Consider the following 50,504-nt stretch of genomic DNA (forward strand, 5'->3'; position numbering starts at 1 on the left):
TACAAGCGTTTTTAATGGAAATTACCAATTGCCTTTTTACACAAGTGTAAACTAATACAAATGTACACATTTGTAAAATTTTAAATTTTTTTGGGCACGAAAAAAATTAAAATGTGTTTACAAATACTAGAAATTATTCACAATTATATAAATTGATCGTAAACCAAAAACAAGTCGTTGCATAAATTTGACTCGAGAACAGAGTGAAAGAGAATATTAGTAAAATTGGATAATAATAATTAGAAAAGAAATATGTTTTATTTCAGATTTTGAAAATTAAATAATTTTTAATTATTTCATTTAGTTTTTTTCTATAATTTATCTACACATGTTTACAAGTACCTACATATATGTATGTATGTACATACAATGTACATATGTATGTATATTTTTCTATATGGAGATAAAAATACATTTTTTCAACCTGAACTGAATAGAATAAATTAATAATGAAAAGGATAGAGATGTAACATGAAAAAAATGTGTATTTACTTTAAAACTATACTGCCTGCATTTCAATTTCCCATAAGAAGTGCATATGTACATATGTGTGTAGATAAACTAACTGAAATTTAAGAGTCTAAAATTTTCAGGCATTTTCCCTTTTGTTCGCAGCTGAAATAAACGGATTTTTTGTTCACATGTGTTTAAACAGAGATAAAATTTAAAATATATCAAATACAGGTAGATCAGCTTACCTGTCCTCAATGCGATAAGAAGAACCTAAAATTGTATGTTAACATAACATACATACAACATTAATAGTACCAACATTTTACAGCTCTGTAAGAAATAAATTTAAAAAATCATCAGTGGTGCTAAATACGTTCTCAAATAATTATTTTTGTAAATAAAGGTATTTTTTGTGAAATACACAAATTCAATTAGATATTATTGTTTACTTTTCTCTTGAACAAGCAAGTTTTGTTGTTTTTATTACCCTTTTAATGCATAACACAATTTGCCCGCACCAGCCTGCACTGTTAATCAATAACTGCGTAAGCAGTGACTCCTAAACTGTATTCACTTATCAGTCACCCTAAAACTACCAACCAGAGCGAGAGAGATGGAGTAACAACACATGTTTAACGGAAGTTTTATAGTTTATCTCTTTCTTTCGTAGGTATTCGAAAATTGGTGTATTTTTAATAAAAACTAGCTGCTTCGTCATTTCGTTTTTAAGTTTATTCGAAAGAGTCATGGTATAAGGTTCGGAGAAGGCGTTACATACGCAATACACACAATATTGAAAAAATATAAAAAAAAAAATTAAAAAAAAGAAATATTTAAGTGAAATTTCAAAGTTTGAATACACAAAAATAATAGTAATCTATCTGTTATAATTATTATTAATTAAATATAATTTGTAATAAGTGATAACAAATCAAATTTAATAATACTACAAAACCAACAACAAATTCAATAATAAAAGAAAATCTATATATATGTAGATATCTATTATTTATATATGTATGTGGTGAAAATTTAATAAAAAAAAGTTTAATTCGAAAATAGTACAACGAGTGAAGCTATCAAAAACACAAATTAAATTTATAATTAAAGTTAAACAAAAACAACAACTCTACAGTTTTTAAAATCGTTGAAATAATTTTCAATAAAACAATTTCAACGTTAAAAATATCTTGTGGGTTTTACTCGTTTAAACGCGGAAACGTCGGTAAAGCGGAAATTAAAGCTGAAATTAGAAACAGTTATACAAAAAAAAAAACAATCTAAAAACCGTCGTCAGCATATAAATTGTACAAAATTAAAATCTGCAATATAGACAGTATAAAATATAAGAAACCAACATCCATACATACAAAAAATAAATTTCCTATCATCGTTTTTTCATAAAAAGCAAAAATAGTGTGATTTTTATTTTGTTTCTTCTTCGGTACCTTGTTTTAGTTAAAATTGAGGTTGAGAGCTAAAAAACAAAACAAAGTGAAATAAATATTTTTCTGTAAAAGGCTACAAAATAAAATCGTAAGAAACAACGAGTGTTCAAGCGTAATCAATATTGCTGAAACAACACTTAAAATTATACAGAAAACACTTTGTAAAGTAGAAGAAAAAATTCCCTCAAGTTTCGTAAAAAATTTTTTTGTGATATTCGAAAAATTTCCCACTACGTAACGAAGGTGATTTCTTCTTTCATTTATTTAATTTTTATTGTGTATTTTAACGCAACAACAACAGAAGCTAGCCATCTCTTGTTTTTTTCTCACAACACACACTACTCTGGGAATTTTATTACAAATTTACAAGATACGTGCGTGAGAAAGAGACAGACAGCATTACTACGGTTTTAATCAAAATAAAAACGACGACACCAACAAAAACACAACAACAACGACGACAACAAGAAACTAAATGGTTTACAAAGTCTAAAGTAAGTACAACAACAAGAAAAATTTATTATTTTTACGTTATTATTATTGTTTTTATTTTTAAAATGTATTTATTTGTGTTTTTTATTTAGTATTTGCTTTATATTACTTTTTATAAAAGTTGAATGATGTTTAGGTAAAAATCGATTATTATTGTTTTTTGTGTGTTTAACGCAGGAAAATTGCTAGAAAATCACGTTTTCTAAAAAAATAAAAACAGTAAAGTAAAAGTGGCAACGTAGCTTAAACGTTATTGAGTACAAACATAAACACATATACAACTACAAACGTCTACAGACTGCAAATGGCTACGTTGCCAAGTTTCACATTTAATTTGTATATCTATTGGAGGTCGTTTTTTTTCTCCCAGTTTGTAGTAAAAAAAGTTATTGCCGTGTAAGCAAACATAATTTGTTGTTGTTGCTAGTCTTCTGGCTATATACCTCTTTTATAAAGATATGTACATACATATGTATGTTTGTAGTTATGTACAGTGAATTATGGGTAGTAAGTAGACTTTATATAGAGTAGACAATAACAAACTACCCTCTTTTTTGAGTACTAAAAAATTTTCGAATTTTTTATAATGTAAACATTTCATTGAAACTTTCGTTAAAATTTAGGCAATTTTTTAATTTAAAAAATTTAACAATAATTATGCAAAAGTAGCGAATTTTTAAAAAAAAAGCGATACTTTTCTTAATTTAATTAAACTTTAAGCTGAAATACAAATAATATTTGAAATTTATAGTAATTTAGGTAATTTAAAAATCGCAAAACAAAAAAAAGATTATTTATACCTACCTTATCTACGTAATAAATTCTGTCATTTTCAAAATTTTTTAATTTCATTTAATTTTTTTTAATTCTATAAAGATATTTCTTTATTATTTTACATGAATAATTTTCATTAAATTTTTTTTAATAACTTCAAGTTAAAATATTATTTTTGTAGTAAATTTTAAAACCTAAAAATAAATAGTTAATTGCAATTTCTGTCAATTAGCCATATTTTTTAAAATTTTATGATTTTTATTTTGTATTTAAAATTTTTTAAAGATTTTTTATAATTTAAAATAAATTTTAGATGTAGTACTTTTTCCAAAGAATTCCCGTGATTTTTTAAAGCTGCAAATTTATAATAATATACCTAGATATTATCGAATTTTCTTTTGTGATTTAAGGATATTTTTTATTTTAAATTGTAATTTTGAAATTGAAAAACTAAATTAAAAAGTGTGATTTTAATGTAATGCTTTAATCCTGAGAATACCTATTGTATAGGAATATTTTTGTTGAAAATATCAATCGACAATTGTACAGTTCAAACTAAAACCAAAACACTATAGGTACCTAGATATCAGACTTTTTTTTGCATTATGTACGTATGTGAAATGAACGATTTATATCCTATTAATGCCTTGGAAGTTATCAATATTCACTATAAAGTCAAAAGTTTGTACAAATTTCAATATAGGTACCTATTTATAAAAATTTTACATTGAAAGTGGAAAACTAAATTAAAAATTTTATTTTTAATAGATAAAAATTTAGTGTTTTATCAGATTTAGAGCTTTAATTTTGAGAATATCCTACTAAATAACAGTCCCACAGTAATATCTAAAATTAATATTGTAGATAAGTTTTTAAAATTATATTTTAATTTACTTCCCTATGCTAAACTCTCAAATATGTTTGTACCTATTAAATTTGTCAAAATTCTGTATCAATAAACATGTTGTATTAAAATCTGATAGTTTCTGATATAATTCCTATAGGTAAAAATGTATACTACCTATAAAGAAAATTAATAAAAAAATATTTAAATTTTTTACTTAGCAGATACCTATATAGAAGATCTTATTTATATTAAAATAAATACAGAATAGATTTAAGATTAGAAATAACTTTAAATTTTTTTATAATAAAAACTTTGTAGGTATGTACTTAATATTTTTAATACCTACTTGATTAAAACTTTTTTATATTCCGGCCTTTCTATACTACGCTTGTATGCAACTGTGATTAAAGCAATGCTTTTTAAACTGTAATTTGAAAACATGTCAAAATATTGTACGACGTATTTGCCAGATTTTGATCAATTTCTTTTCATTAATTTAATTTAAATGCCATAAAAATATTAAACCATACTTTAGTCGTTAAAATAGCAAAAATTAGTGAGTTTGTATTAATAATTTTCATCATACTTACATATTTTTATTATAATTTTTATTTTTAAGTAATTTTTAACTAAGTTCCTTTTTTTTCTTTGGTTTCTCTTTTTCTCTCCCCACCACCCCGAAAACCTGAACATATTTAATTTTCATCTATAAAGGACCAACATTTAATGCGCAATAAAATACATCAATATAAAAGAAAAGAGAGAAAAGCAGCAGTTAGGAAAGGCTATAAATTGGAGGATCATCGTTCTAACAATAGTTAACGCCAGTGACGACAAAAAGAAGTCTAAAGAAGAAGATAACGACGATAAAGCGTTAGCTAAGGATAAATACAACAACAACAAGTTTAAACAAATCAACAGACTGATTAAATTTATAATAATAAAAGATAATATAATAATTTATATATAAAAAACGCAACTATATATAGAAAAGTATATAATAAACAAATCTTATATATAATATTGTAAATAAGAAGCTGAAAAAGTCGAAGTCGACGTAGTAGAGAAGAAGGAATTAAGGAAGTGCGGCGAGAACTTGAAAGATACAGACGACGAGGTAGGAGAAGAAAGAAAAGCAGGACTCGCAGAAGAGAAAAAAATAAAACAAAAAACATTTATTTAAATAAGCGTTGATTTTATTGTGTGTGATATTTAAATATTAAGCATTAATTTAAAAAACAAAAAATCCAAACAAAATTTTGAAGAGAACAGTTAAATAATAATAATCAGACAAAGATTACAACAAATAATAAAATAAAACAAATAAACATAAACATAAAAATTACTCAAGAACCAAATCGGAAAACAATAAAAATTGTACTATGACATACTCGCACAATAGCGTTAGTAAAAATCTGAAAATGACAACAGCAGCAGCAACCGCGGCGGCGGCGGCATCAATACGTTCGAAAAATGGAGCAGGAGGAGCCGTTAAAACCAGCGGAGGCGGCGGCGGCGGTAATTCACCACCATCAACACCACCCCTTAGTGCACATTCCAACAGTATTGCTAGCAACAGTACAAATTATCACCATCATCATTATCACCAACATCACCAGCCGATGCTGAGTAGTTCTCCTCCCGGCAGCAACATGTCTTCGGCCATATCAACCAGCTCAAATTGCAGCAGCTCCTCCAGTGTATCATCCGTTGGTTCCAACAGCAATGGTAGCAGCAGCGGCTATTTCGCATCAATGCGCAAGCAACAACGCCAACAGCAGCAGAGACGCTCGCCCCAACAGCAACATAACGATAGTGGCAGCTATTTTAACAATAACCAGAGCTATCATTACCAATCGCAACAACAACAGCCGGGCAGTGGGGGAAAACGTTATTCCGGCAGTGGCGGCAGTTCGCAAAAGTATCGCGATGGGCAGCGATCACCACAGAACCATCAACGCCAATCGCCCGCCTCAATTTTGGGTGGAGGCCTAAGTATATCACCCACTATGAACAGCAGCAGTGGAGGTAACAACTCGGCTCGCAAGCCACGCTCCAAGCACTCAAGCCCTTTGCTGTGTATTGGTGGCGGTGGTAAGATCTCACCTACCCATCCTCTCATTCCCACCGCCCTCACTCACTTTGCCGGCAGCAAGTGTTTCGATGCCCCAGCACCCACTGCTTTGCCCAAACCACCTGAACATTGGACTGGTAGTAAGAGCGCCGAGAAGGCGGTCGCCAGCAGTGCTGGCCCCGGCCTCCAAAGTGTTTTAAACGCTGCCTCTGCCAGAACTCCCAATCACACTCATCATGCCCATCATCATCTACAACACCATAACCATGGCTATGCTCATGATTCTCATAGTTATGGCGGCCATGTGGTCAAGTCCTCGAAGCGCAATCTGCTCGATGATTTTGATACGCACAATTTGAAATTGTTGCTAAATGTGCAATCGTAACCGCATTGTTAATATTTTAACTCAATTAAAATAAAAATAAAGTAAAAACGCCAATAAAACTTAAAAACAATAACAACAACAGCAACTGCAAACAATGTTTTAACTTTTTTAACAGCAACAACAACAAAATCCGTCAATAATTACAACAAAATATATCTATACATATAAAAAAAACAAACAATAATCCAAAATCATCACTCTATGCCCAGCAGCAGCAGCCGCAGCAGAGTTGCTAAGGACTAATGAATAAATCCCAAAAGAAAAATTATAGAATTTATCCCATTTAATGGATGGATGATGGTGGGCAACACTCTGGTCTGTCTGTCTGAAAGGCAAGTGCTTGTGATCTCAAGTTTATTACAAAGCAACTAAAAATAAAAATATATTTTAACTTTAAATTAAAATAAACAAAAACAAATGCAAAATACACTAAATCATCATATAATTTTAAATTAAATAAACAACAAACATACAAAAACAACAAAAATAAAATGCCAAAAAATGCAAAATTCATAATCATCAATTTATAATAAACAACAAAAACAAACTCTAAAACAACTGTGACTTTATATAAATTATTAATAATTTTATTTAATTTAATTTGAAACCAAAAAATCAAAGAAAGAAAAATCTTTAAAATCTACAACATAAAAAAGTGCTAGACAAAAACAATAAACATTAGTTTGGAAATGGTTTAAAAAAAAAAAAAAACAAAAGAAAATTAATTATGAACAAATCTCAAAATAAATTAAACAAATTTCCCTCAACAACAATAAATTATTACTTAATTTGATTTCGAAAGTGATATTTAAATAGACTTTTAAAGACAAAATTTAAATAAAAAAAAAAAATAAAATGATAAAAAACACTCAATAATAAAAACCAAAAACTTAAATGACAGCAACAACAAATTTCAGTTAAAAGTATAAAGAAGAAATATTTAAAAAAGCCCACCAAATAAAAAACATTTGCAAAGTAACAAAAGAAAAAGCTAAATATAATGCAATAAAAAGAAGACATTTTCTAAAAACCAAAAGACTCAAAATAAATTTAAAAAATTATAATAACAAAAAGGCTTTTTCGGTAACACAACCACAAAAGGAAGAGACAACTAACTACAAAATGTTACTCTTGCCCTCCTCTTACGAGACAACAACTACACGTAAACAGTTCAACCAATAAAAGCCTTAAAATCTTACAACAACAACAACAACAACAGAAAGCTTTTCAACAACTGTAGCCTTAACTACAATAACAGAATAGCAGCAACAACAACAAACAACAGGAAAAGGACATTAGCAGGATCTTCAGCAGCATAATTCAACTTTAAAATACTTAAATTATAATTAAAATGAAAACAAACATATTTTATTTTCGTTTAAGATAAGTAAGCCTTATTATTGATTGACCCAACCCGACCCGCCCCTTTCCCCTCTTTCACAGAAACGTATTGATTTAATGTGTATAAAAGATTTGAGATTTGTATAACAACAACTAAAACAAAAAGAAGAAGACATAACAGAGATAAAAAAGCCAAAACATTACTATTAGTTTTGTAAATATTATTTTGTTTTTTGCTTTTTTATGCTTTAATCAACAACAATTTTCCCTTTAAACTAGAATTTTTTTGTTTTCTTTTATTTTTTGTAATTATTTTATTTTTTCTTTTCTGTTTGCAATATCATCAACAATTTTGTGTAGCAATTATCAACATTACAAATTTAGTTTTACTTATTTATTTTTATGTATATTTTTTTACTTTCCCCTTCTTTCTCTCTCATAAAAATCTTTTCTAAAGGCTTTTGTATACGAAAGAGAGTTTACTAAAAGAGAAAATGTTAAGAAAAATAACAAATGATAGTGAGTGATTAAAAGGGAACTTTATGACAAATTAAACTGTGATCAGTGATGGCAACTTTAATTTTAAATATAAATAATAAACAGCTAAAAAAACGGAAAAATAATTGGGTCAATGATTTTGATAAGAGTTATTTTTTATTTTTACAAAAACACAAATTTTTTAGTACTTCTTTTGAGATAACTTTAAATATTTAAATATAGTTCATTTTATCACAAGTAAAATTAGCAAAATATGGTTTATTTTAAACTTTGCTTTGGATAAAATTTATTTTTCATTTAATTTAATTTCGTCGAGAACACTTTCAAGTAAACATTGGCCCTATTATTGAAATTTTTAAAAATCATTTAGTATGATTAATAAATTTTATTAAAACCAAACTTAAATATTTGTTTTTCAAGTATAAACAAGTAGACATTTTAAAAGTTAATCTTTAAATTATTTACCTGTTTGTTAATTAAACTTGATTGAAATTTATTTCGTTTAATAAAACCAAATCTGGCATTCATCATAAGTATTCAAATTTTTTGGAATGTTTAAACAAAAAGTTGTCATTGTTGTCTGTGATATTTTCTACAATTTATTTTGTCATAATTTAAAGCTTTAGTTTTAAAGAATTAATACTTTTGTTTATAAAAAGAAAAGTTCTTTAAACAATTTCTTCCCTTTAGTTAAAGTAATAAGAACATTTTTCTATTCTTCTCTCTTCCTCACTCTCTCTCGTTTATTTGAGCCTTTGGTATTTGTTTAAAATTTAAACTTTTTATTTTTTATCTAATATCTCTCTCTAACTCTAAATATATATAATAATTATATATATATATATATATATATATATATATATATTTGTAAATGTAAATTTATATTATAAAACAGCTTGTAAAACTTGAGCCTTTTTATTGTTTCAATTTTCAAAAATTTTTTCAATATTTTCGAAAGGCTGCAAGTTAAGTGATTTTAATGATAAATTAAGCTATTCAAAAATGTTTTTAAAACATATGTGTGATGATTAACTTTTGTAATTAATTTGAAAAAGAAAAATATAGTTTTATTTTATTATTATTTTTTTTTTTTTTTTGTAAAAAATGTATAATTATTAACTAAATCAATCACTGCGCTAGGAAAGAGCAAGTCCAAAACAAATTTTATAATTTTACTTAAAATGCTTGGAATATTTTAAAGAAATTTATAATTGCAAATTAGGAAATGTATTAAGTTAGCAGCAGATTTAAAATGAGAGATTTATACAAAAAAAATTTCCCTCAAGTTGATGAAATTGTTATAAGATCTCTTAAACAACCATTTATCTTATAATTTCTCTTAAATTTAAAAATTAAAGCCTTTTTTATAGTGTTAAGTAATTTTATTAAGAACTTTTCTTTCACTCTAAAAATCTTTTCTTTTTTGTTTTATATTTTCTGTTTAAGGGATTTATTATTTATTCTTCTTTCTTTTTTTCAATATACTTCCAAACCCCCCCGCCCAAGTCTCTTTTTTTATATATACTACTAACTATTATTATATACGATGATGTATAGAAAACAAAAATATAATGATCTGATCTAATTTGTATATTAGACATGTATTACTTTTTATTTGATTCTCGTAGTGTATTTTTACAACCAAATCTAAAGAAAACATTTACAAAACTTAAACCCAGTACCTTGTTTTTTGTTAGCATTTAATATTATAAATTATTTAATAAACGTAAATACATAATAACAAATTAAAAGAAAAAAAAAACACAAAAAATATAAACTTTAAAACAAATGTAATTAGATATTTTTTGTATTTAAAACATAAATATAATAAAATTAAATTTAAATAAAAAAAAGTTGAAAGACAACTGCAAATACAACGTAAAACTCAATTGATGAAAAGTCTTTATATTTAATAAAAATCAAAACAACAATAACAACGATATTAAAAACTAAATTAATGAAAACTGCTAATGTTTTATAAAATAACAAACAAATAAACAAAAAAGATTTTAAGGTTAACACTTTATATTTTATGTCTTATTAAAACATAAAGAACAAACACGTCCCGTTTATATAAACATTTTGTTAATAAGAAAAAAATAACTAAAAACAAGTTGAAAAAAGCCAAAAATTAATAAATGCACTTCATTTTGTACAAATTATTAGATTTTTCTTTAAAATTAAATTATTTTTTAAACTAAGTGTTAAATAACAATGTAATTTTATCTAGTTTTCTTTTTGTTGTAACTTCTTTTTAAAGTTTTTTCTTTACTTTGAAATGAAAACAACTTTAAATGAATTAAATGAAATTATTAAAACGTGATATTTGTATGCAATCTTAAGTTTAAACTGATAAAGGGAGAGCAGTGCTCTTCGTCGTACATACATTTTAACATAAATACAAAGAATTTTGCATTTTATTTTTATTAAATTTAAAAAACAAACAAAAACACAACAAATTTTTATTACTATTCCTAACTTTTATCTTATCTTATGCTTTTCTTTTATTTTATTTTTTTTTGCTTTCATATCAATATAACGCAAATAGTCTTCTTTTAGGCCACAAAGCTTTTAAAAGGATTTTATGTTTTAGCTAAAATTTGTAAAAAAAAAATGTTTTTAAAATTCTACAAAATTATTGAAAAAAAAAGAAAAAAAAAAAAAATTAAAACTAAAACTAAATTTTTACTCTTAAACACCAAAAAGTACAAAATTCTATTAAAAAAGAAATGTTTTTTTATTAAGAGCAAAATATTATAAAAAACAAAAGTTAAACATAAAATCAGTTGAGAAGTTTAGCGGCTTTAATTATGTCAAACTATCAATTTTGTTGGAATGCAATAAATTTTTTACTTTTAATTTAAATTTTATTTAAAAAAACTAAAAAAATAAAACCCCACTACAACACACAGCCTTTAAGAAAAAGAAAATCTTTTATTTTTATTATTTTTTATTTTATAAACAATTGAAAAAAAAAATAATGTGAAACAAGCTTTAACAAAGACTTAAATACACACACACATTTATAATATTATTATTATGATTATTATTTTTATTTTATTATTTTTTATAACTACCAAGTTTTAAAACCACAAAAACAAAAACCTTTTAAAAAAGTATACTGCTTCAAAAAAACAAAAAAAAAAAAAAACGAAAATTAAAACTAAAACATACAAAACATCTATGTGTTATATTTATATAAGAAAAAAAACATTTTTAATTAAATAAATTTTTAAAATAAATTGCTAAATTTGATTTAATAAATGAATTAATTGATTATAAAACTAACTAAACTCTAAGAGTTTGATTAAATTTTAAACAAAATTCTTAAAAAAAAGCCTAAAAATATATTTTAAAAATTTGTTTATTTAAAAGCAAAAAGAGTGTATTCAATGAAAAATTAGAAACAAAGAACATCTTAAATAAAATATGCTCGAATATTAATTTAAAAACAAACTGTTTTTATTTTAATTTTTTTAAATAAACACAGTACTTCCAAACAAATAACTAAAAAATAAAATAAAAAAACTGAAATAAACAAAAAAACCAAAATTAAAAATGACAATGAAAACCAAATTAAAGACAGACAGACAGACAGACAGACAAATGAAAAACATTATTCAATTGACATGCCTTAAAAACGCAACTCAACCCACTCAACAACAACTTGAACAACATGTTTGTTTCTTCTTAAACTTTTGCATTTAAATCTTAGTTTCTTAGACAATGAGTGAATTTTTCATTTTGGTTTCTTAGTTTATTTCCTTTTTTTTTTCTTTTAATATTTAAAAAAATTAAAATTAAAAATGCAATTATGTGTGATAAATACATGAGTTTTAAAACAAAAACTTATTCTTGATAAAAATTAAAAAAAAACCTTTTCTTTACTTTTTACTTAAAAAAACAAAAATTGTTAAAATTAATTAAAACCAATAACAATATGAGAAAATATAAAAATTTTTAAGAAAAATCAAAGAATGATAAATATCAAGAATTAAAAAAACAAAACAAAAATATCAATATTATTTGAAAAACAATAAAAACTAAATGAAAAAAACTTTTTATTTTTTGTAACGAAAAAAAAAAAAAAAACTATTTGGAAAAACGATTATTTACAAAACGGAATATGAAAAACAAAAAAAAAAAAACCTGTAAAAAACCCATTTCTTTGTAGGCACAATTTTTGTAACCACAAAGAAATAAACAAAAAAATTGTAAAAATTTTATTTAAAAACATTTATTTTTTCTTTAAATCAGCCAAAATGCAAACATTTTTTTAAATATTTTATTTTTAAACACTTAAACCCACTAAAAAAACATTTAAAATTCTTAAAGAATTTTAAACATTTTTTTTGGTGTCTTTTCATGTGTTAAATAAAATATTTAAGAAATTGTTTCTTTTTCTTTTAAAATTACAAAATTTGTTATTAGCATCAAAATTATTAGAATTATCATTATTATTATGAATGTATATGTATTTAAATATGTATATTTTGTAAAAACCACAAAATTGTTTATTATTATTTTAATTCGAATACTACAAATCAACAAAACAACCGTAATATTTTTTGTTTAAATAATAGCCTGGAAAAAAACAAAACTACAACAACAACTCTGAAATATTTAAAAATAAATGATTGCAGTGCAAATCTTTTGTAAAGGTTTGTGCTCAATTTAACCAAAAACAAACAAAAAAACCTTGTCTTTTTATTTTATATTTATTATATATATGAACATACCTTACTATCTACCTAATAGCTGCATATGAATAGATTTTTGTTTTCTTTCTTTTTTTTTAATTTTTAGTTGCTTAGCTTTTTCTTTTAATTTTGTTGCTTTTCTTTTATTTTTTGAGAAATTTCGTTTTTGGTTAGTGTTTGTTTTCAATTGAGAAATATTCGATACACTTAAAGAAATCTATGTTAGTTAGAGACCACTTTAAAGTTTCAAACAGGCTTGCTGGTTTCCTATTCAGTGCTCTTCTCTTTAGGACAATATTAAAGGAAAATATTTGTTTCGTTTGTTAGCAAAATTTTTTGTTTGAATTTACACTTTAACAAGAAATCCGAAAACTCAATTAAGTTTCCTGTATTATAAAGAAAAAGTGCCCCTCTGGTGGGTTAGTTGTTAGTGTTCTAGTTTGTTAGACGGAAGGTCGTGGATTCGATTCCCGTCAGAGATACCTACTGTTAAAAGAGCGCACAACAGGCCCGATGGAGTTCTAGATGTATTTCTTTAGATTTGATGTAACATATAAAGAAAAAGTTAGGTTTAGGTTAAGAAAGGAGAAAGCAATAAATAAAGGTTGATTCCTAAGGTGGCTTCAACCTGGAAGTTTTACCGAATCAATTCACTACAGAATGAATTGGTAGAGAACCTGAATCTGCCTATAAAATCTAGTCGAAGAAATTACTAATTCCCCTGATAAAAACCTAGTAGACTGCAAGAAGAAGTTATATTTCGAATTTGGTCCATTGTAATGTTTGTCCTACTTAGCCTTGAAGTACCCCATTTAGTACGAACTCTGTTTAAGATGGATTTAAGAAAAGTTCATCGTACGAAGGTCGAGACTACAATCCATCTGAGGATGGACTAAAACAGCTGTTATTAACATATTTTTCTAAAGGGCCCCCTTGGGAAATGTATTTTTTAATACAGAGTAACTCGAATCGGAAAAAAATCGTTTGAAATAGAAAGTATCTTACATACATACGCTATCGAATTATTGAGTAAGTATAGGTCTAGTTAATTAAGCCCTTAAACCAAAAAACTTATGCCGACTAAGAAATATGGGGGATACACAATTTATGTGGGGTTCTCAAGATAAAATAGAGGACGTCACGTAAACTTGACTTTCAGTTAGATGGGTACCTAAATCTCATGAGACTAGGGAATTCTCTATAAATAACTTTCAGAGTACCTTTAACGAAAGACGTTTCGTTAAGACGTACAACTCTATTTCCCTTAAATTATACGAAAGAATTATAAGAATGATCAGCAGAAAAATCGTAACCAATAACATCTCTGAACAGAATTGCTTAATCCGGACGTTTGCCTTGTAAACTTCGCGCAATTTATTAATAAAACTAGTTGTATAAGATATGACAAACTCCTAGAATAACTACATACCCCTAAGGGTCCCCGGACCACCATTTGGAAAGTTAATTCACAAATTGAAGTACAACTAGTTTCGTATTATGCTGAATAATATGTTCGGGTGTTGCACCCACCGACATACATAATCATCCATAAAAAACAAGATAGGATTTGAATACATAACATATATTGAAACTAAAAGTTTGCGTTATTTGAGAAAAAATTTACGTTATGTACCCCTAAGGGGTCTCCGGATCTGTATTTGGAAACTGTTGCTCCAAAATATTGCTTCAAGTACATATTTTTTTAGATATTGAAATACAACTAGCCTTGTATTATGTGGAATTTTATGTTTAGTTTGGAACTCACAGGTTTTTTGGCGCAGGTAACTGACAAAATGAATAGTCTAGGACTCAGCCGGTTGAAGGAAAATCTAAGATGGAAATATAAGCTAAAACCTCGTTATAAGAATCCTGTCTTTATTGAGAATCTTAACAATATTGAATTGAGAAAATTATCACAAAACTTGACAAAAACAACTAAATGTTTTATTTAAAATAAGTATTGGATTAAGCCGATTACCAAGTACGGTTTCGGGACTTCAGCTGATTGCCAAAAGCGAAATTTAAACAAACAGAAATGTATGAAATATATGCACCAAAATATAACCTCCAATCATATCTGAAATAGACTCGAATATCTTCAGATTTGAACGAATATAAAGCTTAGATTCTAGATATTAAAAAGTTTTGAAATTTTAATTTAGTTTTTTTGTAAACATTAAGAATTTATTGATTAAGGATAGAACAACTTAATTATATTATCCTAAAGTGTTTCTTAGTGTATACATAAAAAAATTCATTCAAAAAATACCTTAAAAATAAAACAAAAACAAACAAAAAAATTACCAAAAAAGTAAATTGTTTACCTCTACAACGATTTCTTAAACTTATGGGGGCAGGCAGTTCTCTATTCGTAGGATGGATGTTTAGATGTTGAATGGTATTTTTCATTGCTTTAAAAATAGAAAAAATTTTCATCATATTATTTGGTTTTGTTTTGAGTTTAAAATTATTTTTCTTTTTAAATTTTCTAAGAAATTTGTTGTGTCGAGAGAGAAAGAAGTGTTTATTTGACGTAACACAAGCGTAATTGCGTAAATAATAAAATACTTTTATTATTTCAGTTTGAACAAAAATTCTTTTCGTTGTTTTTGTTTAATTTTCATTTTTTTTGTTTTTCAATTTGTTTACCTCAGTCGTTGACTTTAGTTGTTGTGTTTTGTACTATGCTGTTGTTGCCTGGCAATATTTAGTTGTTGTGTTTTGTTGTTATTTTCAGCTTTTGGCAACATTTTAAAATTGGCAATTTGCCCAACATTTTATTAAGCATCATCATTAGAATTGGTATTTTTTTTTATTTGGTTTATTTGTTTATGTCTTCACGCTATAATGATAATAATAATTTAAATATTAAAAAATAGCAAAAAAATGTTTAACTTTTAATTATTTAATCAATATTTATTTTATGTAATCGACAAGGAATATTAATAGATTTTTTAAATTTAAAAATACAATACAAGACGGGAATAATAATTTCAAATGAACGTTTAAAATGGTTTAAAGCGAAAGGGTATTAGATAAAATGTTTTTGTATAATTTGAAAATTAAATTTAATTTTGTTTTAAAAACAAAATGAAGTGCTAAATAATAACTTGTTGAAAAACTAGTTTTGAAAAGTAATAATGAATGAAAATATTCCTTTACACTTGTTAAAACGGACCTAAAATATGATTGTTTTTAATGGAAAATGAAATGAACTCTTTCGAATAAAACTTAACTACAGTTTAGTTAAAGTAATAAACAAGTTATTGTTAGCTTATCTCAAGAAAAGTAAGCATTTGGTCTTGCTAACTGGAAAACTTTTAACAATACTTGTTTATTCTAATATATTTTTGGTAATTTTTTTGAAAAAAAAAGGAAATACTAAAATATGTGGCTAAAATTATAATAATTTAGTTAAGATAAAAAGCAATAAATATAAAATGACATTTCTCTGATAAATTATTAATTAAATAATAAATAACTTTTTATAACTACCTACTATTACTTACTACTAACTAAACTAAATAACTCTTAAATGAAAGCATATGAACTTAAATTGTTATTAAACATTTTTTCTATTCTATGTGTTAAAGGCAAAAAAAATTAAGGATTTTTTTTAAACAAAACTGTTTTGAAAGGCAAAAAATAAAAACTAAAAAAAGATTTTCTCAAAAGGAGCTCAAGAAACAAGTTAAGACATTTTTTAAAGATCAAAGTTTAAACTATATTTTAGAGAAAAGAATACAATCTTTAACAAATGTTTTAATTTAATCGCTTTTCTTCTTCAATATTTTAAGAAAATTGAATTGAAAGAATAAGTATTACTAAAAAGAAACTAATCCACTTAGTATGTGCAAATATTTGAAAATTTAAGAAAAGTTTCCAATTCAATTCACATTTCTTTCGAAATTGTTAAGAATTTTCTACAAAAACGTAAGAAAATTGAGTTGAAAGAATAAATGTTATTAAAAAGAAACTAATCTACTTATTTGCAAATAATTATGAGAAAATATTTAAAAAAAAAAATTGAAAATTTAAGAATTTTCAAATACATGTTCAAAGTTTCCAATTCAATAAACATTTCGTTCGAAATTGTTAAGAATGCTCTACAATAACGTTAGAAAATTGAGTTGAAAGAATAAATGTTATTAAAAACAAAATATTTCAAAGAAAATTTGAAAATTTTCATATTTTTCAATACAATTTATTTTTCTAACGAAATTGAGAAAATGAGAAAAAAATTTTTTAATGAAAACATTAAAATTTATATTGTAAAGAAACTCACCACCAGCAATTTTTTTCTTAAAAAACAACAACAACAAATCATTTAACAAAAATTTCTAAAAAAATGATATTAACAAAGAAAATAAACTAAAATTAATTGTTGTTAACTAATTAAAAAATAAACTTTGATAAAAGTTTCAGGCAACTGTTTTCTTATTAAAAAAAAGGTTTTTAAAATATTATAAAAAATCAAAGAAAAAAATTAGTAAAAATTAAAACTTTTGGTAAATTAACAATATAAAATAAAATAATTTTTAGGGAAACAAAAATTATGGAAATTAATAAAAACAAACAAACCAACAATAGAAGACACCAACAAAAACCAAACAACAATTAATAAATAAATTATAAAAAAAAAATATTGAAAAAAAACTGAAAAATTAAAAATAAAATAATCAATCAAGCAAGGAAATGATTTTTATAAAAAACAAAACTGAAAGTTATAAAAATAACTAAAAATAATATATTCTAAAAACAGATAATATAACAAAAGTGTAATAATAATAAAGATTTTAAGTTATTTTCTTTTTTAATTAAAAAACCAAAAGAAAATTGAAACAAAATTCTTACAACACAAGGAAATTTTAACTAAAAGGCTTAATAATGATTTGAAGGCCTCAACTAAAGTTTTCTTTAATGTTTGTTTTACATAATAATTAGAAAATTAAAATTTTGTTTGTTTTAATATAAATATTTTCTTATTAATAAGAAAATTAAACTTCCTCTCTTAAAAAAAAAACAATTAGCAAAAAAAGAAGGCTAAATTATAAAAATCATAAGAAAATTTAAAGAAAACAAAAAAACTATAATCATATAATTCTCTGTGATTTTTGTATTTACATAAATTTATTAACAAAAAAACAAAAATTGTAAATGTATGAAATAAACGTAAAGATCACTAAACAAAAACTTAAAAAAAAATCATTATTTAAAGTGATCCTCAATATTCAATTATAAAAAACCACTTACACACATACATACACAAGAAGAAATGCCATAATCATTACTTGATTGTACAAATTATGTTAAACAAAAAAACTATAACAAATTAATTAAATAAAACTAAATAACAACAACTATAATAGCAATTATAATAAAATTCTCACAAATATTTAACAAAAAAAAAAAAAAAACTAAAAATAAATAAAAAATTTTAAATGTATGTAAAACAACAAATAAAATTATATAAATTAAATGTATTAAATGTAATTTCCATTCCAAAACCAAAAAAATCTAAAAACTAAAAACACAAAATTTAATTGTAGAGTTGTAATTTTAAATTTATAAAATCTTAAAGTCTAAAGGATCAATAGTTTTAATATATATATATATATATAAACAAAAACCAAATACATATATATATTAGTAGATTATTACAACTAATGCAAAATTGTTTAAAAGTTTCAAGAAAAAATTTCCTAGGAAAAGTTTTTAGGTTAAAGTTTACTTTTGAGTTAATTAACTAAAAAATATTAAAAAAGGGATTTTTAATTGAAAAAAAGTAAATTTTTGAAATATATCCTAAAAAAGAATTCCAGATTTCTAACTCCTCTTCTAAACTTGCTCAATTTCTTTCAACAATTACCATCTCAATCAAAGACTTATGCTATGTTCCTACGATACAACTTTCTTTTTATATCACCCTACACCACTTTAATGGGGAAGGGTATTATGTGTTTGTGCTGATGTTTGTAATATCCAAAAATATTGGTGCTACACCTCCTTTAAAGTATCACTTTCTGAGTCGATTAAGTTATGTCCGTCTTTTTGTCTGTCTGGCGGTCTGTGAGTCCTTGTAAATCTTGTGCGCACACTGCAGGTCTAAATTTTCGAGATAATGGTTTCAATCGGTCCATTATTTTGTCTAGCCCCCATACAACCATACCCTCAGAAAAGGGCTTTTAAGCTCTTAATTATGTTAAATGTTCTAGTATTTCTACAAAAATCGGCATAACGTGGTTTTATATACGTCTTCATTATACTCCCGATTTTCGTAATGATCGGTCTATATTTGCCCCTAGCCCCCATACAAAGTCTACTTCGGAAATTCACTTGAAGGTCAAAATCCACTTATAAACACTAGCATTACGATAAAATTCTGCATAAATAACTTTAATGTAAACTTAAATCCCTCTCCCCTTGCCCCCACAGTAAAATTTTAAGAGTTTTAATGGTCCCCACCACGATTTGGTCTGAGCAGTCAAAACCTAACCTTATTTTGAGGTAAAAATAGTATAAAGTTTGGGGTTTATGAGTATTTTAAAATCTCCACCAGGCAAAACGTAAACTCACTTTTTGGTAAAACGAATACACATGGTTAACTTGGAACAGTTATATGGAGTAATACATAATACCAGTACTATTGAGACGCAAAACGGTCAAAAGCCAAACAACAGTTATCGGCCTGACCGCTTTTAAGTGTTAACGATGATGATGCGCGACTTGTTCTTTAACTCAGATCTGAAATGCGACACAATTATTTCCAATTCAATTGCCAATTACAAAACGAATTACAAACATGATTCGCTATTCGAAATTGTATGAATTTCAGTTTGGATTATCTTAAGAATTACGAACGAAGGAGTGACATCTCTAATTTTTATCAAAAAATTATCATAATCGGTCTTTTTGATTATATTTGCAAGAGCGTGAGAACGAACATTTAGAACTGGTTCAGTGAAACCGTTATAGAGTCGGCATTCGTTCTACAGAACGATTCAGAAACCCATTTATTCGTTTATCAGTGGTTCATGAACAATTATTAAATTAATTGTTTCTTTTTCAAATTGGACCAGCACTCAGGGAATGATCACTACTTATGCGAAGCATTGTATTAGAAATAGAAAAATAGATGGTGTGAGAGAGGTTAGAGGGAGTAGTGTTTGATTTGATGTATGAAACCATAAGGAAACGTATTGAAATATTGATCAGATTCCAATATTGGATCTATTGCAAAAATATCAGTCTTCCTAAAGTCGGAGCAGAAATATAAACTTTCAAAATAATTATTTGCAAAATAATAAAAAATAATATAAATTAAAAAGGGACAAAACTTGTCCACTGGAATTTCGAACAGTTTACATTAAATTTAATTTTCCGAAAAACTTCAGATTGAGTAAAATTATAAATTATGTATATGTATATTTAAAACATTCTCTGAACCCATAATACGATTTAAAATAATACAGTTATAATCTTGAGCTGTTTAAAACAGCTAGAATACAATAATTGTCTCGAAAAGCGACTACCGATATGACAAATAGCAAATGAAAATCCCTTTAAATCTAAAGATTTAATTAAACACAAAGTAAACTTGAGACCTCAAAGACAATGAAATCAATATAATTCCAATAAATGCCACCAGATATTGAAAAGCCATTTCTGTTATTCTGTTAATAATAAAAATTATGTGGTTGTGAAACATCTTTAACAAAAAATATATAAAAATAAATAAAAATGAATAAAACAAAAAAATCCTTCCAATTTAAATGAAATGAAAATAATAATAAAGAGAAAAACAAAAACAAAAAAGATATTGTAATAAATAAATGAAAAAAAAAAAAAATCATAAAATTTTGTAAAATCATCAATCATGTAGGATTTACTTAACGGTTTGCCTTATAGTGTAGAAATGTTTTATTAACAATAATAAAAATCTAAAAAAACAAAAGAAATGAATCTTAAGTGAATTTAATTAAATGATAAAAAAAAACTATTTTTAAAACAAATAGGTCCAACTTTGCAGCCAAAGCAAAGTCAGAATCATATTTATTTCTAAACAAAAAAAATTCTAGCAAAGGAAAAGGTAAAGCTTTTAAGCTTTCTGGAAAATAAAATGAAAGTTTTTGTAAACAATAAAAGCTTGCAAGTGTTGAAAAGGGCTTTTCAATATAAAATAAAAGATTTATTTCAAATTTGTTTTTAAAATATTTAATGAAAAAAAAAAAAACATTAAACAATTTTGCTTTAAGTTGAAATTTTTTAATATTTTTAATTATAATTATTAGTAAACTTAATAATACAACCAAAAAAATAAAAGAAAATATTGTAAACAGAATTAAGCAAATAATAAAAAAATTGAATAAATTAAACTCATGGTGTTAAATCTAACTTTATATACAATGAATTAAAACGAATTGCGTGCGTTTGGTGTGCCATTATAAATTAATAATAATTAAATAAAGAAAACAAAAAAAATATACTTAATTTAAAAGAAAAACCAAAAAACAAATACTATAATTAAAAACAAATACAAAAAAGTTATAATCAATCTCTTATAAACTACTTATAAAATAAACTTAAATATAACCACTGGTTTTCACTCAAACCGAAAGCCTACGTTTAAGTTTAACAAAGGAGCAGAAAATAAAGAAAAATTAAAAAAGATTTTATATTTTTTTTATTTTTTCAAAAAAATAAAAATTATTACAAAAAATTAAAAAAAATATATATATTATATATATACATACAAACATAAATAAATTAAATACAAATACATAAAGTCTAATGGAAAACAATATCATACCTTAAATCCAAAAAAAAACCTTCTTTTAAATGTGATGAAATCAAATTAAGAATTAAAAAAAAATGTAAGAAAATTTAAATTAAATTAATCATACAACTAAAAACTTTCTCATCAATTATTCACCCTCACACAAGAAAAAACAAAACACAAAGATTTTATACCATTTAGTTTTTAAGTATTAAATTAAATTAAAATAAAAATTAAAATAAAATAAATTGTTTACTAAGCTCAAAAGTCCAAGAACCTGAGGAGCTTTAAGAAAAGAAAAAAACGATCAAATGTCCATCATTTCGCTCTCAAAAACTTTGAACAACAACAAACAACAAAAACACCCACAAATCTTATAAATGCATTTATGAACAAAAATATATAACTAAGATACAAAACAAACAACCTAAACAGCAATATATATAAATAATTATAATAAAATTAATTGATTAATTAATGATAACAATACTAATACACTACTAATTAATTATGATAAAAAGAAATAATATGTAACAACAACATTTTAACACGCTTTTACATGAATAAATCTCACGAAAGAAAGTAAAAAATACACCTCCCCCCCCCCAAAAAAAAAAATTGCATTACCCATCAAAAGTAAAAAAATTACAATGTTAACTCATTAAAAACAAAAACAAATTTCAAATATAAACTCCCTCAAATATTGCAAAATTGTAACATTCGACAGAGATCGAAATCTTTATTCAAATTCTATTAAGATCTCGATTGACTAGTTAAATATCGGCTCTGATTTCAATACATTAATTTAAAAAAACCTTTGAAGGCATCAAAGGACAAGAGTCAAGGTCGTTGCCCCTAAGATACAGGCCTAAATCACTTGAGTTCTTATATTTCCATCACTCATTTGTCGATCTTATTCGATACCAATCGAACACGAATATGAATATACTTGTGTTCATGTTCTACACCGATCCAGGGAAAAGATGGCGATTGCGCATTCATATACAATTTCATATCCCCGAATGACAGGGAGTGCAATAATACTGAGTATTCCATCACTGATACGAATCATTTAACACAGGGTTAGGCAAAGAGCTTTCAAGAAAGTTAAGGTTCTTTTTCATAGCAAACAAGCCAGAGCATTTTGGATAATCTTTTAGAGTTCCAATTTTTTTGTCAACCATTTAGCTATCATGTTCGATACCGATCCAGAGAATATGATACGTTTAAGGAAGGTAATTGCGCATTCATCTACAATTTCACATTCCCGAATGCCCTTGTGTCCTGCAACACAAATTAATTTGACAGAATGTGGTCTAAGTTGGGACAGAGAGTGGGAAATACAATAACACAGAGAATACCATCACTGACACGAATCATTTAAAATAGAGTTAGACAAAGAGCCTTCAATAGACAAGGCCAAAACATTAAGAATAAGCTGTTTGAGTTCCGTTTTATTGTCACCCATTTGTCTATCGTATTCAATACCGATCAGATGCACAAATTCATATCCCCGAATGCCATCGTGTCCTGCAATCCAAATCAATTAGAATGATTTTCGTCTGGGTGAGGCTGTGGAAGGTATAATAATACTAAGTATTCCATCACTTACACGAATCATTTAAAACAGAGTTAGGCAAAGATTTTTCTTATCAGTTAACCCGCTACCTTGCTTCCATAACTATATAAGATCAGGCAAGTATTAAAAACAAAGAGCTAAATGGCCACTGTTTGCCGATGAACGATTTTCAATAAACAACTAGATTTAATTATAAGGTTTCACCAATCCATTGTGCATTAATTAAGAATAAATTGATCACGTTCGATTCGAGAGATTTAGTTCTCAGAAGCTTCTTCATATTTCAGCCTAAAAAACAGTACATTAATTCTATTAACTAGTCTATTCGCTATTCTATGAACTACTAACTAGTTCATGTATTAATGTATAGATTAATCTGCGGACTAGCCTGGTGACTAATACGTTGACCAGTCTAATGTACTGACTAATCGGTATGACTACTTAGCAAAAGCTTATAACATAACAGAAGTCGTGGGGGTACTGTGTTATATTTCATTGTCAAAAAGATACTTAAAAAGTACAAAAATTCTGCATATTCCATCCCTGAGACAAAACGTTTAAAACAAAGATAGTCAAAAAGCGCTCATTTATGAGTTATCTTGCTATCTTGCTCGCATAAATACATGCTTACTCATGTATTAAAAATTAACAAAAGCTCTTAAAGAGATCAATTGTCACTATTTGCCGATGTCTGATATTATGTAAACCACAAGGTTAATGTATAATGTATACATTCACCAATTAATCCAATGTCGATTAATTTTACACTCATTTAAAGTGTTCTCCTTTTCGGACTCCACTGTATTAATCATAACTAATTAAATAGTAATTTCAAGAGTGTAAATTCAACATAATATGGTTGTGATAACCAGAAATTTGGTTACAGTTAACATAAAAATGTTTACATTAATTAATGTACTTAGTTCCAATTATATTTTCTGCAATATTTGTTAGTTAAGGTTCATATTGTAATTTCAAAACTCAAAATACATCAAACCAAACCCTGCAAAAAGAAAATATTAAAAGATATAAAATTACATACATACTTACAAATATATAAAGAAAAATCTTAAAAAAATAAACGGCTTTGCTGTTTTTTTAATTTTAAATTATTAAATAAAAAATAAAACAAATTGAAAAGATATAACAGAAAAAAAAAAAACAAAATATATAAATAACTTAACAACAACTCAAAAATTCCTTCTTAAGTCTTTCCTAAACAACAACAAAAAAAAAACCAACATTAATTAAGAACTAAGTGAAAAATGAATGAAAGAAATAATTAAACGAAAATCAAGTTACATATAAAATGCCTTAAGTATTTTTAAACAAAATAATAATAATAATAAAAAAGACAACAACAAAGTACCAAAAACAAATTAAGAAAAATATATATTATTGTATAAACTTAAAATTAAAACAAAAAACACAAGAAGAATCCTAAAAAACAAAGAGACCCACCTTTGATCAAAACTATAATAAAAAATTAAACTCCCCTTCCTTTTCAATTTAAAATAATGTGAGAAAAAGAGAGAAAATTGCTTTAACTAAAACAAAGAGAGCGTAAAATATATTGAAATTAAATAGGTTTTACATAAAGTTTGATGTATCCGCCCAAAAATTTAAAACATAACAAAATAAAAACTTTGAAAAGAGAAAACTTCCTTGAACCAAAGAAATCCTTTTATGTTTATCCCTTCCTATTAAAATGGTTTAAGTTTAAGTTTTTGTTTTTTTGTTTAAATTAAATTTAATTTAATCCCCACCCCCAATCCCCCAAATGTTTTAAAAAAGAGATTGAATTAATGTTTCAAAACTGGAGATTTCAAAACGAATGTAGCTGAAGACAGCAGCTGATGTTTGCCAAGAAAGAGAGTAAAATACTGGACAGTGGAGGAGTGTTAGTGAGTGCTAAGATGGTAAGTATTGCTTACATTATTTTATAACAGACATCGGCAAATGCATTACCCATAAAAAGTTAAAATTACAATGTTAACTAATTAAAAACAAATGAATAAAAACAAAGTTCAAATTCGAGAGAGATCGAAATCTTCATTCAAATTCTATGGAGATTTCGATTTCGAGATATTACAAACCTTCGATTTCATTAAGGGACAAGAGAGTCAAGGTCCTTGCCCATAAGAGACAAGGCCAGAGCATTTTGGTTATTCTGCTTGTGGTTATATGAGACCATTTGAGTTCTGATATTTCTGTCGCGTTCGATACCAATCCAGGGAATATGATTATTCTTTAGCGTGGCTTCGTGTTCTGCAACCCAAATCAATTCGTTAGAATGTAGTCTAAGTGTAAGAGAAAGTACAATAATACTGAGTATTTCATCACTGACACGAATCATTTAACACAGAGTTAGGCAAAGAGCTTTTAAGAGATTTGAGGTTCTTTTTCATAAGAGACAAGGCCAAAGCATTTTGGATAATTTGTTAGAGTCCTGATTTTTCTGGATTGATAACGATCCAGGGAATATGATTCGTTCAAGGGCGGCAATTGTAAATGCATCTACAATTTCACATCCCCGAAAGCCCTCGTGTCCTGCAACTCAAATCAATTTGACAGAATGTGGTCTAAGTTGGGACAGGGAGTGGAAAGTACAATAATACTGAGCATCACAGACACGAATCATTTAAAACAGAGTTAGGCAAAGAGCCTTCAAGAGAGTTAAGGTTTTGTTTGTTTTTAGTATATGTTTGAGCTTACAGACTTTTGGGGAAAAATAGTTATTTGCCTATGTCTGTTCAAAAGCTGTGGTAAGCAGAAAGAGATTTCTTAGGATAAAAGTATTAGTACGGTATTAGTCTAGTCAATGAACTAGTCTATCGTACTTTCCATCCCTGCTGCAAATTACAATCGTTGAAAAACCAAAAACTCAATTTTCATTCCAATTTTTGGGACCACAAGGCGTATATTTATTGCACATATATTTCTATAAAGTATACGTACTGTGGGAACAAGGAATCGCACGAAAACAAATTTTAAACAAAAAAGAATTGGATTATCATAAAAATTAAAACAGAAACTTGATTTCAAAACACCCCTATCGTGAGTAACAATTGCTATCGTGAATGATTCGCGAACTGCAAATAAATTCTATAATTTCAAAATTACACATTAAGCGCTTAGAGATTAGAAACTTAATAAAAAGCAACGTTATTATTTTTTTCCTATTTTGTAATTTTTTATTAAGAAATATATATTAATCATCAAATACGTTTATTTCTTCTGTTTATTTTTTGTTGATTATTTATGAAGGTCTACCTAGACTACCAGTTTTGTATTTATATTTTAATTTAAATATAAACATTTAAAAATTTGGTAATTTTTTGAATGTGTTGGTTACCAACGAAATGAAGAGCCATACATATGACAGCAGTTTTGAACAAAAAACTTTGACATGTTTTCTATTGTTTAAAACGTTTTTTTTTTCTTTTGGTGTGCCCCTGCCAAAATTTCTATTGTTTTAATTCATATATTTCTTTTTTTGGTTAAAAGTCCATAGTGTTGCTTATTTCTTCTAACCAGTTTCTATGTAATTAACAAAAAATAAATAACATCATAAATACTATATAGACTGATAAATTGCTAAATGCTGGAGGGGGAATCTTAGCAACACGCGTTTCAATTTTATATAAAAAACACGTTTTGTTACATTAGATTAGAAACAAAACAAAAAAAAAGAAATTCTGATAAGTTTTCGCTAAACATATTGTAGTTTTGCTATTAAGATGAAAAATATTATAAAACAAATTATATTATAAAACCTCAATCGTTTATAAATAGTGGGATAACTGTGCTGAACTAAATTAGTTCTTAATACAAGTTTTATATTTAGTTTATTTGTATTTTGTATTTTGACAGTCTCCATGTTCATTAAAGCGTAAATTTATTGTGTTTTTTTGTTATTTTATATAGTTAACGATCCCTATTTTTAGCTTTATATTGGTTGTTTTGTTTGTATGTATGTAAAATATATAGAAATATTAAATTGAGTACTAGGAAACATATACAATTATATTTATGTGAATTACTACACTCTGTACACCATTTCTAGAGAAAATGTTATAACAATGATTAGGTAAGGTTTCCAGGATGTAGAAAAGCAAACTTGGATCCTTAAGATCTCTATGTAATATCTGAAGAGATATTCAAAGATATAAGATGAGAGGGGAATAATTTAGACAGCAAACAAAAGAATAGTGAAATTGAAAAAGGGAAATGGAAAGAAAAGTTTATATACCCTAAAGATCAAAATCGCATCATAAAAGATCATAGGCATTGAGATTTTCTACTTTTAATATATCATCAAAAATTGAAAACACGAATGTCTCCAAAAGCAGTACAATGACAGAGAATGGTCAATGATTTCCTCTTTCTCCTCATTCTGACTACTTCTGTAGAAGTCTTTATCAGTAAATCAAATCTTATTGTATGCTTGCTTAGTATGTATATCTTCTAAGATTCAGGAGTTGTCAACCAAGCCTTGTTATAATGCAGATGGGTTTATTACTCCACCTTGTCTGAGAGTCTGTCTGCATACTTTCAACATAATTCTGCAGAAGTCTGTATGTATGTCGGTATCGGACATTGAGTTTTCTGTTTTCGCTAGTTGATCATTCCGGGACTATTATTATATAGATGTAAAACTTGTTAGGGATTTGATCGCAGCTTGATAGATAATGATTAAATATATTTATTCAATATTATATAATATTAAAGCCCATTTGCTGCTCTTCTTATAGCTGATATTTCAGTCTGTAAAGAATTGCAGTCATTCGGAATCTAAAAAGTTATTCGGATCTCTAATTCAGGGAGGTTTTAATAACTAAGACAACCATAGAAATTTGACAATGATTAGTTTTCTTTTCTTTTTAATTCCCATTAAAATCGTTTATGTCGAGTTTTATCGTTGTACTTATAGTTTTAAGTCATTTTCTGAAAATAATTATCAATTGTGGACCGATACTCATAAAATTTTGCAGAGAGATTTTGGTTTGTATAAAACTTGTCTATGTCGAATTATATCGCTATACTTGAATTTTTAAAACAGTTTTCCGGGGGCCTACTTGTATGGGGGCTATGCAAAAATGTGGACCGGTATTGCTAATTTTCAATAACTAACAAACATTACCTATAGGGAATATTTGTATGAAATTTCAACCCTCTGCCACTTTCCAATCGGACCCTATCGGGCTTTTAAAAGACAGACGGAAGGAAGGTCAGACATGACTAGATCGTCTTAGAATTTAATAAGGACCGAGTATATACATATATATTTTTATGGGTCTATGATCAATATTTCGAAACGGAATGACAAAATCAATATAGATGGGGACTTTGATGGGTATAAAAATAAAAATGTTTGTGAAAAATTGATTTTTTAATGAAATGCAAAATTTTGAATGAAAAATCAAATTTTTAATGAAATTCACAATTTTAATAAAAATTCACAATTTTAGTAAAAAATAACATTTTTAGTGGAAAATTTTAGTTAAAAATCAAAATTTTAGTTAAAAAATGTCAAATTTTTTGTATAGCACCAAAAGTCACATTTATATTAAAAAATCTATGATTTTAGAGCAAAATTAAGAAAAATATATTTTCCCAACTATTGCCATATCATGGTAAATGGTGTCAGATGGTGGTGGCATTAACTAATTTTGCGTCAAACACACTCAATAGCCACAAAATGCGGAAGATTTGTTTGTATACTAATAATAACTATTTCTATATAAGTTTGTGTGTAAAAAAATGTTTCATAAATACATGTACAATTTATTTTAGTTTTGTTTAAATTTTATTGTTCGTTATTTTAAAATATTGCTACTTATATTTGTAGGAAATACCAATTTAAAAATGAAAAAACATAAAGAAGAAAAGGAAAAAACACAGACATTTATTTCGATAATATTTACAATCAACAATTTATTTGTTAGAGTAGTTTGTTATACATATTTTTTAAATTTAGGAAATACCCAAAAAATAACAAAAAAATTATTAACTGATAAAGAAAAAAAAATTATTATTTGTTTAATAATAACTGATATCAAAGTAAAAGAAAACAAAAGTACTTAGACAATTGAAAGAACTTAAAATGTTTTCGAATTTTTATTTAGAATTTTAGACAATAACTTGAAATCCTCATTAGAATTTTTATGTTTATTTAAAATTGATAAGAGTGACAGGTAAAGGAAGTGTTTGTTAATAATTATGATGATTCTGATAAGCACTCTTTAAACCCACAACTTTTTATTAATTAAAACTCTACGAGTCCGAATGAAACCAGTATTTTCCAGCAGAAACTGAAATAAACTTAATATTCCAGCCACAACTAAAGGTTTTTTTTTTTCATTCTATAAACAGTAAAAGATCTTAAGAGTAACAAACTCTTTGCCGATGTCTGATCTACTTTAAGAGAAAACTTTTACCTTTTTGGAATATAAACTTTCGAATAATACAGCTTTTACTGAATCGACAAACTTTGGGCTAGTACAGTGTATATCAATAAAATTATCATGAGAACAATATCACATTGTAGTTATCACTATAACAATTCTTAATCATTCATATTTTATTAAAAGAAATACTACAAAAAAATATTAAAAAGAAAGAAATTGGAACAAATACTTGTTTATTAAATAAAATAATCTTAATTTAGTTTAAAAACAAATCATAATTAAAAAAAAATAGAAAAAAAATTAATAAGATAAAAAAATACTACTTTCTGTTTATTGTTTACTCCAACCACACACTATTTTGTATCTGTGGCTGTATGGTTTGTCTGTCTATATGAATGTATAGATAATAAATTATCTACATTGAGGCCAAGTCTTAAAAATGTATGCATTTGTTTGTATGTTGATATGAAAAATATATATTTTTATAGCCTACACCACTTTAGTGGGGAGAGTATATTTGGTTTGTGCTGATGTTTGTTACGCACAATAATATTGGTCCTATATAAAGTATACCAATCGACTTAGAATCATTTTCTGAGTCGATTTAGCTATATCCGTCCGTCAATCAGAGATACAAGCCGATGCAAAATGAGCGGCGGCGGCGGCTCAACCATTTTAGGTCGGCGGCGGCGGCTTATTATAGAAAATATCGGCGCGGCTAAATTGTCGGCTCAATTTAAGTTTTTCTTCAGAAATTGAGCTTATAAGCGTTTATTATATTGAAAAATCTCTGTATAATAGTCCGTTATATAGAAACCTATCTCTATATAAGGTTTTTTCTGAAGAAAATGGACATTTATAGTAGTTTTCACTCTTTTAATATTAGCACAATATTGTGTGGCAACTTTTTTCAATTTGCCATAAGAATTTAAAATAGTGGCAACTCTATTCAAATTGGTGAAATTATTTTCTGAAATACATGTGCGATTCCAATATTTATCAGCGGCTACGTTTAAGCCGGCTTAGCTTTTGAGCCGAAAGAAATCGGCGTCAGTCCGTCCATGTAAACCTTGTAATCAAACTGCAGATCGCAATTTTGAAGATACTTCAATGAAATTTGGTACATGATCTTCTATGGTACCGGAGACGAAGCCTATTGGAAATGGGTAACATCGGTCCATTATTTCACCTAGCCCCCATATAACTGAACCCCCGAATCGGGCTTGTAAACCTTGTATTCAAAGTACAGGTCGCAATTTTGGAGATATTTCAATGAAATTTGGCACATGATCTTCTATGGTACCGGAGACGAAACCTATTGGAAATGGGTAACATCGGTCCATTATTTCACCTAGCCCCCATAACCGCCGTTTAATATACTCGTATCTCGACAAAAAGCTGTAAAACCAAGTTCTATAATAGCCTTAATGACCCTCATGAATTCCAAAATTATAGGGCCTCATTTGACCTGATCCCCTATAAAAAGCCCCTTCAAAAGTTGACTTAAATGTCCACAATTTTATTCAACAATAAATGGCTTAAGTATATCTGAGGCAAGGTACAATTCAACTTAAATGCTTTATTATGAAAACTAAATGACATTTTATTTTTGTAACAGGTGTAGGGTATTATATGGTCGGCCTCGCCCGACTATAATTTCTATTCGTTTAACGTTAACGTTAAATCTATTTGATGGAAAAAATTAAAAAAAATACAATGAACACGCAACGTTTTCTTTATAGATATACTACATACATACATAACGTTTATTTATTTCAAGAGTGTCTTAACTTAAAATTAGGTTTTTTGGAACAGAGTAGTACAAAATACCGAACCTGCTAAAGACATTGTTTTTAGTTCATGAAAATTTATCCCGAGACTTTATATAAAACAAAACTGTCTCATAATCGAAGTTGTCAAGCTTCTCATATAAAAAATCTTAAAAAAATTGCGCCAATTTGCTGAATTCAACTGCGATTTTTCATAAGATTTGTCTTGGTTATTCATAAGCCAAAGGCGAATTCGGGTGTAGTTGAGCGAATTCAATATTTTTCTTAATTATGAAGTTTGACTGTGAGGTCTTAAAGTTTGTTAAATGTCTTAAAAATTGTAAAGTTTCTTTCTCGTAATTATATTTTTTGAATTAAGACAGTTTTGCAGTAAACCAGCCATTTGTTTATATGTATAGTATGTGTATGTGTTGTATGTGTGTATATCTAAATGTTTACAGAAAAGTGTGACTTGCAAACAATAGCAACAAATGACAAGATAAGTAAGAGTATTTTCTGTTTATCTGGGACGAACTTTACACACCCTCCACCACTTTTATTGAGATCTAAGTATTTTGATAAGAAAACGTTGAAGCTAATATACAATTATCGATTTTTTATATAGTAGATGGAAATATATAGACTAACTTTGGTTCACAGAGTTTATAAATGAAGTTCAAATTCGGGTTGATCATGCGATTTTAATGGGGGACAATCGCAAAGCATATTCTCCCTGGATCAAACCTACACAGACCCATCGTAGCCAACGATTTTGGCGACTTTACTTTGAGCTGGCTGGAGCTGTTTTTCATCATGGGTCCTTCTCCCAGCTAAGCGATCGCAAAATTTCTTAATGTCTCTCAAGTCCTGGTATTCAGCTCAATTTGGTTTCAATTCTATTTATATTTCCTTCAAAAAGTAATACAGTGCACCACAAATTAAATCAGGTATACTTTACAAGGGTATTAAATGGAGGATTTTAGAAAAATTTGAGGAGGTCCGCGAAAAAGAGCTATATATAAAAAAAATGCTCAAAATGTAACAGTTATAAGTTTTACGACCATCCACATGTACGTTAAGTACGTATGCCATATTTCAGCTTTCTATGTCATCCGATTGCTTTAGAAAGTTGTGGAAAGAGTCTTCTCTTCTAGAAATATTCGACCATGCCTCCAAATTTGTCAATTGCTAAACGACCGGGAATTATCAGAGAGCAGGATGATTTTATGATGAGATTTCTTCGACACTACAGTTTAACTTTTTAACTTTTACGAGCTCCACAAAAAGTTTGAAAATTTTAAATTCATAAACGATGAAGTGGATCTAACAACTTTAACTGTTTCTTTCTTTCCTTAGCCCATTCCATAACTAATTATGCAGCGGAAAAAAGGCACTTAAAGCGAATACCCTAGATATCTAGCTGACCCAAAATGTTTACATTAGAAATACGTTAAAGACAAAAAACCCGCAATGTGAGACAGGATGCAAAAACAACGATTACCATATTGGTTCGAAGATCATAAGCGTATAATTTAATAATGGGGATTTCACAACGGATGGATAACTTTTGAATTCGGAATTGAAAAGAAAGAATTAATTTTTACATTGAACATGATGTTGGAAAAATTGGAGTCATTAAGAATCCAGAAATGCTATGTATTTGGTGCAACTAAAAAGGTCTGATCTACTGTAAATAAAAAACACTGAAAAAGCTATTAGAAATTGAAGTCATTAAGAATCTACAAATACTCTGTATTTGGTGCGACTAAAAGGGTCTCAGCCATTATGAATAAAAAACGCTGAATATGCGACCAGAAATTAAGCGATAATATGTATATCGATCGCTCGGCCAAATGTTGCAAGATATGTTAAAAGACATTTAGAAAATAGAACTTGAGAAGTGAAAGTGGGCGAGGTAACACTTTATATTCCACAACTTACTTTGGAATAAGCTTCACTTCAGAAGCGTATTTGGCTTGATTCATCTGTGGCGTCAAGTAATAAGCAACTCTTTTGGCGCAAATACGATTTGTTGACAGACTTTGTATAAATCTAAATCGAACTAGTATTTTACAATAAACGTTTTTTAAAATAGAATTACAAAGTACTTTTTCAAACGAAATTATTATATACTTTGTATGCCAAAACATATTTATATATTAGGGTGGGTCGAAAATAGGCTTTTCTCTCGGATCAACTTCTAATAGTGAAATTATGTTGTATTTTATCGTCGAATGGAAGACTGTAAAATATTATTCAATTATTTTGAGGATAAGAGCCCGCGCATCCGCCGCCAAAGTTTGTAAATGCGTTTATATGGGAAAAATGGCACTTTTTGGAGTTTTTTCACAAAATGAGGCTTTAAGTATTAAAGTAATGTCTACAAAGTTGTCTTTCCAAAAAGATGGAAAAACTCAAAATTGGTTAAAAAAGTTTTGAGTTATTAAAGAAAATTTTTGTTAGTTTTGAAAAATTTTACAAAAAAATATTATGTTTATCTTTATGACCCCGGTTTTTAGAGGGTTAATGATTTTTAATTTCGGAAATTTTATCAGAAATAACTTTTCATGGACTCGGAAATAATAATCGCAATTTAATTGATCAAAATTAAGCAACAATTGGTAATAATATCATTTTTACTTAATTAATGGCAAAAACTGCCTTTTTCCCGAAATCCTTCAATTTCACATCGCAGGTACGGTAAAACTATGAGAGGTATTGAGCTCATTCTTTCTGTGTTTAATTCTTATATATATATCCTTTATAAAATCCAGTATAGAAAACTTTAATTTTTAAAAATCCATTTAACAAAATTTTTTAAAGTTTGAAAATGGAGTTTTGGGGATGCTGCTAAAATAATGGCCCTTTTTTGACCACAGACTAAACCAAGTAAGCGTTATCCAATTTGAACAAAAATTCGTACTAGCACATTTATGAATCTTATAAAGATAAACATAATATTTGTTTGTAAAATTTTTCAAAACTAATAAAAATTTTCTTATATTTACTTTTCAGAATCACAAAATTCTCGGGGGAAATTTTAATAACTCGAGCTACGAAGTAAATAACTTATTTACTTCGTAGTCTCTTGGTTATATATAAACGTTTAGTTTATATAAAATTTTTCGTTTGACTTAGGCATTGATTGATTGTGATGTGAGAACATTGTCAGAGGGTTGAAGACACGTGGTGGTGTCTAGTTTGTAAGTTGTTTTCAGATTTTGTCTATTTAAGGGGGGTCAAAAATGAATACATATATGAGTGTATTTCTATGTTTAAATTACATAAATACGAGTTATTTATTAGGTTCTCATTTAAGATATTAACGTAATATAAATAAAAGATGAGATTAAATAATAAACACGTGCAAATATATAATTAATTACAACAATCAACGAAAAAAAAAATCGAAAAAGGAGAAATAATAGGAGCAATGTTTTGCGGTCATTAAGTAGTTGGTAGTATGAACGATAGTTAAAGTAAGAGGAGCAACAAATATAGTTGCCATTAACGAACATTTGTAACAGCAAACAAATTTCTTAACAATTACAATTCTTTGCTTATCAAAAATCATTTTAAAAAGTTTTAATTGAAAATTTTTTATTTATGCTCCAAAAACCCGTGGCAAGTCAATGTATTCTCTGCAACATTTATTTTCGTTTATTTTTTTTTTAATTAAAATAAATTTTGTAAATTTTTTTAAAATAAATTATATTTTTGCTATCAGTTTTTAAGAAATATGTACTAAATAACAATATAAAAAAAAATAAAATTTCGTACGTATTTTAACCTTGACAGTGCTCTTGAATTTGTGTTTATTGTCTTCAAAATATACAAATGTATAAATTGTTTGTTGTATGTAGTATATTTAATATTTTTTTGTTTAATTTCAATGATAATGGCACAAATAAATTCAAAAGGTTTTTTTTTATAAAATTTGCTTAATTTATAAAACTAATACAAATTTTAGGCCTAAAAAAGCAAGACCTTCTAATTTAATAAAATTTTGCAAATATTTAACTTAATAAAATATATATTAAATAAATGTTTTTTTTTTCATAATTTACTTTCTAGTTTAAAATAAAATTGCGCAGTTAGCCTTAATAATTTAGTTTTGAAAAACCCCTGTCAGAACAAATAAAAAAAAAAATAAAACGATAAACTTTATATTTATTTACATAAAACAGCCACCACCACAAAAATAACATGTGTTATGATGTGCTGCTGCTAATCGTTAAACAAAATATTTAAATATTTAATTAAAAAAAATGCCCATAAACAAAATATTTAATACTCGCTTTTAAAAATACATTTGTGCAATTGTTAAAAAAACACAACAAAAAAATTTTCCAGCCTTAAAACGTGTGTAAATATTTTTTTTTGTTAATTTCTTAAAAAAATGAATTGATTTCGTAGCAAAATATTACATATAAATTCTACAAATGTTGTTGCTGTTTTTTATTTTTATTAACATTTTGCGTCACATTCATATTCCATTAAGTCCCCCGTCCCCTGTGCCTCTAGATATTTGCTTTTGCTTTTCGTTGGTTTGCCTGGCTGGCTGGTTGATTGTCATATTTAGAATAATCCCACAGCTTGAATTTTGAATTGAAATTTCAATTAGCACGTGGTCATATTTTGTTTTATTCAGTTGCTACGTGATTTTTTATAAGTTGACATTTTTGTTGTTGTTTTTTTTTTCTTCTTTTTTTATAAAAATACATTAAATCTTCTTTTGTTTAAAACTTGTGAATTTATCAAATTAAGTATTCTTATGAGCAAATTATATCGAGGGACTATATTCAATAGTCGCTATCTGTCATTTTCATGAAAATGAGATTTTGATGGCAAAATATTCAGCAAACTATTCCGCATCAGTGATATAAATTTCAAAGAAAAAGAAATATTTTTTGGCAATTTTATAGCTTTTTTTAAATTTCTCTATCTTAAAAAAATAAAAATTCTGAATGCAAAACTCTCTATCTTATCCAAAAATTGCTTCAAACTCTATCCCTTTGGATGATTTTCTGTTGCAAAACAAGTCTTCTTAATAATTTGGATATGCTGAACACAAATCCGTCAAAATATTTAAAATCGGTCTAATAGTTTTTGAGATATCGCTCATTATGATACTAATTAAATCAATTTTATTGTCGTGTTTAACCATATAACTTTGATTTTGGACCAAAACATTATAATCTGTTGCTTTTTCAACAATTTGGTTTATTTTCCTCCATTAAATTGTATAAAATATAATATTTATTGATTTTAATTCAAATAAAAATTTTATATTTCCATGAAAAACTCTCTATCTGTTGGTTGAATGAATATTTTCGTAGAAAAATAAGCTCTATCTGATATAAATTTGTGAATAATTTTGCAAATAATGCAAAATTTAAAATTCTTTTTATATAAGGGTTTAGTATATGGTCGTAGAAATATATTGTAGAAGAAAAAATTTAAAAATCTTCACTAACTAGCGAAATAAACAGTTTTTTTGCTCTCCTGAAAACTTGTATTATTTTAGATAGGGACTATTGAATATAGTCCCTCGATATGTAAAATAATGTGAACATTTTTGTTATAAGAGTGCAAAATTTTAAAGCTTTCTTTTAAGTTTTTTTTTGCTATTTTTAAAATATTCTTTTCGTTTTAAGGAATAACTATGGTTATTATAAAAAAATTTAAATAAAACCTATTTGTAGTTGAGCTTTAAACTTAATTTCTGCTATATACATAGAGTTTGTTTAAATTGATTTAATCCAGAGCTGGATAGGTCTGTAAAATACCTTTCATTTAATATACATATTGTCTATATATACAACATTTTATGGACCGTATTCATAACAATTTATCAAAGCTTTATTAGACAAATTTTCTTACAAAATATGTTTTATAAATCTTTGATAAATTGTTATGAACATATAGTCAGCATGTAAATAGTGGTTGGGCGTGCAAGGTCTGGAGTAGCGTGAGAAGCAAAACATCCCTGCTATCTTTCTTAAAAGTTTTAACACTGCATCTCGTGGTCTATGTTTATGAGATTTTTGAGTTTTAATATGAAATCTTATATTCCGGGAAAACAATTATATTGATTCTAAAACAAATCATGGATTGATATGGCTCATTTTCAATACGCTTTAGAGGTTTTATTTGTGAAAAATGTCAAACCAGACAGATGAGTGAACTCTTATACACACATAGCTATAATGTACTTGAATCTTTAAACGATCCGGAAATTTACATTTCAGAGACTAAAGATTTTGTTGACATTTTAAGAATATATTATATCGCTTTTTATTATGGCTGTAAAAATATGGTTACCCAGCAGTTCGGCCGGACAGTCATGATCTACCTCTTAAACCTAACGATTAAGGTTAACCCGACTTAGCCACCGACTCGTTCCTGTTGCCAAAACAACAGACACATCTAAGTAGTGGGTTGTGTGACTTTAAGAGGTTGATTGATGCACTGAGGTGAGTCTTTAGATCATGAGAATGTTCTAGAGAAATGGGGAACAATAGGGTTTGATTCTCTATTGACTCGGGATATGTATTGGGCTTGTCTCATGATACCTGTCATTCCACAACGGGGCTACTATGTCAAGGGATTATATAGTTCGAGTACTTGAGCAAAGTGCTTGTACATGGATCGGCAGAACTATGTACAACATTTTGCCACCTACGTGTAAGAAACACAAATGGGCGGCGGTGAGTCGTCAAGGAAGCTCAACCTGTGAATGAAAAAAACCACCATGAAATAAGGTCGTCAAGGCAGGTGTTCAGGTAAAGCACTTCGACATCTTGTCCAGGTAACAAGCTATTTTAATCGTCACTCCATAGATTACATAGAGACAGTCAAGCTAGTCCACTATCGGGCATGTTGTGCGCTCGTTTTCATGAAAAAACTTGTTCACTGAATATATTATTTTTCAATGTTCAGAGACTCAGTTTCCTGGACGTTATTCCTACACTGAAAAAAATCCATGCCTAATATATACGAAAAATGTCGTACATTGTACGAATCGTTTGTTGTTTCGCACCACGAAATTCTTTCGTAATATATACGAAATTGTACGAAATATTTTAGTATAATGCAAAATATTCTTGAAAAAATTAATTTACATAAATTGAAAAAAGGGAATTTTGAATAAATATGGTAAAATTTACGAAATATTAATTTATGCAAACATTTTTGTTCATTTTAAAATAATTTTTCTAATTTTAGTTCAAAATTATTCTCCACACGAATTTTTAATTTTTTTTATGAAAATAATTCGTGAATAATATTATACTTTTTCTTAAATTTTATAAAATTGTTGTAGTTTTATTTAATCATAATATAATTAATATCATTATGTTTAATTTCGCTAAAATTTAAAAAAAAAATATTACGAAAGGTTTTTGTACTTTCGTAAAAATAGAAAAGGGTTTTATTCAATAATATTTCGTATTATACACGAAATTTTTGTAAATATTACGAAAATAGAAGTTACGAAATTTTTTTTCGTAAAGTTGAGCATGGATTATTTTCAGTGTAAGAATCTTCTAATCAGTGTTAGTCAGGAATGTTATTTCAGGAATAATATCACTTCTAACTTCGACGAATGCCCGACAGTGACAAACAAATTGCTCCAGAGTTTCACTGCCCAATTTTGTATAGATGTGCTCGTCCGCCCAGAATACGTAACATCATACTAACTTCAGACTTGCTCATTTCGAGGCGATTTCTCGTCTTGCTCTCCTCAGGGTCACCCCATAGGATCCTTGTGGTTCTACCCACAGTTTCATTATTCCAAGAGGCCTTATGGGATTCTCTCACCCATATTTTTAATTTTTGTTGTGTCTAATTGTTTTGTGTTTGTCAGGTTAACTACCTCGAGTTCAATTCCCTTTAAAGCTATTACATTCGCCCTTTCGTTGCCGACTACTCCCGAGTCGCCTGGTACCCATATGATGTAAACCTTACCTCTGGGAGAGTATTCAGTTCAAGATTTAACATTTTTCCTTAAGTTTGTTTTTTTAAGTATCCACACTCTAAATTTCTTGGGAACTGTAAAGTGGCGACTTTCTCCGCTCTCGCTTACAAAGTGGCCAATGAAGTAACGACGGATTATTTAGACGAATCAGGTGGTTATTCGTTAGTGGTGATTACAGTCTTTTTGACTCTTTGTCGAAGTGGTGGGTAACAGGGAGCTGTTAAAAATGTTACAGTATTTTGGCTCGGGTTGAAGTCATTCCGAAGCAATGCATCTTTAAATAAAGCAGCCTCCTAAAACATGATTGCTTTAGACGTTTTTCGGCACTACCTTTTAGAAAATTCTACTTTTTTAGAATTTTTTTGTACACAGAGGGAAAAAGAAATATACACGCTTGGTACCAAATTGGCACCAAAGAGTTTGTAATTTTTCAATAACAACCGTTGTCAAAGTATATACATACGTACGACAACACTATGTCGCAACGTTGTCAACATTGCAACAATTCGTTGTCGAAATCTAAATTTTTTACACATACGTTGTCTAAATGTTAACAAACGTGGTAAGTTCACTATTGCAAACAATCCGTTGCCAATAGTGAGCTTACCACGTTTGTTAACATTTAGACAACGTATGTGTAAAAAATTTAGATTTCGACAACGAATTGTTGCAATGTTGACAACGTTGCGACATAGTGTTGTCGTACGTAAGTATGTATATACTTTGACAACGGTTGTTATTGAAAAATTACAAACTCTTTGGTGCCAATTTGGTACCAAGCGTGTATATTTCTTTTTCCCTCTGTGTAGGAGCGTTAAAATTATTTTATATGCACTTCGGTGCCAAGGCAAATTTTACTTCAAAATTCTTGATGAAAAAAACCGCTGACTAATACAAATGTTATGTTGTTCAAATAATGTCCTCTAATTAAATTTATACTTAAATGCTACTGCATTTTCTTGCTAAATATTGCATGATTTAAATTATAATTTATAGTCTATAATGGTAATTAAGTAATTTATATAAATGATAATTAAATTAAAAACTATTGTTTTAATATTTCTCAGTAACTTGTTTTAATTTAAATTCCACCTAATTTTTTTGAGATCTGGTTTTTTGTATAATTTGTTGTTTTTGTTAAAACAGACTTTAAAATGCGTATGAAAACAAGTTGCGACACTTGCCCGAGGTCTACATGAATACAAGTAAAAACTATATATCTACATCTGTATACACATATATTTCTATACATATGTAGGTATATAAATACACATAAACATACATAAAAACATATTCGTAGATAAAATTTAAGAAAAAAAAAATAAAACGCTAATCGTAAGTTATTTATTTCTAAATTATTTATGAATTTGTTTTTATTTTACCTGTTCTAAAAAAAAGTTTATAAATAACAAACCCAAAAAGTTCCATACAATCTTTTTTCTTTGTTTTTATTATTATTTGTATGGAAAGTAAAAAAAAACACTAAAAGAAAACAAAATTTTAAAAAGCACCACACATTCTCTTCTGTATAGAAATCAGAAGTCTGTATATTTATATAGCAATCATACGATTACATATTTACTTTATATATACACACACACTGATATTAGAATGTTTGTTGAAATGTGTTTGTGTTCTGATATAAAAACGAAATTGCGCATCAAATAAATACTTTTTTTTTTCATGTGCAAAAATATTATTAAAAAAAAGAAAAATTATAAAAAATACAAAAATTTACTAAAAAAAAGTATAAGAATAATAATGGTGATATAAGTTTTAACGTGATGGTTGGTGGTGGTAAACAATATCACGAGAAATACGCACTTTATTTACGTTTCAAATACGTCGTTCATACATAAATACATAGATATGTTTGTATGTATGTATGTATGTATGTATGTATGTATGCATTGCTTATTTCAATATTACCCTAACTCAAAATATTAGAATGTGTTTGAGAATAGAACAAGCATAAACAATTTAATGATCTACATAGTTTCTAGAATAACAACCTTGGAACTGCCGCTATTACTTCAAGAACTTATTCTCTGGAACATAGAACGTAAGAACTTCTAAAGAGTTTTCTAGGAGTTAGTTCTTTAGCACTAGTTAATCTCTCAATATTTTGTCCCGAAACTGCGTTTTTAGTTATAACACTCTTTAGGTAAATGTGCGTTGCGTGTGTATTTAAATGTCTACTTGTGTTTAAACGAGTGTAAATACCCTACACTTCCTTTGAATGAAATTAACTTTATAGTAATTTCTGAAAAACATGACTGTGTATTTTAATTTATTTGCTTTTAAATTAGAATCAGTCAAAGACTTCTTTGTTGATTCATTTGCTGGGGTGACTGTTAATACTTTTGCTAGAACCAGACAGATTTTTAAGCCCAAAAGAATCTGTTGTAAAAATATACTGTGTTCCATTCTGACATCGCAACAAAATATAAAAAAGCGCTAAAGTTGTCCTTACCACTTTGTAACACAAAGATATGTTTATAGTACCCCTAGGGCGCTACAGGGCCAGTTGTGCACTTTTTTACAAGGTATATATGAAAGAAGAAGTAGTCTAACATAGAGTCCAGTCTGGTTATGTACCATCAAACAAACCCATACTTGCTCGCACTAAGAAAACTTGCCGTTATCTGCTGTTCCATTAGGAATATATAATTGTGTCAGATGTTCTCTCATTGAATATATCGGATAATGGGCTGGGTTTATGGTAAAGTGACAACAATGAATTTCCCTTTCTTGTCAGGGTATGTTCATACCGCCAGACCTACCACAGTGTTAAGCAACGGGGCAGCAATGGTCGGAGATTAGATAGCCGAACAACTAGCAAAGTACTTATAGATGGACCTTAAAATTGTCAAAGGGGCGATGGTAAGCCGTCTCAAGAAAAGAACCACCCTGTGTTTGGAAAGTACAACCCTGTTTGGAAAAGTACCAAATAGGACGAAAGGCAGCTGTTCACGTAAAGCACTCGACTTCTGTTCCATTATACCATGTGGTCGAATAGGATTCTCTTGGCTAACTTTTAAAATTCGCTCTCGTTCCCTCGAACGGTTTTTCATTTAACAGATTAGATTTCTCAAATTCTCCGTCTTAATAGCAAGTCATAGAGAACTTTTGTTACCCACAATACTCCAGTGCTTAACACGGGCACTCTTACAGTCCTAAACTCAATCTTAACCGCTGAAAATGCTATTTGGATATAAAACAATATGTTTACATCTGCCTGCGTCATATTTTATCCATCCCACTTTGCATATTCCGTAATAGCCCAAAAGCTAGCATTGTTATCTGGAAGACTGTAATATATCTCGGTTTCTGGATTTTCAATGTAGATCCCCATACCTTATCTATGTCCGTTCTAGCTTTAATGTTTCACTTCTTCATGTTTCTTTACAGGGATCAATGTCTCGCAATTTCCGACTATTTTTGTATCCGGTATTCGATCTGTTATGTATCGACCAGTATGACCATTTTACACTTACATACATGCGTTTTGATTGGAAGAATGTCCAGCATTGTTTCTAGAACTTCCATCAACATAGTGTTCATGGACCCACTTATACCAAAATAACATGTGTGCTGAATTCCCTGTGGTGGTATTATGTTACACTTTCTGCCCAAAGCAGTCCATCAGATTATTGAAGCGAAAGTCAGAATTGTTCTAAATATTCTTTCATAAAACCACTTGGGCTAAGAGCCCACTTTGGATCTATGATTCTCCAACATAGCGCCCCACATTGATGTGCTTTGTTGGTTATATCCTCTGGTTTTTGCATTTTAGTTTCCTAACAGAGATTACTTAAAGGTCCTGTTAAAGAAACGGGGTTCAATAGAGTCCCAAATATTAATCATTCTTGTGAAAACAAAGGTTTTCGTCTTCGCTGGGTTGACATTCAGCCTTTAGGTTGAGCTCTGCCGAACATGGTATTTAAATCCTTCTTAATTTGGATTCTTGCCCTTAACTAATAATTCGACCCAAGACTTTTTCATAATTACTTAATTTTACTAAATCTTTAGAAACATATTTTCAAAGTTTAATGTTATTTTGTTAAAAATTAGTCGTTTAAATTATAAGAAAATCGTTCAGAAATTAAAATTGACTGATAAAAATTCTTCTATCTTTTATTGTTTTGACATTGAGATGAGTTTTTAATGCGGATTCTAAAAATTTTCTACAGATTCTTAAATAAGTAAATGCAGAACAATTTAGAATTAAAAAGAACAAAATCTATATAAACTGATTAAAAAATCCTCTAAATTATATTATAGAATTTTACTATGTATATGTTTTCAATCACGTTTAACAATTAAAATATAATGGAAAGTTTTCTTACAAGTTGATACCTATGATTCATTTCAAAATAAATATTGAAATAATTAAGCTGATTATAAATACAACTATTAAAACGTATTTATTAATATAAACAACATAATGATGAAATTTAAAAATAAGTTAATAAAACGTCACAATAATGACGCATAAATGAGAGCGAGCGAGTTTGGGGTACAAAACATTAATATGTATTTCAATAACTTGCGTATTTTTATTAACGTTTTGTTTGTGGCTTATGCTAAACTATTTGAAATACACACAGACGCAAGATATCGCTCGAAATTTTCGAATCTGTAGACTATTTTGTTCGTATGGGTAATCTATTGTATTTTAGCTCTAGTGTATTCTTTTTTGCGAAAATAGGAAATTAACAAATAAAGTTGAAAGCGAAAAAAAAACAGCAATAAAAAAATACACAATCAGTTTGATTTGTGTTTTGTTTAATTTGTTAGTGTACGACTGACTAAACTATATCTTTTGTTGATTTACGTTACGTTACGAAAATTTAGAAGGTAGTTTAAGTTTGTTATTCCTTTGGTAACTACTTATTGTAATGTAGCCAATCAGTTTCAAATTTAGTGGATCAGACTTTCTTAAAATGATAAATACTACTCTTGCAAACCTTGCAAATATATCAGGCAATAATGACAAAATATATAAAATTACACAGACCAACCAAATTTTTAAAAAAACCGAAATCCAGAGAGCAAAATATACTTTATACTCGAAAACCTGGTGTGATGGAGAAATTTTGATCACGTAGATTTGATCAAAGAAAAGAACTAGATGCTGAACTTTGTAGCAAATTTGCTACTCTTGCAAATAAAGTACATAAATTTATTTTAGAGTTAAAAGATATTCGTTGCTGATTATACCCAAATACTTTGATTTTTTTCACATTCAATTTACAAAAGTGTTAAAATTTGTTGTTTTTGTAAACGTAACACTTTAAAAATATACCTAAAAATGATTTCGTTTCTTTTTTTTTGTATATATTTCTTTGTGTGTATATTTTTTTTTTTTTTGCTTAAAATAATACTTTGAGTCATATTTAAATGTCTTTTTACAGTTTACCAATAAAAGGTCAAATTTAATAATTTTAAACTCAAAACACAACGATTCAAAACCTTACAAATTCAAATGTACTAATAGTACCATGAACACACAATTTAAAAAAAAAATGTCTAACGAGACTTTAATCATGCATAAATTAGCTAGTAAAAACTTATACACGTCGAAAAAGACGTAAATGTTTTTAATTAACAAAAAAAAAATCCCTATACATTGTTTACTTTACAACTAAACTTTACACTTGTTTATTTGTTTTCTTTACTTGTACTTAATTGTACTTTTATTTATTTAAATTTAAAACATGTTAAATAATGCAATTTTATTCCCCTTATTTTAACCTTTATTTCTTTTTAAGTTTGTATTTTCAGTTCGACCTTTAATATTTGTTTAAATATTTGATTTTTGATTTAAAATCAAATGTACTTATGTTCGATACTTATAAGACAATTTGAAATAAAAACAATCTTTTGTATTTTTATTATTATTTACTATTGTTTTGTTTTTTGTTACTAAGCTATTTTTATTGTTATTATTGGGTGTGTATTGTATATAAACCGGGAAGGTCAAGTAACACCTTAACACTAAAATTATATTCAAATATTCAGTTCATTTTAACTAGATTGTAGTTGAAAAAAAGGTCTGCAATTCAAAATTTAATAAGCTTTAAAATAAATAATGACGTATTTTTTAAACAATTGGGGACAAGGGATTTGCTAGAGGTCAACGGTATTATAATTGATAAAAAGATATCTGTTTTAATTATCTAAAATAAAATTACTAGAAGATTAATCTGAATTTTATGAAATTATTAATTGCATTCGAATCTTATTTAAGCCTTTCATATGATCTCATATTCGAATGAATATCGATAAAGAAATAGAGAGATTTTGAGATTTCTTATAAAACGTTAAAGCTGCTTTCTGAATAGGATTTGGACCTACGATCGCCTTACTTATCATTACCTGTGCAAAATCACGATTGTTGAAATATAAACATATTTATGAGTACATATTTAAGCAGTAGGTTAGGTTAGGTTTATAAGAGGGTGTATACTACATCAAATCCGTAATTCATAAGAATTTTCCAATCAGTGTTAGTCAGGAATGTTACTTCTGGAATAACATCATTTTCAAGATACTTGGATTTAACTTCGACAAATGTCTGACAGTGGCAAAGAAAGTGCTCCAGAGTTTCACTGTCCTCTCCACATGCTCTACATTCGTCTGATTTTGAATACATTCGTCCAATTTTGAATATATACTCCGGGCCCACTTTGTGCTCCAATTTAGAGCCATCCGTGTAGCAACGGATTCATACTGGTACACAGAGAAAACAGATTCATTGTGACAACCGAATTTGTTTCCAATCGAATTCAGTCGGTTCTCACAACTATGCCATAATTCGATTGCAATTACTGTAAAATTCGTTTACTATTACTGAATATATGGTGACACAACTATTTTAAATTATTATTCGGTAATCTGGATTGAAATTATCGGTATACGCAACTGAAATATTATTTATTGAAAACCAATTTGTGGATTATGTGTATTTTAAAATAAATTTTATTTTGTTTAAAACATTTACAATAAAATATGAATATGTATGTATGTAAATACAAACTTATAAATATAAACCAGCAACATTTCCCTTCTTGTTTTGAGATTTTGATGTATGATGTACTTGCGATTTTGCTCTTCATACTGTCCAACATTTCCAAAGCTACCTTTCCACGCTTTTCCGCTGCTGTAAAATGATTAAAAATTATTGAAAATAACCACAATAGATTTTAAGATATATAATGGACTAAACGTTACCTTTTTTTATAAGCATTAAGTTATCTTCAAATGTTATTAGATTTTTTTTAAATTATAAATTCGTTTTATTTTATTTATTTTTGTTAACGTCAACTATAATTATCAAATAATCGGTTGTGAACACCGAATTTGGTTCCTTTAACCGCAATAGTATTTTAAATAATTTTCCCAATTGATAATTGGTTGCAATGATCAATATTTTTTACTTTCTACTGATTTTCGGTTACAGCGACTAATATTTGATGTTCTTAAGTCTTAATCCTAAATAAAATTCGGCTGCATTTACTGAATTAACAAAAGAATTTAATAACCGATACAATTCAGTTCAAACTATTGATTTGGAAATTGTTAAAACCACAATTCGATTATTATTATGGTTTTTTAATACTGAGTATAGAAAATCGGTTAATTATACAGTTTTTCAATAACAGCGATACAATTTTAATTAATTTAACTAAATATTTATCATGGTAACCGATTTCCAATCGATCTGCTTTCTGTGTGTATTTGCTCTAAAGTTCCGCATTTCATAGTTTTCGAAATATTCTGTGTCTGGTATGCGATCAGGCACGTCCGTTGATTGTGTATAACCTTCCAATGTGTCCAGTATACATTGATGACATTTCCTATAACCGCTTTTGACCAGTACGCCTAAAGTTCGGCTTTAAGCGCCACCTCATATCTTAAATATGTTTCAATGGATGGAATATCTAGCAACGTTTCTAGAGCCTTTGTTTAACAAGTACCACTTATAGCCAAGCAGCATGTACGCTTTGTCCAAAACAGTCCACCCGATTATTGAAGTATACGTTAAAATTGGTCCAATTACACTTTTATAAACCCAATTTGTCATAGAGGGACTAAGACCCCATTTCATGCCTATAGTTGTCCAACATACCGCCCAGCACCGATGTGCCTTGTAGATCCTATCCTCTATTTAAGCAGTAGAGAAGCTAAAGGAAATCTCTGTCCGATATTTCCCCTCTTCAATATCAAACTATATAAATAGAGAATATTTATGGAACAATTCTGCCGCATAGTTCTTCCCATTCGAACCTTATTGTTCATCCTACAACAGACGTAAGGACATGGCTATATTTCGACGTTTTATAAGCGGAATGAAAAAATAGTTTTTAGTTTTTTCTTTGAAGTTGTCATTATATGGAGACAAAGTTATATATGGACCTGTGTTAGCCATACTTAACTTACTTGTTCAAAATCACAATCGTTTAATAATAAACATATTTATGAGTACATATTTAAGCAGTAGATCTATGACTAGAAGAAATCGTGGACCTACATATATTGCTCATTTGTTGATAACAAGCAAATCTTAGTAATATCACATTCGGATACTATCGTGCTTTCAAAAGACAGAAGAACATATTTAGATCATTTTAATATCTAATAAGGACCTAGAATATATATATCTTTATGGTGCTACTACCAATATTTCTAGTTCTTTTTTGGATGGTGGATATAAAAATATATATATATTTTTTTTTTTTTTTGAAAAATTTTTCATTAAGAAACTATTTTCACATAGAAATCGAAATGTTCACTTTATAAACCCCTTACCATGGCTTTTAATAAATATAATATTTTTAAGAAAAATTTGATTTATCGTTAAAAATTCAGTAAAAATCTAAATTTTTTACAAAAACTTAAATTTTTTCCTTTAAATATCATTGGAACTTTTTGAAATGATTAATGTGGTAATTTAAAATAAATAATTTTTTTTAAACCTTATGGTTTAAATAATTAACTTATCAACTCAATTATGTTGAAATGATACACATGATAAATATGATTAATTATAAAATAAAACATCTGAATTGTATTTCCTATTTTGTTTGCAGTTATTTGAAAATTAAAATAAAAAATCAAGTTTATTCTTTTAATAATGCGGTTTTTTTATCTTTAAAACCGCTAAAAACAAGTGTAATGTATTTAAAAATGAAACTTATTATCACTCGACCATCTCTAGCATAAAATACAAAAATAAATACAAGTAGTTATTAGAAACTTATTTGAAATTGTAGTTTTATATTTAAAAAAAAAATACTTGTATGGACAAACTAAACTTTTATGAATGTGTGGGTATTTCTTATATTTTATGCCATTTTCATTATTATGCATTTCATGTAGAATCCAACCGTATGTAGTTTGAATTTCATTTAAATAATTAAAATAAACAATAACAAAACTGAAGAGACTTGACTTTATTTTATGTGCGATTATATAGAAATTTTTTACAACAACAAAAGTTTTTATTTATATTGAAATAATTAAAACTACTTGGCGACTAAATCGTGTTTTTGGTCACGCAAATGACAGCAACAACAACCACAACAGGAGGATAGAAATAAACAATAACAAAAGTAAATGTTGAAATACATATTATTATTTACATGATTTTAGTTTTATTTTGAAATATTTCTTTCTTTTTTCTCCAGATTATAAGTACATAGAGTTTAGAACTTTATTTTTCTTTTAGTTGTTGTAAAAATTTGGTCTCTTTTCTTTGCAAAATTAGAAATATTGTGAAGTATTGTTTATTTTACAAAATTGGAAAAGTTTAGTTTTATGACTTTTTCTCCATGTCTATAGTAAATAAATGTTTCTTTATTGTTTAGTTATTGGTGTTAAACGTCTCTATTCTTTTTGTTTATAACGCCAGTGCACCCTATAACAGGTGGTCAACACACTTAAGTGAAGTTATATGTATGTGTGTGAAATGTTTTAGAGTTATCTATCTAACTATCTATCTATCTATCTATCTATCTATCTATCTATCTATCTATCTATCTATCTATCTATCTATCTATCTATCTATCTATCTATCTATCTATCTATCTATCTATCTATCTATCTATCTATCTATCTATCTATCTATCTATCTATCTATCTATCTATCTATCTATCTATCTATCTATCTATCTATCTATCTATCTATCTATCTATCTATCTATCTATCTATCTATCTATCTATCTATCTATCTATCTATCTATCTATCTATCTATCTATCTATCTATCTATCTATCTATCTATCTATCTATCTATCTATCTATCTATCTATCTATCTATCTATCTATCTATCTATCTATCTATCTATCTATCTATCTATCTATCTATCTATCTATCTATCTATCTATCTATCTATCTATCTATCTATCTATCTATCTATCTATCTATCTATCTATCTATCTATCTATCTATCTATCTATCTATCTATCTATCTATCTATCTATCTATCTATCTATCTATCTATCTATCTATCTATCTATCTATCTATCTATCTATCTATCTATCTATCTATCTATCTATCTATCTATCTATCTATCTATCTATCTATCTATCTATCTATCTATCTATCTATCTATCTATCTATCTATCTATCTATCTATCTATCTATCTATCTATCTATCTATCTATCTATCTATCTATCTATCTATCTATCTATCTATCTATCTATCTATCTATCTATCTATCTATCTATCTATCTATCTATCTATCTATCTATCTATCTATCTATCTATCTATCTATCTATCTATCTATCTATCTATCTATCTATCTATCTATCTATCTATCTATCTATCTATCTATCTATCTATCTATCTATCTATCTATCTATCTATCTATCTATCTATCTATCTATCTATCTATCTATCTATCTATCTATCTATCTATCTATCTATCTATCTATCTATCTATCTATCTCTATCTATCTATCTATCTATCT

The 50,504-nt window shown here is 27.3% G+C and overlaps 1 protein-coding gene across 3 annotated transcripts; it reads left to right on the top strand.

Moving 5' to 3' along the window:
* Window positions 1–1,184: 1,184 nt before the first annotated feature.
* On the top strand, window positions 1,185–6,837 carry LOC119600304 (MOB kinase activator-like 2). 3 transcript variants are annotated; one of them, XM_037950459.1, is made up of 3 exons: window positions 1,185–1,325; window positions 2,203–2,395; window positions 4,729–6,837. In XM_037950459.1, the coding sequence occupies exon 3, from the start codon at window positions 5,397–5,399 to the stop codon at window positions 6,471–6,473; it is 1,077 nt and encodes a 358-aa protein (XP_037806387.1). In that variant the 5' UTR covers window positions 1,185–1,325; window positions 2,203–2,395; window positions 4,729–5,396; the 3' UTR covers window positions 6,474–6,837. The 3 variants fall into 3 exon arrangements, with proteins under 3 accessions (XP_037806387.1, XP_037806386.1, XP_037806388.1); XM_037950458.1 differs by having other exon boundaries at window positions 1,189–1,325; window positions 1,912–2,395; XM_037950460.1 differs by lacking the exons at window positions 1,185–1,325; window positions 2,203–2,395 and adding an exon at window positions 4,546–4,570.
* The last annotated feature ends 43,667 nt before the right edge of the window (window positions 6,838–50,504 follow it).

Source organism: Lucilia sericata, unplaced genomic scaffold, assembly GCF_015586225.1.
Source record: "Lucilia sericata isolate MDLA Ls3-8-SP2 unplaced genomic scaffold, ASM1558622v1 Contig000110F_arrow, whole genome shotgun sequence".
Classification (NCBI taxonomy): domain Eukaryota; kingdom Metazoa; phylum Arthropoda; class Insecta; order Diptera; family Calliphoridae; genus Lucilia; species Lucilia sericata.

Coding starts and splice junctions, on each gene's coding strand:
- LOC119600304 (XM_037950459.1), top strand. CDS start 5,397: ATGACATACTCGCACAATAGCGTTAGTAAAAATCTGAAAATGACAACA.